This window comes from Cygnus olor, chromosome 4, assembly GCF_009769625.2.
Source record: "Cygnus olor isolate bCygOlo1 chromosome 4, bCygOlo1.pri.v2, whole genome shotgun sequence".
Lineage (NCBI taxonomy): Eukaryota > Metazoa > Chordata > Aves > Anseriformes > Anatidae > Cygnus > Cygnus olor.
Genome location: NC_049172.1, coordinates 74,476,493 through 74,537,440, shown reverse-complemented (window position 1 = coordinate 74,537,440; position 60,948 = coordinate 74,476,493). Strand labels below are relative to the sequence as shown.

The following is a 60,948-nucleotide window of genomic DNA, read 5'->3' as shown; positions in this document are numbered from 1 at the left end:
ATTGCTGAGCCAGACTGTGAGGGAAGCTGGACCAGCATCAGCCTGGCCCCTGACCCTCTCTTTGTTATGCAGGCCATACAATGTTCTCCATGGATTAAACTGGGGGTGAGGAAGGATGCCCACAGCAACATGCCCAGGCTAGCACAGTTGTTCCAAAGGCTCATTCAGTCCTTGTGACCATGGCATGGGTCTTGCTTATCAAGCCCTAGAGAAAATCAACAGAGAAGCACCTAATTTTCCTCCTGGCATCCTAGCAGGGCAGCAGCCTGTCTTGTTAGTCCATTTAGAAAAATGTAAGTGGCATCAGTCAAGAGCATCTTTTTCTGTGGGCTCACAAGAGGACACAGCATCCTCAACATCAATCTGACTCAACCATGCACACACACAAAAAATATGTGGGGAGGCCAGGACAATCTTCTCCTGGAGCTGTGGAGCTGCAGTCAGTGACTGCTCACTTCTCCCCTGCCCAGAGCTGTCCCTGAAGAACAGACAGCCTTGGGCCACATTCAGTCATTTGCACTGTAAAGAAATATTTCTGGGATACTGTAAAATGCTTTCCGAGCTCTGCTTCTCCCCTCATTGCATTTCAATCTCTGTTATATCATGTTTCCCTAGGGTCCTGTGGGCTGGGTGTCTTGCCTTCTTTTCCTGTTGTCCCCTTTGGGCTTTCCAGCTCTGAGATCATGCCATGATCCCCAGCCCCGAGGCACCTCTGCCCGGTATCTAGATGTGCCGTCAGGCTGCATTTTGTGAAATTGATTACCCGGAGTGAGCATAAGAAATGTTATTTCCATTTCACCATGGGTAGTATTTTTGTGATGATGGAATTTTGACTTTAGAAGAAAAATGATATTTTTTTTCCATAGAAATCTTCAACAAATTAAAATTTCAGATTTCATTTAAAAATCCTACTCTGATGGAAATTCTTTCACCGGACCTGCTCCTGACCATAACTCACACAATAACCTTCCCTCCTCGTGCCCTTCTACACTCCCATGGCTCATGGCTGCATCCATATCCCTCCTGCAGCAGGTTGTATCTGGGAGAAGACACAGCTGGTGCAACCCTGTCACCCCTGTGTGGCATGAGGCAGAGAATATCATTTTCTGATTTTTTTTTTTGTCATAAATTCTTGCACATGGGAATAATTCTTGTGTAATTAAAAAAAAATCCTTTGAGAAAAACACAAGGGCTGATAATATGCAGGTTTTGCTTCCTCCCTCCCCCCTTCATCCCCTACAATCTCTGTTCAAAAAATCAGACACAGTTCATGGGAATGTTTTAGACGGGTTTGTGCATGTATTTGGTACAAATAAACAAAAATATGTGCATTCTGTTTCATAGAGCTTACATCAATCTGACATTACTTGAATCACAAAACAGAAATACTCCAGCTAATAAATATGTCTGTGAATGAAAAATAAAAATCTATACATAAAAAATTCCAATGTCTGCTAAAGGAAATGTACACTTATATACACACTGTAAACAATAGTAATGCAACCCAACTGCAGTCCAGCTCAGGCGGACGGGGACCTTCTTTCCTCCTCGGATGGGACTCGTGAGAGTCTCCTGGCATTGAAGCTGCTCTTCACCATCCTCAACACTCGGCTCGTCAAAGCAGCAAGGTCTGGTGATATGATAGGGACACAAAGCCGGCATGATGAGGTGAGAGCTGCTGAGTAACCAAGGGACAGGGGTTTTGGGAATTGGCCTGCTTGGTGAATTTGGAGAAATGGGGCCGTACCCTCCGTGGGTCACACACATAGCTGTCCAGAAAAGTCTACGAGGTCAGACCGAATTTGCTTCCTGAAGGTCTGAGCCTATTTTTCCAAAGTCGGGAGAGCTCAGAAATTATGGGATTCAAAGGGAAAAGCACAAGCTTAGATACTCAGGGTGTATTTCGTACAACACTGTCCTCCCCCTGTCAGCAAAGGCAGCCCCAATTCCCCTAAATGAAGCTCTGCATGTACAGATTCCAGTCCTGGCATGGACTCTTCAGATGCAAGGTGCTAAATGAAAGAAGGGCCCTGGCTTAGGTGAGAAGTAGGTACATAATATGCATGTGTGTGCTTAAACAGACTTTATCCTCATTTTCTCTCCTGTAGGTCTGTAAAGGATTGGGGTGGAGAGGCAGAAAAACCCCGAACTAGTCTTTCTTTCCCTTCTTCATGATTTCAAGGGACTGGAGGATATTTCAAAATTGGAAAAAAGAAAGAAGGAAATTTAAAAGACCAGGGAGAAGTGTAAGAGGTAATTTCAACTCATTCTTGGGAATGAGCAGCTTGCCAGCAATTGTTAAATTGAGCTGCCCTCTCCCCAGTGCCCAGTGCAGTGCAGCCTGTATGTCTTGTTGGGGTTAACCGCTAGGAGGAAAATATTTGGACAAAATCTGCAGGTCTTTGTGCATCCAGTTCAGAGTCCATTGCACTTAGTAAAAGGCAGGAGGGTGTTATGGGTGCTGAGATAGGGCCCACTCTGAATGTCTCAGCATGAAAGAAAGTAAAAAAGAAAATAAGTATACATTTTCCTCGTTTTTGATTCCCTTTAAAACTAATGACCAGCAGAAAGAAAGTCATGTTCTCCTTGCTGTGCCTAGGACCCTTCCATCTCCTTTGATAGCCACCCTTAAGAGGATTAGCTGGATGTGCAGTAGGCACATTCATGAATATGCCTAATGGGTTTGGGGGACAGTGCTGGTGTGGACGAGTTTCCATCCAGGACGTACTCAGCATCGTGTCTCCACCCTTGGGCTTCATGTTCCTATTCTTTATTTACCCTCAGACCCAGACCTCACCTCCAACACCTGTGCATCTTGTGCCTCTGCCTGTGTCTAAATCTAATGAAAATTCTTTGTGGAAACTCTGGGGCTCATTGTCTGTCATTGATAGCAACTGTGCCCCAAACACAAGCCCAAGCAGTGTTTGGGTGACCTGTTTTCTGAGCTGCAAAGCACAGGGGCTGTGAGCCTGGCTGGGGTGGGCTGTGCGGTCACAGCTCCAGCCTCCCTGCAGACCTGAGAGGAGGACACAATACTTTTTTGAGGAGACCTCACACTCGGGGACTGTGAGCAGGGAAAACAAACAAACAAACTTTATCAACACTGCTTTTGGCCACGCTAACCAAGACTAATTGCTGCTAGCCAACAAATGTGATTTGATGTGTCAGGAATGGGGGAAGCCACTTGGGAAAAGAGTTCTGAGTCTAGAATCACAGAATCCTTTAGGCTGGGGAAGAGCTTCAAGACCCTCCAGACCAACCATCATCCTGACCTACTGAGTCCCATCACTAAACCAGGTCCCTGAGTGCCACATCCACACGTCTCTTGAATGCCTCCAGGGATGGGGACCCCACCACTTCTTTGAGCAGCCCGTTCCAGTGCTTGATCACCCTCACCATGAAGAAATTCCCCTTGATATCCAACCTAAACCTCCCCTGGTTCAATCTGAGACCGTTTCCTTGTGCCCTGGTTTGGCCCTGACTGGGGAGAAGATGGATCCACTAGAGGGAGCTCCCACTGCACTTCAGCTCCGTTTAAGCTGTGGCTCTGTGAGTAATGGGAACAGGCCCAGCCTCACCCACCCCACCTTCCTCAGCCACAGCTAGGAATGCATCTTTATTCCATGTTGTTTGAGAGAAACAGCAAGTGGGGATAAGAAGGGGAGAGAAAAAGACCGGGGATGGCCAACATCAAAAGGAGTTGCTGTGTCTCCACGTCACGGAGGGATGCAGGCCAGAACAAGATGGGTTGCAAATTTCTCACTGGAAAGTGAAATGAGAAACGTCGCAGGTTGGAGTTAGAGAAGAGAGTCCTGCACACCCGTTGGCATCAGTGTATATGTCTGGACTGCTCTTCTGGCCTAAAACCAGGCTGCGTAGAAGTGGCAAAGCTGTGGGCACTGCAAACAGAATGGCTGAGAGCTGGGATCCCCCAGCTCTGCTCGGGAATACCACAGTCTGCTCACCCTTGAAAGCAAAGGCTTGGGCTACAGGTTCTGTCCAGCCCTGTAGCCCTACAAGCCCCCAGCCCACTGTCTAAATGGTCAGCTGCCAGCTACTGCTCACAACATCCGTTTGGGATGCTGCCTCTGGATGGAAATGTTATCATGTGTGCTAAGGCAGAGTTGGCACCTGTTGGGGTTCAATCCTTCCAGTAGCTTTTGTGGTGGTGTTTTTAAGGCAAAGGAGATGTCCTGGTTTCCCTTAACTGCACAGCTTCTTCCAAAGTCAAAGAGAACCATCCCATGGGAGGAAACAGCTCTTTTCCTAAGGCCATATCCACCCCACACCTTCCCCTCTTGCCACAGCTCGTTAAAATGGGATGTGCCATCGGCTCGTATTTGAGGAACCCATAACCCCATAGAAGGGCTGACCTCCCCATGGGGAAAGCTTGTACAACCTTTGGGCAACTGCATTTTATACCTGATTGCTGCTTCCAGTCTGCCTGACAGACCCACAGGTGGTATCCCTTCACGTTTCTGCTAGATACCGCTAAAGAAACCATTGAGAGCTGTCCTGGTGCCTTCAGATATCTGTCTCTCTCAGCCCACAGCAGTCTGTTAAGTCATAGGTTTGATAGTCAATGGTTTCCGTAAAGTCATGAGGGATCCCAATAGAGACAGACTCCACCTCTGTTTTGTAGGAGGCTGTCACCCCCCCTTTGCTGGAGCCGCCCCGGATTTTGTTAGAAAGGCTGTTCATCTTTTCCTTCAGCTGGGTGGACGCTGGCTTCTGGAAAGGAGTGAGCATTTTCCAGCCCTTGAAGCTGAGCGTTCGCCTTTTACCGGCCCTCTCCTGCAAGGAGGAGTTAAATAGGAATGAGCTGTGCAGGGTGCTGATCCTGGGCCTCAGGTCCGTCTCGGAGCCTTGCACGGAGCTGTTCATGGAGGCCCCTCGCCAGTGGTGGTCATAGACACGCCAGATGGGACGTCTTCGCCGGTGGCATTGGCACTTGAGCAGCCTGATGAAGGCTCGCTTGAACTCCTTGCTGGAGCAGGGGTAGATGATGGGGTTCACGCAGCTGTTGAAGTATCCCAGCCAGAAGATGACCTTGAAGACCATTTCCGAGGGCTTCAGAGATGGGAAGAAAGAACCTTGGAAGAGATTGAAAGAAATAAGGTTAGAAGGGGGAGGACATGGTAGTACAGGGTAGCAAGGGTGGTGGAGAGCCCTGTCTGGAAGGCAGGCCTTGCAGAGGAGGCTGAAAGCATGATTTTATTAGGTCCTTGGCTTGCAATGCCATTGCGACCAGAGTGAAGATCTGGGCACTGCAGGACCGGAGGACATGGAGCAAAAAGATGGATAACACCATGCTCTTGGCAGGAGCATCCTAACCCCCCACTGCAAAAGGGCTCACAGCAACAGACCCAGCATGGTTGTGAGCCATCAGGTCAAGCCCATAGAGCTTGGAGACAGGCTGTTAATTACGTTATGGAAGTAAACTATGTTATGAATGTTAATTATGTTAATTCCTGCTACTTGGAAAAGCTCTTTTGCCCACCCAAACCCCGATTTATACTTCTGTGCTGGAGTTTCCCGCTGGCTCTTGATGTAAAAGATGGGGAGGTTTTTTTTTGCAGCCAGAAGATGTCAGTGTTGCTCTCACATGGCCCCATCACTTAGCATTCCTTACTCAGATCTGAAATAACTTTCTGACTCAGCCTTAATTTCTCTTAATTTTAGCTCTGGATGACAAATCATGCCACCACGTGACTGAGCGTTAATTTGTATTTTAGTAAATAACATTAGCGCTGGATATCATTATTATTTTCCCCATGCTCAAAAGCCTGGTGTCAAAACAGCAAAACAGGTGCCAGGAGCCAGAAATTCAGGACCAAAGCTCTGAACTTCCACAGACTGCACTAAAGCTTCCCAGTGTTTTTTTTTTTTTTTTTTTTTTTTCTTTTTTCTTCCTTATTTATTTATTTATTTATTTGGAGAAAACCCATCATCCAGGAAACCCAAAGCTCTGATTTCAGCAAAGCTTTCCTACACCCATTCCTAATCAGCCCAGAGTCTGCAGCCAGAGTCAGTGTGTCAGGTGCGTGGGCTACCCCATCGCAGACAGATCTCAGCATTTTCTGATGCTTAGGGAGGGAAAACACATATGCAGACGTGTGGCCTAAATATCTGCCGAAGGCCAACTCAAGTCAAAGGGCTGGAACACATGCTGGTGTCAATATGTGCTGCAGGAGGCACTGAATAAGGACAGCCAGCAGGGCTGATGTCTCTGCATGGAAAAGACCCGGGGCCAGCACGGAGATGGATGGCGTTTGCAGAGTAATGAGCAGCCCCTGGTGTTGGAGCCCACAATTTTGAACAGAGAAGTAGTGCTGGGGATGTAGTGCCCCTCCTGTGGTTGTGTTTGCTTAAAGGGATTTATTCCTTCTGGGACAGGGCTGAGATTTATAGGTTGGTGCTAGGCTGCTTGAATCATCATGTTGAATTCCAACCACAGCAGAAACGCCACCCCGAGTGTTTGGTTCGCCAGGAGCTAAAGACCCCAGGGGTGCTGGGGGAAATCTCCATTTCCTTAATGTCTCCTGTTCTCCACCCAGCCAAAGTTTTGAGACTTCTCCTTTCCTTGTGCAGCCCACAGCCCACCTCCAGGACACCCCCACACCATCCTGATACAATGTGGACCAGCGGTGGGTTCCTAGGACCAGCGGTGGGTTTCTAAGACCAGCATCAATTCCTCTTCTCAGTCTCAGGTCTCAGCAATAACAGCTGTGTGTGTTTTCCTGCCTGGGCTGGTCCATGCTCCATCTTAGTGGAAACCAGCCTCCGAGGCCATGTGCTACCTGCAAGGGGCTCCCTGGCTCTCAGCTCTGCAGGGAGACCTTGTGGTGTCCTCAGTGTGAGCATCTGGGGCCAAGACAGGTGAAGGAGCCCATCAAGCATGTAATCCTACTCATACCTTTATCAGTGGAGAGGTTCTGTGCCTCAGTTTACCCACTGCAGAATGGGGTTTATTACCGTCATCTCTTCTATGGTGTTGTTGTGGACCCTATTTGCAGTGCTCTTCGTTCCTAGAGGAGCTGTGGCTTTATGTAGCATTTATTTTAACTTGAGAGAGAGGAAAAGAAAAAGCTATGGTAACAAAGCAAATAAAAGAAGAAACTCTTTAGAAATGAAGCTAGTGATTACTGCTTGAGCCAGGCTACTTAAGAGATTGGTGCTTGCTTAAACAGCCTGTTGGCTGTTAAAATAATAATTTACATCTAGTGTTTAGTGCTTCATTGCACAATGCAGTTTCCGTACAACATTCTTTGTTTTAGCATCCAGATAAAAAAGACAAACTGGGAAAAAGCACAGCCATGACTTCCTTGAATTTCAGCTTTGGCTACTTTTCACCCTCTAGAACCTCGTGTGCATCTGAAGACAAGGGGCTCATTACCATCCTCATTACCATGCAAATAAGCGTGCCCCTTGGAAGAGACGTGTACGGAGTGCATCCATAGCTTCCTCATTCAATCACACTGGGATGAAAAAAGTGGGCAGGGAGTTCCCAGAATAGGTCACTGGCTGGTGACTTTGTACATGCTGGAACATCCAACTGTCTTGGTAGGCAATGGGAAGCAGATCTTAAGGGAGAGTTTGGGGGTCTTATTTAGGGAATGAATAACATATGAAAGGAATTAGCCCTTGCTTTCATACGCACAAGTACACAATGACATTTTGATAGAGGGTTTGTGAACTGGGCTATGTAGTGGTGATTCTAAGGAGCATGGATGATGTTGGGATGCCTGGAAGAAAGCACAGAGTACTGGGCACCTGAAGAGCTCAGGAAACAGATACTTCCAAGGTTCAGAAATAGAAAATGGGAATAAAACTTCAGATATAGAAATGGGGAGTGATACATCAGCACTTTAGCCTGATCAGTCAGTGTACGAGCACATTTTGATGATCCAGCCCGAAAAATATCAAAGACAGAACAGGGCATTATCAAAAGCAGAACACGAAGCCCAAATGTCGTAGGACCTGTGCCATAGTACAGTTTTTGAAATCCCAGTTGTATCTTGGTGTAGGATGCTCCCAGGAAGAGCCTCATCTTTCATATTTGCCACTGCCTGGTCAAGAGAGGCTCTGGACATCCTGCTGAGAACTTTTCTTTCTCCTAATACGTATGTTTTTTATAACAATACTGCTGGGGGTTTGAAAGTTCTTTTTGAGTTTTAGTCCATAGGGTATTTTATAAAAGGTCATTTCAAATCTTGCTGAGCCTTTGTACGCATGTTGGAGATCTGAACAAGGACTGCAGGCCCTGCTGTAGCTCTTGGTAATTATCTTCAGGAGGATTAAGAAATTAAGGAAGCTGCAGGTGAATTTTCAGGGGAAAGCTTGTCCCTACCATGCAAAGTGACCAGAGTCACCGTCTAAATGTGATCGGAAGATCAAATTTCACTTTTTTTTTTTTTTTTTGGTGGTGCAAAATTTGAACCAATAAGGTATGTGCTCTGAAGGCAAAAAATCAATTTATTTGGTTTTCTTACACTGTATGTGTGCCTGTATTCTGTGTATATGCCTACACGTTTTTTTCCTGTCACCCTGCTCATATCTGAGAAAAATCCCATCCAAATACAAACCTCTGAACCTAGGGGCTGAAGTCCCCAAAGCTGTAACACCCTGACTAGTGGGTACATGCTAGAGGGTACTCCCCTCCATGCACCTAAACACATAGCCTTTTTTTTTTTTTTTGATTGTTTAAGCTAGCACAATCTCGTGATCTTTCCCTGTATGCACTTCTCCACCCTGCCCTCTCCATGACTCAGTCCAAGGTGATATCACTGGATTGTTTAGAGAGTTGCTGGTCCCAGTGTTCAGCACACAAAAAATAAAGCAAAACAAGAAAAAAAGACAAATGCACAAGTGAAAATGGATCCAGTCCAATCTAAATTCTGGCCCTGGCTCCCAGTATGCAGCCAGAATCTGTGAGCAGGCTTGCTTTCTGCCGCAGTTGGCAGGAGCATCTTTGTTTTAAAAGGTCCCTGCTTTTACACCATGTCCCGAATAGTCCAGGGCACAAAACTGTCGCAGACGTGAGAGCAGGTGGGTGAGACAAAGAGCCAAAGACATGCCCCAGTGCTCTGCCATCATGAATGGAAATTCAAGGACCAGCAGGAACACTCAGACTGAGAAAGGGCCTTGCTGTTTCTTGGTGTGAACTTTGTATGAGGAATGGCTCTGTATACAAATAGCTTATGGAGAGTTAGACCTTGCGTGTGTTAATAGAGAACTATTATTCACTACCTTTTCCAGTACGAGGGGTACCAACGAGGATGGAGGCTAGTGGGCAGTAGGCTGAAAATGAAGATAAGGGGGTGGTTCATCTCACAACATGTTCCTGCAGCAGGAGGCTGTGGATGCTAAAAGCATTCAAAAAACGATTGGACAAACTCATGGTAAAGAAAAAAAAAATCTACCAAGGTGCAAACCCAACTATTCATGAGTTAGGAAGTTCCAGAAATTCTTACATAGCATTAGGCCTGTGGGACAGCTGAACTTCTCCTGAATGTGGCCTCAAAGTTCAGGAAAGAACTGAAACTCCCTCAGGATGTGTCAGAGCAGCAAGGCAAGAGAATTGCAGCTGGTATAGAAAAAATAAAGGGTGGAAGGTAGTGTAGTTGCTGAAGCTCCTGGCCACAGAAACTGTCATAGCCTCTTGCTTATTTCCTTTCTGTCTCTCACAAAGTATATTAATTAAATTTCATCCAAAGCAACCATGAGCTGCCACTTTCCAACCATTACCCAGCTTGCACCCCACCTCGCCATCTCCTTGTTGGACCTCCATGAAGGATGCTATTTCTGACGTGGCTGCCAAGTGATGGGAGAAAGGGCTGGATATCAGCAAGGATTTCTGCCTACGTGTGGGACTGGGAGTCTCAATTTCTGGCCAGTTTTTCATGACCTTCTCCTCCATCCACATCTGACAACTTCCTTTGGGCATCCGTGGGCAAGTCAGGGTCTCTAGAGGGTTAACGCCTCCCTGCAGCTAGCTGGTGGCATATCTTGGAGTGATGGGGGAGTTCACTGCCCTCCTAGGATGGATCCAAGAGCTGCTTGGCGTTGGGAGGAGGACAGTGTGTTCGCAGTGACTCCGGCATTTTCCCTGGAGGACGATGGCGTTGGGATATCGGGTGGAATTCCTCAGGCCTGCGAGCCTTCCAGCTGTGGCCCGACCCTATAAACAAGCTGCAGATAAGCCCCAGCTTCTGTCACGCCAACGAAAACCCTCCCAAGCTGCTTGTGTGCATCTCTGCATGTAGGCATGCCTGCTCATTCGAACTTCTGCACCCTGACCCTTCTGGGAAGAAAAGCACGGAGAAGCTACCCCTTCCCTGCCCACTGCTGCATTGCTTTGTCCCATGATGATGGTTGGCTTCTCCTGGAGAGCACCAGCAATGCTATAGCCCATGGTAGGGTGTACCAGGGTAAATGTGCTGGGGCCCAGGAAAGCATGGCATTAAGGCTGAGGGCAGCTGCAAAGTTGCAAAGGCAGAAGATGCCAGCTTTGTGCGGGCTGAGGGCTCTGGAAAACATTGATATTTTCAATAGCATCTCAAATTTGAGGACTGAGTGCAGTTCGCCCGTCAGCAAGAGAATCATAATGTGGCAGAGCCCTGTTCTGATATTTACTGGGCTAATTCACTAGTCCCCGAACATGCCCCCTAACCTCTTGGCAGTACAATCCCGGTGACGTCTCCATAGCTTTCCTCTAAATTACACCACATTGGTAGCAACTTGACTGAAATGTGCTTCATTCCCCTCAGAGTCTGCACTGGGGCTTTTCTCAAAACAGTGCTGTGAATCTGGACCGCTAAGGGCCATCACCACCATGAGGAAGTTTCCAAGGCATCAAATTGCCTGAAAATTGATTCATCTGACTAAGTTTAGTTATCTAAGCAGATAGTTTAGTTATCTAAGCAGGTCCCCGGTCTCTTCTTCTACTCAGCGGCTTAGTCAGTACTGCCAATGGAAAGGATGAAGCAATCCGTCTCATCCTGAAGTGTAAACCCCTACTGGCCAGGTGAATCACACTCAGTCTCTGCTGTCTGGACCCAGACATTTGGTTCTTGGGAAGACACCATGTTATGGGCATACAATATTACTGTGGATGAATTTCACCCTTAATGCCATTGGAATCTGGTGGCCTCCTCTTGTTTTAGGAGGAGTCTTGAAATCTTTTCATGCATTCCCTCCTGTGCAGGATAGGGACTGCTTCATCAGTGAACCTCCCATGGTGGTGAAGGGTGGCACAGAGAGTCACGCAGGCACATTGACTCTGCTACCTCACAGAAACCTAACAAGGGTTTTCAACTCTTAGATTGTGCAAAGTGCTAATTTGCTTAGCATGCTCCAGCGAGATCTGCCTGGACAAACTGTGTCCAGGGAACAGTTCACTCCAGGCACTGCTCTCAAAAGGCCACCAGGACTTGACTATATATTCCCTGAACATTGCCCCAGCAGGTTCTGCACCCTTAATTACATTCGTATGCCTTCGTGCCACATCACAGGGCATACAATGTAAAGCATCTCTTTAAGACTAAAGATCCAATCTGGTGAGCTGCCACACAACACCTCCTGCTCTGCCAGAGACTCAAAACTCCTGCAAGAGAGTAATTATTTTGTAGGACCACCGGGGCATTGCACGGGGCCAAGAAAGGCTTTGTGCCAGGGACTGTAAAGTACACAGTCTGCTCTAGTCTACGCTACAGCCCATGCTCTGGGGGACCGTCGTCTGGGATTTGTAAACTTTTTTTAGCAGTGTGTCTGACTCCTGGTAGTTAGCTTTGTTCCTGAGAAAATTGTAGTGATTTGCTGGGAACCATTGGGCAAACACCATGCACAAAGCTTTGTTACCCTGAACTGAATATACCGCTTTCCATCTTTTATTAGGGGTCTATAAAGAAGAATGTCTTGCTCATAATAATGAAAGAATAATTAATTTACTATTAGGGACTGTAGTCTGCCACTGAACAGTAGTTGACATACAGAGCCCTGGGTCTGTAGAAGACCCAAGAATGGATTCCCATGATTTCCAAATCTGTAGCCCTGTGGCATGATCATAAAGCCATCATTTTAAACCATATCTGTTAGAAGGATGGGGACTGAGAGTTTTTCCCTGCTTCCTGATATTCAGGATGAGCTCTGTGGACCTGAATCAGGCAGGGCCAGGCAGAGCAAAGGGAGAGACACTTTGAAATAAGAACTGGCCTTGAATACTGCAAACCAAGCTCACTTCTCCATATAACAAAGCTTTTGAAATTGTTAAGGTGATGATTTTGGAAGGGAATGAAGAGCAGGACTGAATACCTGCCTTACACATTGATGGAGGCAAAGTTGGCCTGTTAGCTCTCCCATGCCTGCAGTGAAGCTTTAAGACTGCTGCTGACCATTAAGCCCGGGCCACCTGATAAACCTGTCGTCACAAGGGCTTTGCTCACAATATGGTGGAAAATATGGACAATTCAGTGTCTAAAATGTGTCAAAAATTCACTGTCAAGATGGACGGCTTGGCCCGTTTGCTGAGAAGGAGAGAGACTGGGCAGCAGGATCAGGGCCACAGATAATGCTCAACTCAACAGAATCAGTAGTAGGATGGGCTTTAAAAATGAGTCACAAGAATAATAAGACAAAGTTGTAGTTTTTTTTTTGTCTGGCACCTTGTACAGACTCCCTTAAGGTAGTATTTTTGCAGTATGTTTTACGCCTGGGAAAAATAGATGTATATCCAACTGCCTATTCCTTAACAATTCGCAGATAATAGCCTGGCTCCAACCCCAAAGGGGACTTTAAAACAAACCTTAAAATCATGAGACTCAGCAAAAGGACATAAATAAAATTAGGAAAATAATAATAAAAAAAAAACCAACAAACCCACGTCTGGAAGACTGGCCAATTTGGCAAATCCAAAGGGAGATATCAGGAAGGTTCTTATTTGCCTGATACAAATGAGGAAAAATAGCAGCAATAGGTCTCCTGAGAGAAGGAAAAAGTCAGGGTAACCAAGCTGCATGTCAAGAGCTCTTGCCTTTCTGTCTGAGCAGGAAGATGATTGGAATTTGCTTGCTGATGTTACAGTGAGCACAACAGAGACCGCAGTGAGATTCTTGCCCGCATGGCTAAAGAGAGGAAACAAGCCTGGAGTGGACTCTGAAAAGAAAATTTCCATCTGGCTCGGGGTCTGAATGAACAGAACAGCCACTCGATGTTGCTAGGTTCCCTCCGGGGCAAGTCAAAAATTGGCATGTCATTCAGCGAGGAGCGTTTCCGCGGCTCCTTTGTGCGAAGGACGGGTGTCCCCAGCACGAGGGTCTTGCTGTGGGAGTCCTGTGTGGGCTCACCAGTGACACAAACATGATGCTGGTCCATCAGATGTCTCAGGCGTGGATAACGTTGTCCTTAACTGCTGGCTGACATAAAACTCCCTTTTGGTTGGCCATAACTCTTAGGAGCATGGGGCTAATGGCCCACCAGCTGTGTCCGTAGCTTGCTGATGCTTGCGTTGTTCTCCCACAGATGTGACTTGTTAAACATCGGAGCTCAGAGACATTTTAGGCATTCTGGTGTATCTTTCTTGGCCTACTGCTAGTTGCTACCAATAGCTCCATGCTTTGTAGCCTCATGGCAGCTGGTTTAGGAACACAGGAGGTCATCACAACTACAACCAAACATCCTCCCCCCTTCCCCTCTCTGCTGTTCCTCACCCCGTGGCACAAAATTTGGTTTGAATGCCCCTTTTTCAAGCAGCACAAGTAGGAGCAACCCATCCACACAGAACATCACTGTCATCAGCACCTGCTGAGGGTTTCTGTTCCCTCCCAATGGACCACAGTCAAACAGAAATGTACAGGAATGTAAATTCTCACATGGGATTTATGAGAAGTGGAGGCAAAGTTCAACATGGGGTTCTTTAGGAATATAGACTTCATATTCTTATCTGTCCAACCCCCCTGCGAAAGGAGGTTGTGTGGGTTTTGGGGGAATTTCTGCTTCTTTGGGGTCCTGACCGGCTTCCATCAGTAATCCAATGAATCTGGTTTTTAGTCTTTGCTGGAAGAGGTTCCCAATAGACCTCACACTAGTGTGACATCTAATCAATGTTAGGAAATATTGCATGACTTTTTCAACTAAAACAATGTACCCTTCGTGCACTATTTTGAAGAAATCAACAAGAACTTTATGGTCATCAGCGCTGTAATTTAGAGAGATGAAAGCATAGTGTAGAGAGAGCAGAGAATTTAGTTGAATACATATGGAACCAAGAAAGGTCCCCCATAATCAAGGAAGAGAGACAGCAAAAAGGATTCGGGAGGGATCTGTTGAAGATTCACAACAAGAAAGAACTTGAGAAAACCTGAGGTATTATGATGACAAACTTCCCAGCAAGGTGGGTAAGTTAGTAGAGTCGCTGCTATGATTTATCCCTCTGATAAATTGTTTGACACATATATTTCATGGAATGTCATTAAAGCTCTTTTGCAAGAAGATTGAAGAAAAGTTTCTTCAGCCCTTGCCACAAAGACCTCTGTGTTTTGGTATCTATAAATACTGAATGAACATAGCACAGGACTTTAGAGCAGTTGTTCTCCAGCTTTTCGGAATCAAAGACTGTTAATCCTCATCAGTTTTTGCAGACTGCGTGGCTCCCTTATAATCTGTTTTCCATGATCCATTTACGAAGCCTTCATGAACCATCAAGGTCTGGAGGCCACAATTTGGGAACCATTGTTCTAGACCACTCATTCTTGCATTTGTTGGCAAGTGCAATGGCACTTTGTGCTGAGCACTGCAGCTGGCTTCCTCTGTGCAACTCCTTTCAATAGCCCTAAGCACCTTCAGAAACTTTCCTCTGCAAATAACTGCTGACCCTCTGTGGCTACCATGAAAAGCCTGGCTTCAACCCATCTCCAAGATGAAATGTCCCTTTTCTATCATGGTGTCACCTCCACTATTGTAAGAAATATTGAGAACGTGTATTATTTTTTTTCCAGACTAAATGACAAGCTTGGGAAATCCTGGAGAAAAGGAATGGAGAGGAATGATTCCCAAGCAAGTCATCCGAGTCTTGGAAAAACCACTGTGTGTGCTGGGTCGGTCCCAAGACTACTCTTTGTTTTTCCAACTCAGAAGTTCTTTTCTCTGCACTTCGTTTTCTAAGAATGTGAACTCACCCGCCCCGTCCTGTTTACAAGCTCGTAAATATGTAGATCAGATTTGGCTGTGGGGTAGGCTTTGGAAGGGCTGAATCCTGCTGGGAACACATGGCATTTTGTATACACTGAGGCCAGATTTGAACCGCACAAAGGAAAAAGGCAATTTTTCACTGGGCCCAACCCCACACAGGAAAAATTCTCCCCCAGAGCAAAATTCACGAGCCCTGATTTTAACTTACATTGTGGAACAAGAAGATCTCACCTTGGGTGGGCGAACATCGCCCAGCCACAAATAGAGACGGGACTATTGACCTAAAAGGTGGAAACCTGTTCTCAGCTGATTGCTGGCAAAGCTCATGGAGAACTCGCTGGTGGCGGGATGCCAGCGCTCAGCAAACACGCTATCGGAGGAGGTGTGGGAGCTTCCTCAGTGCCTTTCCACCGTGCCAGTCCCAAAGACATTGTGTTTATATCAGAATCTAGCAGACAGCACGTCACCGGCCATGGAGCCTGGCACCGCACCACTCGCAGCCCGTGCCCCATCCTGGGGCTGTGAAGGATGCTGAGCAGCATCCTTGGGAGAGCTGCGCGCTGTTACGCCATGGAGGAAAGGGTGGGGAAGAAAGGCTGGGGGAGGTTGGTATTTTCAGCCTTCGTCAAAAATCCGGACTGGCTGTGTAGGCTCGGGAGTGGTTATTCATGACCAGCCAGGCAATTGCGTGTTTCTTGTCAAGCCTGGTGCGGAAAATCCTCCGACACAAGCCCTGTTTCCGCACCAAGCTGCAAGGCACAGCCCTTCTGGGGTTGGCTTGCATGGCAAAATCTGCAGTTTCTCATCGCTTGCTTTTCTGACAAGAAGCAAAACTTTTAAAAAAAGTTTGTGTTTCCTTCTCCCCAGCCTGAAGTTATTCAGATGAGACAGCAGAGAGCTGCTTTATATCTCCCCCAACCCTAAAGCTGCCTTTCAGCTGATACCAAGCTCTAAAAACATTACACTCCCTAAAGAGGCTTTTTTTTTTTTTTCACCCCCCAGAAAACAATGGGTCACTGTAACAGGGCTCCAAAAATACAAGTGGAATGCCGAGATAACAACATCCTCATCGCTCCCAACAGTTTCTGAAGCCCTTAAATCGAAGGGATAAGATATCAGGCTTAGTGCTGCATCAGTCGCTGGCAAAGGACACCCCTCCTGATCCTTCAGCTCGGTCCTTGCCCCTATCTCCGTGGTGCGGCTCATGTCAGCTGTCTGATGTGAGAAGCTGTGCATCCCTTATCTGTTTGTGCAGCAGCTGTACACTTAAACTGTATCTCTGGGTAAAGTGAGCAGGGACAGGGTAAGGGATCAGGTTGTGACTGAGGGGCACCCTGGCTGCTAGCAGGGACCCCGGCAAGATTTTGGGCGAAAATCTCTGGCCAAGATTTTTGGTGGGCATCAGAGCCAAGGGATGTATGTGCATCCATATCTCTGTTTGGGAGGGTTTGGAAGTGGCAATGCCAAGAATATGGCTAATGAATTTACCCCTGATCCCTTTTGATAGCATTGACGTGACCATGGGACATCACTTTGTGCTTTGTGGGAAAACCAGTCCCCAGAGGGGTATTCGCTACCCAGTGCTGAGTGGGGCATTCCTGCACACCTGCGACACACACAAGCTTTGTAGGATGCCAGGACTCGTGATCCAGCAATACGTGGATGGGAGTGACTGTGGGCCACACCGCATCACGGGAGGGGAGAACTGGCCGTGCCCAGACCAGAGCAGTCTCCAGGAGAGTTGGTGGCATGGGATAACCATGCACAATGGTGTCACAACGTGTCAGTGGGAAGAGGTGACAAGCCCAGAAAACCCAAGCCATCTTTTTTTTTTTTTTTTCTTATCTGAGACATCCACCTGGATGTCATGGCTGAATAGAAAGTAAAACGACACAAGATGCAAAGAACTGGCTAGCTGGTTGTCCTAGCATCAGAGATGAACCCGGGACAAACAACGGAGATGCTGGGAAGAAAAGTGGCAGCAGCCCCACCACCATCATGGTGGCTTTGTTCAAACTTTACAGCCACCTGGAGTCTTATGGAGAAATCTGGGGAGAGAGAATGCAAGAACCTTGCTGCATTGCCTGGTTTAAATGCCTGCACAGGGCAACGGGATCTCTGCTGAGAAGAGATGAGTGTCTCAGAAAGCCTCATTACGGTGATGAAGCTCGTTCTCCACTGACATGCTTCCTGCTCCATCTCTGCCCTATCGCTACTTCTTTTTTAATCTCTGATTCTGAAGGGAAAGGATGGAAATTTGCATTCAATCTTCATGGCAATTTGCGTACATCCGCTGAGATATCTTCCTGCCTCTCTCTCGTCTTTTCACTGGGTAAACAAGCCTTTTTGTCTCCTCTGCTCTTCACTCACCACTCAGAAGTAATAGCTGTGGGATCTGGGGTGCGCTCCCTGCCTTGATGTGTCCTTGACTCTTAATTGTCTCTTGGATATGCTAATTTTTCACATTCACTTCTTGTTCCAGGCAAATGACCCTAAAAGGACTTTCCACCCCTTCTTAGGAATGTGCTGCTCTTGTGGACAACCCCTATCAAGACTTGTGTCCTCCCAGTTGATTGTTACCTCCTCTTCTTCCACCATCACAAACTTATTTTTCATTTGCCACCTCTGTCTGAGGAGATTTTGATGGTTCCACGAGTCAGGGGAATAAAAAAACACGCCATATATACCTTGCTTTGCTTGTGCACTTCCAGTAGCAGTGCTGTCTAAAGGCAGGGAACCTGCAGATCCAGTGGGGAGCTCCCCGTGGGACCCCAAGTCTCTTGGGCTGTGAAAAGAGGTCACCTGTGTGTCTTGTGCAATGAATCTGCCCCTGGTTAGAGACTCTACATTTGTTCTGAGACAGGACACGGCTTCCCTACAGTGCAGACCTGCTCTTTTCCTGCATCAAATATGTTAAATTGCCTGAATATAAGCAGAAACACAACAACACTGCCCCAGCTCCTCAAGCCCTTAGGACATAAGCTCTCAGGGCATAAGCCCTCAAGCCCTCTGCTCATCAGGCCCTGAGCAGAGGCATAGACAGAAGCTTTCTGTAGCTCCAGATTCTTACTCTGTCCTTACAAACTGCCTCCAGATATTCAAAACACTGAAAAGAGCAATTTCTTTGGCGGCTGAAACCATCTGTCTCAGACAACACCAGTGACTTCAAGACTATCAACTTGCTTGTACCCAGAGACAAATAGCTTGTAATAGTGGGTGAAGCTAAGCCATCTGATGGTCCTAACATAAGTGTTATGGCACAGATTTTAAGAATATTTGCACATTGAACTCTCATTAACCTCACAGGCATTCAGCATGAAAATTGCTTCTGAACAGGAGGATTTTTTTCCTCCTAGTATCAATCCCGGTGTTATGTACATTAGTAATATTGTCAGTTCTGGATGAGTGTGTGTGTGTCCCCTTCCCAAATAGCAGCACATGAGAATATTTTGGTGAAATGGTTCTTCAGAGAAATACATTTCTTTCCAGTAATGGTTGATGACTTGATATTTCAGCTGCCTCCCTCACAGAAAGGCTGTCAAGGCTGCTGGCAAAAAGACGTGTGATCCACCTAGGAGCAGTGATTCATAAAGTGTTGGTAATAATAATGAAAGCTCAGATAATAAACAAGCCAAGAAAAGGAACAGATGAACTGGACCAAGGAAGAGTGAAAAATGGAGGTAGCTCTTGTGGAAAACCATGTCCCAAGTTGTTGCCCACAACACAGAAGAGAAGCCAAGGAGATGAAAAATGTTCCAAGGAGCTCTACGAGATGATGTGAAGGTCTGGAAAACTTGACATAGAGCATGAGGTTAAAACAGATTGATCTATTGGCATTATCCAAGAGAAACTGAAGCAACTTGCTCATGCATTGTGGTGACATACTGGGGAAGCCTTTTCTGATAGCAAAAGACTCTTTAATGCAGTCAAAAATGGTAGAAAAAACTTAATGGCTTGAAGTTATGGCTAGATAAATTTACACTGGAAAGAAAGCAGTCATTTTTAATAGCAAGGATATAAAGCTACTGGCAAAAACATGACTAGAGACGTGGATTCTCCATTATTTGCAGTCCTGAGTTAATGCTGAATGTCTTTCTAAGAAAAAAAAAAAGCTGCTTTTGAGTAATGGGCTGAGTTGAAGAAATTATTGAACAAGGCACTTTGGGTTGCAGTCATCAGTAAATCACAGCAGCTAGTCAGAGCTTTCCAGCTTTGCAAACTGTGACCACAATCAGCAAACTCCATTCCAAAATGAGGTGGGACCTGAATATAGAAGAGGTGTAAAAATTGCCATGCCACAGAGAGTCTCCAGGTATAAGAAGTGCAAGAACTGTTTGAGAAACAGTTGATCTGCTCCAGATACTGTTTTAATTGGAAATAGTGTTGGACTTTATTCCCCACTGCAAGATTCTTCCCCGGGTTTGACACACATATGCTGTGATGTCTGCATTTCCATGCATTTGCTCTAAATTAGAGGGGCTGACAATGAGTCAAGCATCTGTGTCAGGAGGTTTAATTGCATATAATGAAGGTTTTGCTTCTTGGGGATCATGTCAACGTTAAATTAATTACAGAGAGCTGCAATATTGATGTTTGAAACCAGTTAGACTCCCTGCACTCTCACATCCAGAGGTAATATCCTTTGGTATGCTGGCAGTTGCCCGCACCAAACAAAGCTGGGAAGAACCAAGCACCACAGAGCACTCTGTGGGTCCTTCCTCTCAAAGCAAGCTGCTGCCACTTGCTGGCAATGTCTGTGTGGCCCTTTGGATGCCATGAGCAGAGAACAGAACCAGTTTTGAACAGTCGTTCAGGTCCCAGCAGCATTAAAGCCGCATTTCTTGTGCTGCTGAAGAAATCATTGCATGACCTGCTAATACTGCTGTGCAGCTCTGGGGACGTGACACAGCTAGTGGGAGCAGCATGGGGTGTCCTTGTGATTTGCTGTTTGGTGCCTGACCTCATGCTCTGCTTTGGGGGCCCACCTGGGGCAGGTTCCTAAGACCCCCAAGAGGAGATGAAGGAGCAGATGTATTGATGTAACACTCAATAAAGAGTTTATCTAATAATGTCCCTTTCTCTTCACCTATGAACTCTCTACACTCACTCCAGCAGAAAACCTATAACTCAGATCAAGAGATGAAAAAAAAAATCCTCAAACCACCAGAACAGTATGTTAAATAAATAAATAAATAAATAATGACAATAAAAAAAATCCCTTCCCATACCTAGTGCTTTCTTTGTGGAAACTGTGCTAACACCCCCACCGAAATACCCCCTGTTCCCTGTCGGTGCAAGCTTGATGCTCTCTCCCCTCCTCTCTGTGGTTGCGCCTCACTTTTGCAGGGAGAGGTGCCAAAGGACACACGCTTGTTCCTGGCCATGCCCAAATGAGGGAAATCAACCCCAGGGCAGCCCTGCCTCGTTCAAGCACTTGGCAAACTCCGCAGGTTGCTCAGAGGTGCTGCAGTCCTGCACAGCAGCACCACCAGGGCTTGGGAGGTTTTGTGTCCCAGCAAAAATTGATTGCTCCTTTTCCCACCTTATTTCCTTGGCCTTTTATACCCTGCTCAATGCACGCTGTCTGTGGCCTTTTCCTTTGCCATGCTGCTGCCACCCATAAGGGAGAGGTAAAATCTGCTGAGAGCCTCAGAAATGGAATAAAATTCACTAGAAACCAGCCTAAGACTTCAAGGTAAGCCACAGGGACCAAAGCAAGTGGTGGGACGGCATCACAGCTTCTTTCCTATTTTCCCAGGAATATACTAGCTTCCCTCCAGGAGGCTTTTTCAACCCCATGTAGGCATGTCAGAAATAGGGGAAGATGTCCTCAGGGTGAGAGCATCTGTCCCTTGTGTGCCTGTCCATGTAGATCCATGCAACAGGAGGTGTGCTGTGGATTTTTCTCTTTAGTTGAGTCCTTTGACCCCAGGTGTCAGATGCTTTACAAGTCTTTCTCATAAAAAAGATCTCAAATCCCATGACTGTCACCCATTTCTCAACACTCTAGAAGTCTGACCTGTAGGTCCCTCTGGCACGCAGGACCTCCCTCTCACCACTGTGCCTATTTTTTTGGGAGGAGCAGGCAGTTATGCTGAGGAGCCAGCTGCAGCTCCAAGAGGCTTTGCAGAATTACGCGAGAGCCTGGCTTGGTCTCGCTTCTCTCCTGCCTGCCAAACAATCACTGCTGAGGAGTGCCTTAATAAATATGCTTTACTCCAAGTGTACCTTGGATGCTGAACGATGACACACGGAGTGACCTCCTGGCATTTGTCTCTAGAGGAACGCAGATAAATCCCCTGACCCCAGCTCCGTGCCAATGGCTGCTATCTCCCAATTATGCATCAGGCCATGGAGCATCACACAAATAGCCTGGTCCTTTCAGCATATGCATTTGAATTCTGGAGTATGTGACCCAAGATAGCAGGCAACAGGGCAGTAATTACTGCTTGCAGCCAGATAAATTATTTGACAAGTAAAAAAAAAAAATAAATAGTTTTTCTAAGTGAACCATGCTCTTAAAACCAAATGGTCTCGGTGTGAGTGTGTTGGGAGGGGGATGAAGAAAAAAAGTGTTAGGGCTGCTATGCTTGTATGGGGTTCCCAAAAGGAGGCCTGGTGCTTCAGCCTCAGGTATCTGGAGGTGAAGTCTTCCATAGCACCCCAGAGGGTTTTAGGTACGTCCTTTACACTCGGAGGGCTCAAATCCCTCCAACCTACAAAAGAATATTCCTTGAAAGTAGGGCTTATTTGGTTCCATACACTGCACATAACCATGTGGCTACCCAAGGGCTAACTCCTAAGTTTGAGCCTTTTCCGGTGTATTTTGTTTTTTCAAATATCCTCCAAGTCTGAAAACTCACAATAGCTCAGCTGCACTTGCCCTAGTCTGATAACCTCTTTAGCACCTTCTAAAAACAACTTCGAAGCATTAATACACTACCACTGCTAACACCACCAAGTCCTAGCTTGAGCAGAAAAGACAGAGCTCCCTGGAGTGGAGCCTGGGTTGATCTTGGATCCAGGCAAACCCATTTCAGACCTGCTGGCAGATCTCTGCACAAAGCATGTGGTGATGGGTAGGCAGAGGGTATCCAACTGTACGGGTGCAGGAAAAGATGACGGGACTGGGCTGAGGTGAGTCACAGGAGAAGAGACAACAGCAACAGCAAAGGCAATTAGTCAATCGGATTGCAGAAAGTGAGTTATAGATTTGTGTGCCTCCGTAACTCTGAAGATTGCCTGGAAGAGAAAAGGTCAGATTGCAATCGTTTCAAGTGGTTATGTCCTCAGCTTGTTTCTGGAAAGTGCAGTCCCCAAACCTGTGACGTTACCCCAAATTTCCTCTCTCATGAATTTCTCTCATAGACCCAGCCAGTAGCTCAGAGCCACTACAAGATGTTTCCTTGCAGCCTCACCAGGCAGAGGGAAGGCTGTCCCATTAGGGCACTCAGGGTACGTCCTTCTCCAGCTGATTGCTAACAGGGAACGATGACTGGGTGGACTCCTCCTGCATCCAGCTGAGTTTTATCCCTTTTGTGCCAGCAAAACAAACCTGAAGGAGCCAAAGATCACAATCTGCACCTCTCTTCTCCAGCATATTTTTCACTGGTTTGAAATGTTGCGAACTCACACCATGAGAAAATCACTCAGCCTCAGGGAAGTGGTGCTTATGTGTATGTCGTATGTAGGGGCATCCTAGGGTAAAAGGAACTGGTTACAAAGACTGGGGCAATGGAGCTACTGGGAAAGAGGGGACAAACTTTGCAAAGGTTGAAAATATTAAGTAGGATTTGAATTTAGAACTACTCTATTTCATACTCACTATATAGGCCAGATCCAGTTTCTCTGACCTGAGGTCAAGGGTGGGACTAGATAATCTCTTAAGATCATTTCCAGTCCTGGCCATCTATATTTCTGTGAAGCCAAAATAAATCATGAACCCCAATGATTTTAATGTGAAGAGATGGAATTGTTAATGATCAGTGTTTGCAGAGTATGTCAGTATATACTCAGGGGTAGAAATCCAGATATCTGGTCTGTGGGAAATTTCACTTTGATATTTGCTTTCTTTCCAAAACAGAATGTAATAAAATTTAATGAAAATTTCTGAGGAACTATAAATTAAAAAAAATAAAATAAAATTCCAAGAACCTCCGATGCACACTGTTGTTTAAAAGCGATATATCCCTGGCACCCTGAGAACCTCCCAGCTGAGGCAGAAATGGTGGTTATTCTGTAGAGACAACCATGCCAAGAGCCAGCCACCACTAGGTAGATCTGCACCACTGGGCAGCTTCCCTCTTTTCAAGCCTCCCCAGCCACAGGGCAGAGAAGATATGAAGCCCTTTCCCAGCTACTTTCCCTAGGTTTTCCCTGGTTTGAATAAAACATGAGATCAGGGAGTGGAAATCATGCAAATCTATGGAATTTTTGAATGTGGGAGTGTGGAGTGTCTCAAAGTCTCCAAAACTAACACATTTGCAGCAGGAAGTCTTGAAGCACTAGAAAGCCCTCTCTAGAGCCAGGTCACCCAGGGCTTCCAGGTTCCTTGTGCTGGATCCAGGAGTCTTCCCTGGGTGAGCCCAGAACTGCCAAGGTTTTCAGCCCACTGGTCGCATGGTAAGAAAGCCATGGAAACTTGGCATGACAGGGCTGCCCCGGAGCTGTGAGTAGTGATTGAAGTAGAGGTTGTTAAACCTGGGACATTTCCGCTCTGTTTTCCAACTGGCATTTCCCAATGAAATCCTCCTTCTCTGGCCGGCATCCATATGCGCTACTGGGGAATCTCATGAGTTTGGCATCTGCTTAAACGCTTCTCTTACTTCGGGCCATTGCACCCAGGAGAACGACGTGTGCTTTGCAGGTGTGCAGGAGGCTGAACCCACACCCAAATATTACAACAAGAAGGTCAAAGGAGATTGGTTTGCTTTTACTGCTGGCTCTGGACTGCCTTCTCTCGTGGCTGCCTAAATGGAGGAGGAGGGGAGAGGCTGCACAGATGGATCTTTTCTCCACCTTTATTTTAACCTCTGCCTACTGGTTTTCTTTTCTTGTTTCTAACTCCTCCTTCCTCACTTATGTACCACACCATTTCCCAGCAATTTAATGCAAAAGATGCCAATCAATCACCCGCAGGCAGTAAAACTGCCAATTTTGTACCCGGAATAGCCATTTTCAGGTTTGCAAATGCAAATACATACAGATTTGCACAACATGCTTGTGCTTTGCAGCAGCATGGATGCCATCAGACATTTCGGCCCTGCACCCCTGACTGCTGTAAGAGCCAATACTTCCACCCCCAGCCATGCTGGGTTGGACACAGAATGAAGCCGTTGATTCGGAAGAAGAGAAATGACGCAAGCAATGAGGAATGGAGGTCTCTCACCCTTGATCTCTGATGAGAAAGGAGGGCAGAATGCTTCTGCTGAGGCAATTCTACTTTCTGTTTGAAGAAAGTCCTTCTGGTTGTTGGAGATGAGCAAAAAATGCCTTGACAAATGAACGTTGTCAATCAGATTTTCCCAGGGGATGTCTCCCCACTCGGAATCTCTGTTAAGGTAACTTTTGGTTCCCTCCAAAATTACAACACAGAGATATTCTGCTGAGTTGCAGAACATCCTACAGTGACCCTGGGGAGGGGGCAGGGGTAAGAGCATGGTTGTCCCTCTAAGCCACATTCTTCAGATGACTCCTGGTCACTGGGGTGACATCCTGCCCAGCCCTTGCACTAAGCTATTTAAACAAGAAGGGGAAGGACTTGGGTAACATGAGATATTCCCCTGGGTGCTGGGTGACAAATCAGTCCGGATTCCACTGATGAACTCTGTCTTCAGGGAGGGGGTGGCCATTGGACTGGCTGAGAGATTTCCCCCCCTGAGGAGACCCCAGGGTGAAGGTGGTCTCTGCCCTCCTCGTTTTCTGGGACATCCATGTCATCCATGTCCCTTGGTCATTCCTTTTGACCTCCCTTGGCCTGGTTCCCTCAGAGACTTCCCTGAGGAACAGGGGCCTGGTATCAATTAGCTGTACAAGACAGATGGCTATAATCTCTGCTTTGATGCCTTGGCATGGAGAAATCCCTGGATGCTCACTTTGAGAGTGAGGAAATGGTGCAATCTATGGCCTGGAGCTGCAGACGAAGTCAGGGATCCCAGGGGATCCTGAGAACCTCCAGGACCATGAACCTGCCCTTGTTCCTCGCCTCTCATGGTGTAGGTGTCCCCACTGTGGCTCACGTAAGGAGGTGTGGGGGAAGATGTCAATGCCCAGAGCCCCAGAGAAAGACTTTGAGGTAACAGCAGGAAGAATTGGCTGCAAGGCTGAGCGTGACCCAGTGCCATTGACCAACAACCAGCCATGGTGTAAAGGCATGGTTCAGTGAGGTCAGATGAGTTTAGGAGCTGAAAATCCGCTCCCTCTTTGCATGGGATTTCTTTGGGTGTGCACTCCCAACCCTCCTTGAGTTTTCCTGTCCACAGGAGCATTGGAACAGGGTCATTTCTAAAACACAGAGCACTCTGTAGACAGAATATGAGGTTTGAGCAAATTTCTTGTAGTGTGACACTGGGCATTGTCCCAAGGCATGGAAGGGGACGTGCTCCTTACTGCAGGGCACCTGTGCCCCAAATCATTCCTCCACCAGGGGCTCTAGCTCTTTGTCAGTGGGAAACTTCTGCTTCCTCCCAGCAGCTTGCTTGTGCAATGTGCAAGCCAAGAAGGGCAGACGGACCCCTCCAGCCTGGGTTTTGGGAGAGCTCATGGGTGGCTGCATGGCTGGCTGGGTGACATCCTTTCTGGCTCTCTGCCACTAACAGTCCATGGGGTTCCTTTGAAAGAGGCCGCTTGTTCCCCTTGGAATAAACAGATCAACTAAGTTGTGTTTCAGCCTGGGACTTGTCCTCCAAAGGGAAATCGAAATTTAGGCACAATCAGGAAATGCCATGGTTGTTCACAGCAATACCATACGCCCAATTTGTTCTCCAACCTTAGTCCCTTTGTACACAGAGATTCCCAAGAGCTTTCCAGGCTGTTCCAGGATATCTCTCCTGACACCATGCTCATGCAGCCTGACAGAAAGAAAGACATCTGATAATAGCAGGACAAAAATATATTGGTTGGCCATTTCATTCCCTGAGAAGTGTGCAAATTAGAGGAGACAAATGCAAATTTTCACGTAGGGAAAACTCATTAAAACTTTTGGCCAAAGCAGATGAGAGAGAGAGAGAGTAATCTGAAAAGCAAATGCAAAGCTTCAATCCTGAAACTTTTCTAAACCAAACTTTTCCTTCAGGATCAGGGGATGGGGATGCCAAAGTACTTTGTATTGGAATTTACTTATATTTATTTTTAGGAACCAAATCAAACATAATCAAAACACAAAATGAAATACTGCATTATGGATCAATTTGCAAAACAGAGTTTAATTTTCTTTTGTTGACTTAACGATTCTCTCTCTTCTTTCCCTAGATCCTAGACCTGCCGATGAAAGACCGTTATCAACCCTCAGGATCTCCCTTGGGTGTTTCAACAAACTCATTATCAAACTTTTCACTGAAAACATGCACATTTTTTTTTTCCATGCATAATACTCTTCTATGCACCTGCTGTGAATCATATGTGAAAGTCCTACACCCTAAGGGTGGGCAAGGGTCAACATTTTGCACTGTTAAGGTCCCAAAACCAAGACAATAAATTCTCTGGAGTGAGGAATTATCCTTTCGGTACGTGAGTCCCAGCTCCTACACGCATGCTCAGGGATGTAACCACAGTACAAATAGGCTTTTATTAGTAGGAATAACAAATGAATTGTTCCCAAATGATCACATTCTTGTATTCTCTCTTTTGTTTGTTTGTTTGTTTGTTCTTGGTTTTGCTATTTGTTAATGGCAACAAACAGCTTAGTTTGCTTTTCATTTGTAGGCTTTTCTGCGTGGTTTTGAAGGCATTCCCAAATTTAGTGGAAACATCTGCCTAGTGGGATGCTTTTTGCTCCTTACAAGTGCCTGGGGTGGTAAAGGCACAGCTACTGCTTAGCACTGCTGTCAGCCTTGGTGGTTTCTGCCAGAGTCTGCAGGACCCAAACTCCAGTTTACCTATCCAAATCTGGAAAGGTGTTTCTGCTTTGTGTAGGGAATGAAAGAGAACAAAAGGAGATAAAGATAACCAAGGAGAAGATGAAACCAAGGGAAAACTTGTTAGCAATGAAACTTTTCTAAGTGGCAAGCCCAGCACCAGCAGAGTCGGACAAAAGAGTCGTTAAAAATGGGATGGAGACCAACAGCCACTAAGTGAGGAAACATTCTGGCTGGTGAAGGAAGGAAACGAGCTCTGGGTACAAGGATCAGCACAGGTCCCAGGGAGACATCAGTGGTGACTCCTGCTCACTGAAGAGGACTCTGGAGTGGCAGCTTTGTATCTCCAGTGTCAACTAGATCTGCCTCAACAGCAAGGGGGGTAGAGAGAGCTGACCCCAGAGCAGACACCTACACTCAGTGTCGTGCTCTGCAGGGCCATGAATAATGCTCATACCTTTGCCTGGATGCCTGCCAGACCTCTGAATGGGATTTTTTTTTTTCCATTTTTGTGCCTGAGGGTCTGAGAGATGCTTGTGAAGACAGATGGATCCCAGGACACTTTTTGGACAGCATAGGGATAAGAGCACGGGACAGCATGGCCAAGCATAAACACAGGGCATTACCAGAATGGAGATTCCTAAATTTTTCATCCAAGGGGAGCTTCTAACCCCAAGATCCTTTGCTTCCCGCTGTGAGCAACAGTGTTCCCTTTCTCCTGGGTGCTGGTTGCTGGTGGAGGTATGAAGCACGACCACCTGTATCACAGAGAGTCTGCTTTAATGCTGCCCAGACTAAATCCCAGTGCCAGTTCACCTGGGAACTTTACTGATGGAATATTTGTTGGGAAAAGAGGGGGGAAACCAGGTCCTGACACCATGTGTGGCTGGCCCAGTCCCTCTCTCACTCCAGAAGTGATTTCTCCTGGACCGTCACACTTTTTTCAAATGTGTGCAGTGGAATTTCCTCCTTGGTGATTGCAGTTTGGGACAAAATAAACACTCCTGATCCTCTGCAAGCTGCTGTATTGCTGGAGTGCAGGTCACTCCTGGAGAGGGAGAAGGGTGAGAGGCAGGGATTTGGAAGTGACAAGAAATAAATAGGGGGGAAGAAAAATTGACTTTCCCAGATCATTTTTGACCCAGTCACCATGGTGACCATAAGTGAGTGTTCAAGAGGCAAAATGACTCACATCTGACAGTGGAGCAGCATTTCTTAATCCACATTTCAGCACTGGCTGATGGGACCTTGTGGCTTTGAGGCATGCCTCCTCCAGTGACCTGGGGAACTGTTTCCAGCTCAGCTTGACAGCAGGGTCCTTGATGTAAGGAGAGCCCCTTACACCATGAAATGGCAGTGAACAAGACCAGCTCATGAAATGAACCATCTGGTACAATCCTGAGCACATACTTGGAGGTGGAAGGTGACATCTATTTGTTTAAGCAGTCTTCCTTGGAGATCTCTGTGGCATGACTCAGACAAGTCCAACCCCAATGTTGACTTAACAGTCAGAACATCAAGCACCATAGGTTCATGGTGCAGAGGACATTTTGCATTTTCATTTCAGATATTTCATTTCATAAATTTCAGAAATTTTCATTTTCATTTCAGAATTTTCATTTTCATTTCATTTTTCATTTTTCATTTTTCATTCTTCATTTTTCATTTCAGAGGATGTGGTGCAATGGACATGGTTCATTACAGAGGACAGCCACCCATGGATGGTGGGTAGCTGACTCCTTTTTTTTTTTTTCCAGGTGGGAAGTGTGATCTGCCACTCCTGTTGCTAAAAGTAATTTCAACATTACCACAAAGTACTGTTTGCCCTGACATGTTTGGCTGATGCAGCTTCAAAAGATTGAATCTGAAGCTGATTGTGAGCACAGGGTTGGTCTCCTAAAGCATCAGTGATCTTCTAAATAAGAAGAAATACATCTGGATCAGTGGAAGAACATGGATGATAAAGGCAAAAGGAAGCCCATTAGGAGAGATGAATTTTATCTTGTTCAGTGCAGCAAAGCAGAGGCTATAAGGGAAGAAGACATCTGACCACCTATGTGACAGAAGGGTGAAAATCCAAAGAGAGAATAGAAATGCTTAAGCAAAAAGGTGATGTGGTAAAACAAAAAATGATTACAATGAGGCATGGATATGTTTGTGCTGCAAAAAGTAAATTATCGTATAGATCCAGAATGGCCTCCCCAGAATGGCATAGGTAACCGAGACCAAGGACAGGGACACACATGAAAATCAATAATTGATTTTGAATGGCATTGTGCAGTATAGTGATCTGCAGAAAGAGTCTCTGCTTTCACAGGATGGAAACAGCTGCCTGCAGTACGTACCCATCAGAGCCATAGAAGGGTGCAGACTGGGGGAGAACCAGTGAGCAGAAGAAGATGAAGAGCTATGAAGGGAGGAGGTACCTGAAGGACTGCCTTTGCACTTGAGGGGTTGGTGGGCCTGATCACATTTCTGGCCACATGGCTCTCCAAAGGCTTGTCTGAATTCTGCTGTGAGTCAACTAGTTTTGCGTTGAGTGGTAAATGCCTATTTTTGGAGCAAATGATTTTTTGTTCTGTACATTAGGTTGTTAATTTAATCACCTGTGGTTTCTCTAAGTACACACTGATGGGTGTTCAGCAAGAGTGCAGAGAGTGAAGAAACAGACCTCTTCCAGCTGAACACGTGGAATCAAACCTGACATGCTGATGGTCACATTCAGTGTAAGCACCCTCCAGTGAACCCCCTACCCTAGTTTCCTTTAATTCAGCCTCAGACACTGGGAAAATTCTGTTTTCATTGTAAATGTTTTCCCTTCTCCTGTCCTTGCAGCAGGATAATGAAACCACCCACGTCCCAATTCCCCTGGCCTTTTGGGGGAAGTTCGCAGATCCATCCTGTAGGAGAGCAGTGGCCATGCTGCCCGCTGGGGCTGTCAGGGGACACTAATGAAACCCAGGAGGAGCCTGCACGTTGTGTGTGCTCTTTTGCGTGCTTCAGTTCTCACGTCTCAGCATTAGCAGGTGGGCAATGACTGAAAGCTGTGATGGGACAAGTTCTGTGTGCACCAAAGTATACTACAGCCTTACTATTGCTACATGTCCTAAATGGAGAGAGTAAACCCACCACTGCCAGGTAACCTCACAACCTCTATTTAAGTTGTCCAGCTGCGTCCTACTTGCCCAGATACATGCCCAAGTGTTGGAGCTTACAGGACAAACAGGGACAGGACAGCCCAATAAAGTCACTTAGATATTTTTCTTCTCTATCTCTGCCAGTCAGCAAAGATTAAGCCCTTCTTTCAAAAACTTTTCTATATATTTTCTATTATTCCTGCACTGAAATATCAGGTGTGGTTTTTAATGCATGGCAGCAATGGAAAGGAAGGCAGCCCGACTCCTCATAGGCCACTCTTGGAGGGAAACAGCAGTCCCCCATTCATTTTTAATTTCAAGACACAGCTTCAGAGTTAATCTATGGGAGGGTCCATCTGAGGGGAACGAGCTGACACACCAAGATAGGGTACAACCTGCACTCCAGTTTATGGGAAACAGCAAGAAATATTTGCATAGGCAGGTTACCAGAGGTACTTTCCATGAGGGTTTCTCTTGAATTTCTTGGGAAATGTCCCACAGGCGGTAAAGGGCACTGCGACATCCAGCTCCCTTGCAGGCACCTATCCATAGATAGCTATACAAGAAGGCTTCACCTGTGAGTCTGGCCCTAACCCTAATCTCTTTGGCTATTTGCAAACCAGCAATAATTACGTTCCCTGCTTATCAGAGAGGCATGGATGAGAAGGGAAGCACTGCAAGGAGGCATTCAAGGAAGGGGACTTGGAGGGAGCAGGATGGGCTAGGATGTGGTTGGATGCAATGTCAGAAGACATCTCTCAGCATCTACACAGCTATTTCATACCCTTTTGCCTGGGTGTGGGCAAAACATCAGTGTGCCTGCATATTGATATTGCTGGGTGCTCTCCTGCCTGCACCATCCCTATGAATCCACCACTTTGAGCTCCTCTGGGCTAGAAATAATGTTAGCTTTTATACAGCACCTGACACTGGAAGGGCTGGAGCCTGTGACTACAGTCCCTGTGCACTGCTAAAGAGCTAAGACCAGCCTTCAGAGAGCCCCAAGGTGCTGTAGCCATGTGCAGTCACTGAAAAAGAGGCACAATGTGATTACTCCTAAATAACTCTGCTTTGCCAGTGCAGAAGAGAGCAAAAGGTGCAATATTTGGAAAACTCCCCATGCTATACTCCATCCTCCCATCCCTCTGCATGCCCAGCTTTTAGCAAGGACAACACTGAACGCGAATGCTGTGACGTGCAGTTGTTCTGTTTTCTTTCCCCAAATCCCCAGCCCAAGTGCAATATCGAGGGAGGCAGACAAGCCTGTGGCAGGCTGCCAGATCGCCTTCAAAACACATCCTCGCCGCTTTCCAGATAATTCCTGTGGAAGGCACCCTGAGAACAGAAATAGCCCATGGCTGGAAAACTTTCCTGGTGTCATTTGACAAGTCTCTCCTAGAGAATTAGGCTTTAAAGGCAGAGGTTCAAGAGCTGACACTACCTCTGAATCCAGGCCTTCTGCTGTCTGGGCTCAAACTAGGTCAGCGAGCAGCTGATGGGGTCTCCACTCTTGTGCTGATCATGTCTGTGTACCCTGTGCCTTTCCAATCGCATTTCTGAAATCACATTTGGGATGGATTTGGTTGTCAAGCCCTCCACCTGGGACTCAGGTGAGGCAGTTCTCACCTAGGTCAAGAAATAGCACCATCACCATCTTCACCAGGTAGCCTAGGGGTCTGAAATTTGCTCAGAGTCCTTGGGTTTGGGGCCAGTGTCCTCTGTGATCCCTATTGTTACCCATCGGCGGTTTCTTAGTAATCTGGGAGGCTGATCCTAGGAGATCCAAAGCTGGAAAGCAGCCAGGGAGGAGATGTGTCATCACCCTGTAGTGGTGACCTCCTCACCTCCCAGTGCCCAGCTCCAGACCATCCTCCTGCTGCAGGGAGGGTGCTCATCCCTCATCCCTCATCCCTCATCCCTCATCCCTCATCCCTTTCCTGGCCATGTTGCCCTACATCCCTCTTGGTTCATTGCCATGGGGAAGCACCACCATGCCATGAAGATGTCCCCATTCCTCACTGACTCTATACTGCCAATCATCCTTTTCTGACTTAAGCTGTTATTTTCCCTCTAAAGTTTCTTTCTCTGTTAGCTTTTCCCCATCTAAATTATTTCACAAAAGTTGTAGAGTTTGTCCATGCTGGACCCAACTCCAGTGCACCCCCTCTAGCACAGGTTGGGGCCACCTTCTTTTGTAGAGGGGGCTGCCCACTGCTCAAGCAGTCTTTGCATGATTAATCCTTACAGGGGAGAACTCTTGCGGAGCTTTCTCATGTATTTTTTCCCCATCATAGACATCTACTGGTGGATTTGCTGCATGGCTCTTGTTGGTGCTCTCTCATCACCTGAGACGTTGCGTTGCAAATTTTGCAGGAATATTTGGGCCTCTTTTATCCAGGAGATCAGGCAAGTTAACCCCATTAGCCATGCTAAATATACAAACAAACTGCCGAGCAGATGAGGGGAAGGGCTGATTGCAGGCCCTGAACCCAAAAGGCACCGAGCTGCTCACATCCACATTGCTGAAGGCTGGCTTCTAGGGCAGGTTTGTGCTGGAGAGCCTGGCTGGGGTCAGCTCAGTACTTGCTCTCTGCTCCTGATCCTATTTCATTGAGTGTCATAAATGCACCCGCTATTTAGCAATGGGAAACATGGCTTGGACTTGTCTGGGGCAGAGATTTCTCACTGCAGGAACCCCTCACAAGTTTATTTTTCTTTTTCCAGCTGGGGTAAAAATAAAAGTTGTATTTCAGGGGCCTTAATGACAGAATTGTGAATTGCTTCACATTGGAAACTTCCTGGGAGGAGGAAATGCCCTCTCTTTAGCAAGTTGGCAGTTGGTTTTCTGCCACCAGACCTGGTGGTTCTCTGGCTCGGCTCCAAATGCATTAGCTAAGGAGCCCTCTTAGAGAAAGGCTATTCATTAGGAGCAGCTAAAAAGCCGGATCCTGTTCCAGCCACTCCAGTAAATCCATCCTTGGGCTAATCGTGCCCATAAATTACGGCGCAGGGAGAAGTACAGTCTTCTGTTTTAGCGTGACAATTTTTATGCAGCACTGGAACAGAGAAAGCAGGACAGGCAGAAGTAGCTGCCTGGTGTGTTAGCAATACTGGAGAGCTACCAAATGACTGTAGGTATGTAAGCTGTGCCTCAGTATCCCTAGCCCAAAATGATGATGAACAGTGCTGTCTCCTTCCCTAAGGCCATATGTGCATGTTCCCCTTCTTCCTATTTAGTTCTTTGAACTTTAGAGCTGTCACCACTGGGACAAGTTTGTCCCCAGCATACCTTGTGTGGAAAGATGTGAATTTTACCTCTGCTGCTCAGGCAGGTTTCCTCACCAGCCTGGAGAGCAGATGGTTGATGCAACCAATCAATACCCACTGGAGACATTATTTTTGCATTGTGGTGGCTGCGAGTGGCATTGGAGGAAGCAGGAGGAAGAGGGTATTTGGGGATGTGTGCTCAGCTGCAGGTGGAAAGGGCTCAGAGATCTCTGGATGGAAAGAGCTCGTAAAGATAAAGACCTCAGAAGGAAGAACTCATCACTCAGTGTCCCTAATGGCATTTTAAAGAAAATATTTACAGCACGTAACAGTGGCAATTAACGGCCAAATCAGAAAGCATCTCTCCTGTGAAAGCAGCCAGCTGCTGAACTTTAATACTGAAGCAGTTCCTCGTGAACTATCCTTACTTGCACAGCCCTAAACCAGCTCAGACACAACCAAATTTGGAGCAGGTGGGTGGACAAAAACAAGACCATAAAGGACATTTGGAAGCAGTCACATGGGTTTGAGTATTAGGAGGGAGAGGAGACAGTTCTGTTTGGGGGCTCAGCCAGCCCTCTGGCACGGGGACCCCTCAGGGAACCTCAAAGCCCAGCACATCAAGCCTGCTGGAGACCAGAAGGGCTGCCAGTCCTTTCCAGAACCTCACTACCCTCATGGCTAGGTCCAAAAAGGTAGTTATGTCTTAAAATATTTGGACCTTAAAAACGATCCAAAATAGTAGTTATGTCTTAAAGCGACTGTGAATGGAGCCTGGAGAAGACCTGGTGGCAGTGTGGACATGCAAGTCTCCTCCAGAGAGGACTAGTCCTGAGCCAAGTGGTGTGATTTCCTGCTCTGTTTGGCTGGGGAAAGGACAAGGTTTGCTTCTTGAAACAGATGTATTGATGTAGCGGGCATAGGCATAGTGACAGTGATAACCCCAACATAGCACCTTGATGTGAACAACTGAATACTACATCCTGAACTTTACAGGGTAGGCGAGCCTACCTTTTTACAAAAAAAAAGATGTTTTTTTTCTCATGCAGAGAGCAAATATTTTATCAGTTTGTCACGTTCTTTGCTTTACAATTATGTCCTGTGATAAAAAATTGTCTTAACTTCACTTCTCTAGTGAACACTGGTTTCCTCTGAACACATGAATGAATGGCTTCCAAACACTTTCTAGTGTATCCCAGATAATAAAACTTCATGAATACTACTAAATTTGCAAAGACTCAAAAGATAGACAAAGTCAAAGTGAAAATTACATTTGAAAAGCTTCTTACACTTAAAGAGCTTAATATCAGAATCATGCTCTCTTGTCTCTGCAGTGTCCCTGCCAAGACAAGTGCAAGGAAAAGTGGGTGCTCGTTTGAGTGATAGCTGAACAGAGCTATTCACTGTCTCCTCATGGGTCAGTACGTGGCTCTAGGCTTGGCAAAATCACCCTGCTCAGCCCTGCTCTGAGGACAGAATTGTTTGTTTCCTCATGGATATCTGAAAGTACTTATCTCACTGAGGGGACACATATTTTGCAAACATATATATTTTCCTTAACATAAATATATTTCTTTTCCCAACTCTCTGAGAAGAGAAAGCTGCTTTAGAACCATTTAACCATCCTATCTACAAAGCAGTGCCAAAATAAACCTGTATTTTGGGTGTGGGGTCCCGAGCCCTTGTCGTTACAGGGCCAATCATACCCTTAAAGCATAATACCCGTCAGATTCAAGTCCAGCTGAAAGTGTCAGACTTTGGCAAATCTGGTCCCGTATTTGCCTTCACAGTGAGGTTCATCTCAACTAGTTCAGATGTGTGCACCTCAGAGCTGGTGGTATTTGGTCACCCTGAGGAGACACTGGTGCTTTTGGGGTGTAACTGGATTAGATAGCAGCATTAGGATGAGATGAACTGCATCCTCAAAATCCTTCTTTTTCATTTTTGGTTATGTGGAAAGCCAAAGAGCAGTTAGCTGAGGGCCATGCACTGTTGGCATCCAAAGCCAGGGACTGACCTGACATTGGGAATGGGCAGTGCAGGAGACTGCAGAGGAGCTGAATTCCCCACCAGACCCTTTCGGGTCCTTGCTTTTAAAAACCCTGCAAGTTCCAGTCTTGCCAAAATGCTCTTCCCTGCCAACATCTCAGGAACGTGCTTTCTTCTAGCTGCGTGTAGCTTCATAGAAACTGGATATATCCTAATTCCTGTCCTGTCATGACATTAAGCACCCCCTGACCTCAACAGAGTAAAATATCAACTTTCTGTTGTGACAACTGGTACCGCTAGAGCTTTTTAAACTCCAGGCTGTCCTTGTAACACTTCTTACAGGAGGAACTGAACACTGTGTTTTTCCCTGTCATCTTTCTCAGATATGGTTATCTCATTTTGCATCAGATTTGGCAGAACAAATTCAGCCTGTTACAAAGATATGGAATGAAAATCTTTACCTAATAAATAATATTTGGCACAATAAAGTGGGACTTTATTCCAGAATGGTCCAGTAATCTTAGGAGGTACTATCAGCCCTGCCTAGAATATAGCACAATAACCCTATCAGGTGAAAATCCTGACTGATTGATCAGAAGATAATTTGGGTTGTTTCCCAAGGAAATACTTCAATTTTCTGAAGAGCCTTGAGCAAAAGTGATGTAGATATTCACTAAAGTGAGCACACCTCTAATTAAAGCCTACAGGTAGTACGAAGCTTTTACAGTGCTACTTCCTAACATGACACAGTTGCTAGTACCTAGTTAATGCTGTTTGCTGTGGCAAAACCAATTAAAAACAAGCTGATTGCAGGAGCTTAAGAAACCGCCTTGCATGATCATACCAAAGAGCGTCCCCACCCTTCCATTCAGTCTTCGTTACATCCCACTAACCAGATTATCAGAATTAATGAGTAAATATTTATCCAAATATGAATTAATGCAGACAGATCATGGTAATTAAGAGCTCCTTCCTGTAATATCCCGGACAAAGTTTTTTTTTGTGCGCAAACATAATAAAACCTTCAGATGCAGCTTAATATAGATGTATTTAATATTATATTGCATATTTTTGTATTAGTTCCAAAATTCCTGTTGAGAGATTTTATAACATCTTGCCCATTGAATCACAGTAGTTTTAAATTTTTCAATATCATTTTTTTTTTTTTCCCCTGTTTGTGGTACATCTATTATAGCAACTGCCTCCAGATGCGTCAAGACTCAGCGATATAAAAACAGACGTTTGGCCTTAAATAGTTTTATTTGGTGGAGCAGTGGGTGGAATGGAAGCAGAGTTATCCCATATATAGGTCATGGGAGATCTGGGTCCTGTTCCCAGTCCCTTCACTGAGTCACCACGCTACTTTGGCCAAGCAGAGGAAGAGCATATGTTCAAACTTGGGTGCCCAAATTACAATTTGAGGTCCTTATCACTGCATCTCTTGTAACAAGGGAGACAACAAAAGCTGTATTACAACCCGCCATCTGTCTCTGGCCTTTGACATAGGGTAATGAGTAAGAAGGGAACCATGCACTCAACTGGGCTCCAAATAATCTTTTTTTTTGTCATCTATTTCCAAACACACATAGACTGTTTCCCTGTTGTTCTGCACTAGGGCGCAAGGAGTGAATTAACACCGTCAAACGCTTTGGCTGCCCAGTGTAGCCTCTGATTGTTGTCTGTGTGCCAGCTTGTAATTCCCTCCTAGGCCCTTCTGAAGGATCCCAACATGTTCTCCCTGGAGGGGAACCCAGCTCACAGGCTGCTTTTACATGGTATTATTTTTAGATAGATGCAACCAATGTGGATTACTCATAGCCATGTCCCCTGTGCCTGGGCTATTCCTCCAGTGCTATCCCAGTGCTCTGCACCCACCCTGACTCTCCCACGTGTCCCTGTGCCTTGCCAACACCATGCATCCCAGCTATCATGCCCTACAAGTGACACTCTAGTAGGCTGCAACAAATCCCTAAAGTTATTGCAGGCACTCTGAACTGGGGGAAAAAAAGGCAGAAATCACATTTTCTTACTGATTAAACACCAGTATAATTTTTCAGGGAAAACAATGGTTTTGCCCTCATTACGATGCTTTAGGAGCAGGTCAGGAATGGTTTGGGGCCAAGTGATCTTTCCTGGAGAAAGGGAGATGGGCTGGAAGATCCATCCATCCCCCATGATTTAACTATTCTAATTTGCTATGAACTCATTTGATGGAAACATCCTGTGGTGGAAAGCAGATGAGAAGAATTTTGCCTCTTGGTTCGGTAATGTCCTGTAAATCAAATTGTAGCCTTCCACCAAGGAGTTTTTGAGACTCTGGGTCTGTGTCTTTGCTGGCATTTTTAAGGAATGTATGGTTCCCGTGGATCAGGATCAACAGGGAACACTTGACAGATGGAAGAGTTCATTGCCATTGCTCTGCTTCCAGTTTGAACTCAGGCTTTGATTCCAGTTCAACCCAATATTCAGTCAAAAATCCTTCTCCAGGCCATAGGCAATTATCCTAAAGCAGTTGTACATTGCTTTTTCCATGCCAATTCTGCCACTTTCACCACGACTCAAAAAATTTCAGGAGATACAAGAGACTACCCTGACCAGCAAAGTACTTGAATGGTGTGTCTTTCATCCTCCTCTTAAATCCCACTTTTGATCGGGTCCTCCTCTGCACAACAAAATTAAAGAAGCTTGGTGTTAAGAGGAATTGTGTCTTGTGGTGGGTGTTTAGGGAGTATTTTCTGGGGTCTAACAAAGGGCTGAGCTCACTCTGCAATCTTCCATCAGTGGGGAAGGGTATGTAAGTTCCCACTCATTTGCCTATCTGCCCATTTTTATGAAACTTGTAGGAATTCGATATATTAGAGACCTTTAGTACTTTCTTGAAAGCAGCTGAGATTGATGAAAGAGTTTAACAGATGGTGGGAAAGGGCTTGCATGCACACAGGCAAAGAGCAATGACATAAGCCCTTGTTCCCTTAGGAAAACATGGCAAATGCTCTTCTACCAGAAGAGAATTAGATTCTCCTATCACAACACACTTGGTCTCATCTGAAATGTGCCTCTACCTACACTGCCCTCCCCATCATTCATTTTACAAATGGCAGTTTCCAAAGTCTGAGCAATGCTATGTCTCTGTGAGCCCATCTTCTGCAGAATGTTTTGTGAAAGGACTACTTCTGACCTGTGAGAAATAGTATCTACAAAAATAATTTTGTTTTGGCTTGAAAAAGACCTTTCTTAACCTGGTTTGTTTAGCAGCTGCCTTTCCTTCAGGATGCAGGGAAAAAAAGCCAGGACGCTATTTTTTTAAATCATAACTGGAAATAAGCACCAGCTTCCACTGCAGACACTGGCAAGTCACTGCTCCAAGGCAAACGTAAGAGCAGGGTTTTGCTTGCAGTGAGGGATCTCTCAAGCTCTTCCTTGTCTGGGTAACTGCTGCTAGTTGGGGACAGGTTGGAGGGAGTCTTGGCTTGTGGGCTTCGCCCTTGTGTGGCACCAGCTGTGGGTGCTGCTGTGCCTCTCTCACACCAACCTGGGTTTCTGACCAAATTTGAAGGATAACAAACATTGGAGCCCGCCACCTAGACTGGACTACACCCGTTAACAATCAAGAGCCGTGGAGGGATGTAAATCACCATCCTGGGTACTGGCTGGTACACCCCAAGGGATATATTTTCCTCTTGGGTGCTGCTGGGGTAGTGATGAAGAGGGGCTTTGCCTCCACTCCTCAGGTGGTCCCATCTGGGGCCCCACACCCTCTTTGCATGCTCCCTTGGGAACAGAAAATTGGATGGGGAGCAGGGCTCCATCCCTCCTCCTGGTCTTACCTCCTCTTGCATCAGCTTGGAGAAAGGAGATAACTATTAAGGAGATAACTATATAACTAAGGAGATAATTATTTATGGGTGTTGTAGGGGGGGGTTCTGGTTCCTTGGCCCATTGCATAAATGTCTACTGAAAGGGCAAATTCAGCCCCTAACTTTTAGCAGGGTTTTCCATCAGCAGAATAGCCAGTGAAGCTCCTATGGCTGTGCTTCTTAAAGGAGATGTCATGTGTAGATTCTCCAGTGTCTAATAAAAGATTGACCTGACACAGGGTTGAGCTTCTTCTCACCTGGCAAGCATGCTTCCATTGGACTTAAAAAAATCCAGTATAGGCTACCTCTTACGTCTTTACATATACTTACAGAGTAGATACTGTCAGCCAGTTAGTTGTCCCTTTGAGGGTACTTTTGTACCCTCTTCCTCTCAAGAGGCAAATTAATACTATAATTCATCTTGTCCTGTGGAGGATGTCCAAAATAGTTCGGGGGAGTCACACCTTCAGGCACTTCCCTCAGAAAGATAAAGGGGGCTTTGGATGAATAATCCTGAATGACTTCTTATTGGTGTTAACATTGCTCCAAAAAGGAGCTGGACCTTCAGAGGACCCTTCCAACCAGCATCTCCATGATGCTATGGCTAGCTGAGATGGAGGTGCTTATGCCTAAGACACCCAAAGTGAGATGAATTTTATCATAAAAAATACCCTTAAACACCTGGCCAACATCTCTGAGAAGCCTCGTGATGTTCTCTTGACGGGTCTTTGCTAAGCAAAGAGGAACCCTGGCAAAAAAACACACATCCCCCAAGCAGCACCCCAGATGAAGCAGTTTAGCAGAGCTCTACTGCACACCCTGCAAAAGGCACAGCCCATTAGGGTTGTCCTGTAATTACGATTTCATCTTTTGTTGAACAACCCAGCTGCTTAAAGAGTCTCATTAGCTACACAAACTGTTAATTGTGCTAAAACTCCTGGAGATGGCATCTTATGTTTGGAGACACGTATCCCAAACCCAAAAGCGAGCTGAATTATGCAGCCGATAAACAGCCTGTGGAAATATTTGTTAATCTGCGCTGATTTAAAGAAGCGTGTTTGCAGATTATTCCAGCACAGAGAAAAGACTGACAACATTCAGTGCATCCATAGGTCCTGTGGTCCTGCTATTTAATTTTTTTTAGTTATTTCAGCTTCTCAGTGCAGATGTGGTAAGTATTCTTTTTGTGTAGCTGAAGTGGAAGCTATTCTGCGGAAAGAGGCACAGATGTGTGCAGGCTGATGCCGACACCGGGTGACAGAGCCAGTGCAGACGCTCTGATTGCTAAGTCCACGCTAAGCAGAGCGGGCAGACTTTTTTTTCTTTTCAGTTGACAAATTTGCTTATCCCTAAAAAGCATATTCAGGCAACAGGCAGTCAGCAGGATAAGTCAGTCACTGATAACTTCTTACAAATTCATGACAAATAGAATGAACAAGAAAGTCAAAACATTTCATTTTGATATTTTCAGAATAAAATAGATCACATTCATTTCATTTTAATGTGACAGCTCATTTCGAAATATAGCTGAGTGCTCATTTTTAATAAACACTTATTCACCCTTTTCTTAAATTGAGACAATATGTTTCACTTCAATCGAATTTTTGTTTCCAACCAGTGTTTCATTTCCATTAAAAATATTTGTCAATACTATTTCCAGTAGACCTTAAATACTTTCTTACAAGTTAGTCTAACAAGCAAGTAAAAAGGCAGTTCTACATAACCATTTGCAATCTTCTTTCCAAAGAGAATTGGCCCCAGCATATTTCAGTTTATGGATTTGCAATGAACTTTACTGATTTCACTCAGTTTCAGACCCGTCTTATGAGCTGTAAAATCATAGATTAGACCTTACAGAAGTTTCTGTTCTCTTCCTAGATAGCAATAAATGATTCGCAGGTTTGAATAGGAAATTGCAATTAATAAAAGGGAGGTGAAATCAGAGGCAGCATATTTTTTAGTCATAAAATAAATGAACTTTTGCTGTGTTTATATTATATGTATAATACAGCAGGAAGTAAAGATCAAAGCCATGTTTATAGAGAACTTGGCAAGTTGCACACTTGGAGGAAGCAAATGGGTTCACAGGAGGTACTTAAAGAATGAAGTTTGGATTTTCAGCTGGTGTAAATCATCATTTTCCTTTGACATAAGTGCAACAGTAGTGTTTTACATCAGTGCAGGGGCTAGTTCAATGGCTTCAAGGGGGGACAGATGAGGTAAAAAAAAAAAAGGATTTTTTTCTATGGAAAAGTATTTGCCTGGTGTTTGTTCTCCATTTACAAGTATTAGAAATAATTCAGAGGAATAGGATCCCCCAATTCCCAGCTTCATTAGCTGCAAGGTATAAAGGTGGCAATGAGGTTTGGAGATGGTTCCTGCAAAATTGCTCAGCGAAGGAGGCAAGTGCCTAGGGCTGCCCCGAGAGCTCAGCCTTCAGCCTGGCATCTCCCCAAACCCCACACTTCCAAAGCTCTCTGCAGGCTACAAAAATCTCCCAAGCCACATGAAGTTTGAAAGGGAAACTGAGGCACAGTCTGATGGGATTAGTCACCTTGGGTCTTGTAACGAGAGAAGCTCACCACAGCCCTGCAGCTCCCTGCCTGAGTTAAACCACAGCCTCCTTGCTCACACAGGACAAAAACCCTTAAGAGATCTGAGATAAACTCCCCAGCCACCACGCTCAGCCAGAGAGAGCCCAAAGGAAAGAGATGCAAGAAGGTGCAGCAGCTTGGGGAGACCAGACACCTGACCCACCACCCCAGGGACACCTCAGCATCCAAGGCTGCTCTGGTGCTGGTGAATTATCCCTCCGGAGGGCAGGATGGTGCTGAGCAGGCTCAGTGAGGTGTCTAACAGCCCTGGGCTCCAGTTGCCCCTAGGGACAGAGCTGTGGGGCTGGAGAGAGACCCAAAGCTTGGTGGGTCAAAATAAGTCATTTGGTCCCCATGCTCTGTTGTTATTGACTTGACTCGAGCAAGAGGGTTTGAAATATCTGAGAAAAAGTGCAGAACTAGCTGCAATGCCTCTCTGCTGGCTGGTGTACGTGGACCTAGTAGTATGGCAGGCTGTGGGACGTGCAGGTCCCACCCTGCAGATGGTGTCACAGACCTCCCTGCTTTGCTGAGCTCTGTGCAAAGGCCATCACCTACATTATAAAGTTATTTTCACACTTTTTTCCTTCTCCCCTGGTTTAGCTACATCACTCCAGAGGGTTAATCTGACGACTGTCATTATATGAGGCGGTGATGAAGAGCTCTGTGTTCCCTGCACTTTTTTGGTCCTGAGTAGCTCTGGTGCTGGAGGGGGACATTGCCTTGTGCATCACATCCCCTTCCCTCTGTGCCTGCTCAGCTTTCTCTGCACATTGAGGGCTGCATCCTTCTCACTCGGGCAAACCGGTGTGCTGGGGCAGAGCTTGCTAAAACTTCAGAGCACAACCTGGCAGACAGCCCCAAATGAGCACTCATGGCATGGGCACCTTGGCAGAGTCAGGAGCTGAGGGCACGACTCCCACAGGAGGAGGAACAGCCCTGGGACATCACCAGAACCCTTTTAGGTAAGACCTGGTCCTGCTCCAGGTCCCAACACAACATCAGCATCCTGGAAAGTCAGCGGGACTTATATTTCAGCCTCTGACATAGCTCTTGGAGGAGTTAAACCTCTCTTATCTCCAACATAATTGCAGCAGGGGTGGGAGCCCTGGCACACGGAGGCAGACCCAGGTGCTCTCCCCAAAACTATGAGGATGGGAGGCCAGGGACAGGAACTGCAAGGCTGTTTGGGGACCTCTGTGTTGTAATTACAGCCCATTTGAAACAGAGCTGCTTCCTGCCTTCCCAGCCCGAACTTCATTAATTAAAGTGCTGAATGCAGAATAAATTCATTAAACCATTTTTTTTTGTTGTTGCTATTTTATTCATTGGCTGCTTGCTTTGATTGATTATGTGACTCTGATTAATAAATATTGAACGAGCGTTAATTAATTGAATTCATTCATTGCTGGTTTCTCCACCTATCCATTACCTATCCCTCACCTCCACGTGTGAGTTGTGTCCTGAAAGGTGTCCCAAGGATCAGGTCCCCAGGGCTCTGCCACGGGGCTGGGCTGGGGACAGGATCACTTACCAAAAGGCAGGACGAAGAAGAAGGGGAACCAGCAGAGGATGAAAACGCCCACGACGATGGCGAGAGTCTTGGCCGCCTTTTTTTCACGGGAGAACTTGAGGAGCCGCACGGAGAGGGAACTCCTGAAGTTGTGCCCCTTGCTCCGGGTGCTGGAGAGAGGCTCCTCCAGCACGCTGCGGCAGTGGATGCGCAGCACCACCTCCATGGATTTATTCCTCTCCTTCTTGACCCCTGCCTCCAAGCTCCGGGTTGTCCGCCTGGCCACCACGTAGATCCTGAAGTACATCACCAGGATGACCATGAGGGGCAGGTAGAAGGAGAAAAGGGAGGAGAAGAGGGCATAGCCTGGCTCTTCTGTGATGCTACAGATACTCTCGTCTGGTGGTGGCGGCTCCTTCCAGCCCAGCAGCGGCCCGATGGAGATGACCATGGAGGAGAGCCACACCACCACGAGGATGACCCCCGCCTTCCTCTCCGTCATGATGGTGGGGTACTTGAGCGAGTACTTGACCCCGATGTACCTGTCCACGGAGATGATGCAGAGGCTCATGATGGAGGCGGAGCAGCACAGCACGTCCACCGCTGCCCAGATGTTGCAGAAGATGCGGCCAAACACCCAGAAGCCCAGCACCTCCAGGGTGGCCGAGAAGGGCAGCACGGTGGTGCTGAGCAGCAGGTCGGCGATGGCCAGGTTGACGATGAAGTAGTTGGTGACCGTCTGCAGGTGCCGGTTGCAAGCCACCGAGAGGATGACCAGGATGTTCCCCACGATGGCCGAGAGGATGAAGGCGGCCAGGAAGACCCCGACGCCCACCGCCTGCACGTCCAAGGCGAAAGGCAGCGTGGTGCCGTTGCCCTGGGGGGGGTCCTCGCCTTGCAGCCCCCAGGACCGGTTGGCACCGCTCTGGCTGCCCTGCCCCGTCCTGTTCCCACTCAAGCTGCCATTGCTCAGCTCAGCGAAAGTCATTGTAGAAAAGGTCCTGGCTCCATGGAGGGCGAGGAGAAAGCGATGCCGAGGCGCAGCCCCCCCGGCATGATCCCCAAGGCCCCCTCCAAGACTCGCTCACCCCCCTCCCCAAAAAAAAACAAACAAACAAATTTTGGGGCAAAGCTCAGCCTCCCCCTAGGCGGGATGCCGGAGGGATGGAGGCTCAGCTCCGAGCCCCCAGCCCTCTTCAAGCCGGGTGGCAGCGCTGCCCCCCACCCCGGCAGGGCCCTCCGGGGGGGGCAGCGAGGACGGGCCCCCCCCGCTGCCCTCGCATACTCCGGGGCTGCGCTGGGCGAGCGGGCGGCAGCGCTCGGCGGCTCCGTTCGCCTCCCCGGGAGGGCTCCGGGAGGGGCGAGGGGAGGGATGGAGGGGTAAGGGGTGGGCCGGCCCGGGGGTGTCAGGTGGAGGAGGAGGAGGAGGAGGAGGAGGAAGAGGAGGAGGAGGAGGAAGAGGAGGAGGAGGGGACGGGACGAAGCGAGCCCTGGGGCAGGGCGAAACCGGCTGCAGAGCCGGGAGCTTGCAGAGGACGGAGGAGGGAGGAGAGATGTTTTTTTTTTTTTTTTGGGGGGGGGGCAGGGACCCACTCGGGGGGATCGGGCACCCCCTGGGGGGTGCAGGCAGCACTGGGGGGCAGGCACCCCAGGGAGAGGGGCAGGCACCCGGGAGCCCCCGTCCCGCCGCCCGCCGCCGCCAGGGAGCAGCAGAGCGCAGGGTTTGCCCGGCGGAGCGGTGGGTGCCCCCCCGGGGGTCCTTTTTTTTTGGGGGGGGGGGGGGGGGAGTTTGGGGGGTTGGGGGGAAAGGAGGGTCTGAACCTTCTCGCTGGAGACCCGCAGCCGCAGCCTCCGGCTCCTATGCCCCACCAGGCGGCTGCTCTGCAAGGCTGGAGGGTGTACCCCCCATTGCCCCCCCATCCCCAGCATCCCACCAGGAGGCTGCCCTGCAGGGCTGGTAGGTGTCCCCAAACCCAGCATCCCACCGAGAGGATGTCCTGCAGGGCTGGTAGCCCCCCTCTCAGCTTCAGCATCCCACCAAGAGGCTGCCCGGCAAGGTTGGAGAGTCCCTTTTGTGCCCACCAACCTTGCAGGGCTTCCAGCGAGCATCCTTTCCGTGCCAACCCTGGGCTTCCTGTCCCACATCCCAGCACCCTGCCCGCTTTGTGAGCATGGGGTGCCCCTTGCCAGTCCCTCGGAAAAGCAGAAGGGATGATCAGTGCCTTGTGTTCAGCAACGTGTGATTGGCAGCTCCCTGTCTGCAACTTAACCCTCTTGCAAGACTTTGGAACGGCAGCGTGTGATTAAATCATATAGACACATATTTCTGGGTAATTTAAACCTTTATTTTATTATTATTTTTTTCTTTTTCCCACTGATAAAGACAGATCCTGTTTACACTGATTTCCTCCCAGTGACCCCGCTCTTCTGCCTCCATACGTTGTGATGGGGACTGACCCCAGGGCTGAATAGGGGCTCAGCTGCTTTCTACTGTACACAGGAAATATTTCCTTGGAGTGTGTTTATCCATGATTTTTCAACTTTTCTTTCTTAACAAAAAGGAAAAAAAAAGGAAAAAAAAAGGCTTTAAAGGGCAGTCCAAGTACACACTGAGATGATTTAACTATTGCTCTAACAGAGCAGGCGAGGTATGTTAATTCACTGGATATGAGAGTGAGCAACAAAAATAATACTACATATATTCCCTTATTTTCTTTGACAATCATTGCAGGAAATGACACATTTTTGATCTTCCTCATTTCTTCCATGCACTTTTCTGTCCCTTAAGATTTCACCCTTCTTCATAGAGCTGGGTTTTTGACCCTGCTGGGAACAAGCAAAGTAAAAGAACTAGAAAATACAAGCAATTGGGAACAATTACTGTACAAGAAAAATGTTCAGAAGGATGGTTTTGGTGTTTGCTTTAAAAAAAAATAAATTAAAAAAAGAATAGCTCAAACACCCAGCACTCGAGGTCAAATTACTCATTTTCCTTATGTTTTGATGAAAACATGTCAACCAGCAAAATGAAGTATTGTTTCTTACTGGGGTGCTAAACTCAGCATGGGATGATCTCAACCCATGGAATTTTGATGCTGTATCTCTGTGGCTACACAGATTGATGTCTAGATAAATATATCTCATCTAATCTCTGTGGCATACAGAGATAAAGAAAATGTGCATTTCTCCGAAGTTAAGACTGGACTTTTCATGTAAAGCAGGACTTAAACCACCTTTTTGGTTGGAAAAGAAAGTTTTTCTCCCAGATGACCAGACAGCAAATGCTGTTAGGGTGAAGATTTTATCTGCCCTGCATCTTGCCCTCCTGGGTGAGCTCTGCTCCTCTCCTGCTCCTGCTGCTCTCGGGCAGCCAAAGACAACTTGCCCATGTTGCTGAGAGCTTGGAGCCGGCCAGGACCACAGGGCTTGAAAGGGATGCAAGGAGGGGAAGGCTGAGCTGAAGCAGTGCTTTTTGGTCAGGATATATGGGGCCACCTCATGTGCTGTTTAGGGCTGAACCCAGCCATGCCTGAAGCCTCTGGGGTTGCTCTGATGCCTTTCGCCTCCCAAGAAGGGAGGGCACGTCGTGCATCATCACCACAGCTCAGCTAACGAGCATCAACTCATTAAGATCCAGTTACCTCATTCCTTTCCATCTGTCTCATTTCAGCCTAAGCTGGGGCTATTAGAGTTAACTTATGCTAATGAGGAACAGGTTTATGCTGACGCACTCGAACCCAAATCAGAGTGTCCGTGTAGGGCTGCACGGAGGAACTGAAGTGCCCAAAGTGAGCAGGCACAGACCTTTGAGACCATCGGGCCAGGATGATCTGCAGGGTTGGAGCTGAAGGAGGTGCAGCTCTTTCCTCCCTCTTTTTTGTCCTCCTGCTGGGGACAAGCTTACCCTAGGACTTAAATTTCAGGCACGTATAGCTCCATGTAGTGCTGTGCACAGGGATTTTTATGTAAAAGACAGACATCCCAACCCAATGTACGTTCATCACTGTACACATTATGCCTGAATCTTGAAAAGGGAAGGTGATTTATCAGTGCTAGAGACCACAGCTTACAGCATTTGGGTCCACATTTGCGTGTAGTCCAGATTTATACAGGCAGAGCTGTGCCCTTGGTGAACCTTTTCTCTGCAAAGGGAGATCAGCTGCCTGCAGCATCTCCTGGGTCCAGAGCTGGGAGAGAGGGATCCTGTTTGCATTGTGCTGAAGTGATGGTATTCAGGTGATTGTGAAGATGAGCTTGCCTTGCTATGGCCGGCAATTCAATGTTCCTCTGGGAAATAGGGTCTGGTCTTCGTTGTGTGTCCCTCTGAGTCTGTGTCCAGCTGGAGGCTGGTTAGCTCTTCTGGCTTCCTCTGTCCATCTGACCCCAGGTCTTCAAATTGAATAAAAAATGGGCTAGAAGTGATTGTGAGCAATGATTCAAACTTGTACTGCTGTCTTGTTAAAAGGAAAAAAAAAATCCTAAAATTCACAGCTTGTCTCTCGTGGCATTGCTGCAATTTTATTTAAGCACGGTAAAAATCAGGCTACACCTTGAATGTTTATGTCTTAATTAATGAAGCGAGGAGGATAAGGAGAGGAAATAGCTTTTATTAGCTGTCTGATAAAGGTAGAGAAAAGAAAATCAGACAACCCTTTGCGACACCTACCTAAAATTGCCCAGACGTGTATCACGCTGTCCCATTCCTCTTGCCTTCCCTGTCCCCTGAACCATCCTGACCACTGTCACATCAACACCATTCCCATATTTACTGCATTTGCTAGTGTTCTTCTGTGTCTGTGTGAATGCCTCTGGTTTGTTGCTGTTGCTTGCTTGCTTTGCGTGTGTGTGTTTGTGGTTTATTTTTACCCTTTTGTTTTTCTTCTGCAGTTCTGGTGGCCATCAGTGGTCCCCAGACCATGGGTGGGAGGGACAATGGCCCCAGCCCCCATACTGCAGATGGATTTCCTTCTCCCAAATCCACCCATCACTGTGGCTTTCTCCTCCTGTGGTGCCCCTTAATGCCTCCCTATCCTCTCCATTAGAGCCTCCCCTGGTTTTCCCTAAACTTTCTTTGCTGCTATTTCGAGTCTTGCTGCCAGCTGACATGGAGAGTGATTTATTATCTTCCTCTTCTGGGTTTTAATTTAACTTTTAGGCAACCGAATAGGAAAAGGTAAAATAAAGGGAAAAAGAGAGAAAAAAAAGAAAAGGAAAGGAAAGGAAAAGGGTAACCAAGCACATTAACTCCTTCTTTCTGGTCACCCACTTGGTGCAATGAGGATGCTTGTACTGAGCCTGGCTGTGGTGGACAGTGAAGATTCTCAGAGGCAGAAACTGCTTTGGGTTCCTGTGTACAAGGGCAATCCTTCACCCAAAATCTCAGACACAGCCTAATACAGTGGACGGAAGCCAAGGGAAGAGGCCAGGCTCTTCAGTTTAAGCAGAAAAGCTTTGAATGCCATGCTAAGGCAGGTAGGATGGGTAGATAGAATAAGCAGATAAGTGTGGTTTAAAAAGCTGGTTGGAAATGTTTGTTATTTCAGTGGAAATGTTGATGGGTTCAAAATGAAGCATTCCTTGGGGATGTTCTCTTTTGTCTTTTGCTCTTTTAAGAGACATACAATAAAACTCTTTAATTCTGAGAAGAACATTTCAGATTTGCATTTCAAAACATTTTTTTTGGGGGGGAGAAATGAGCAAAACGTAAGGCCAGTTACTTCAGAGGTTGCCAACAGAAGTAAAAATTAACAGAACAATTGCTAATGACCAGTTTTAAAAGAACAGTTGCTGATGTATAGGAAAAAAAAAATAATAGCATAAAGATAAATCAAAGAAGAACTAAATATATAAATAAAAATCCTTCAAAAGGTCAAAATTGCAATGAAAGGTTACTCTGTTATGACAGAAAAATATTTTTGTTGGCAGTTTGTTTCTCTTTGAGATATTTCCCTTCCCCCAAATGTTGGCATTTGTTTGTCATTGCTATAGTTTTTTTCCAAGCAGTGAGAATTTCAGACCTTCAGCTGCCTCACATGGCAGGTATGGTAAAAAACCCAAACCCAAGCCCCCCTGATCTGCAGAAGTCTGCCTCCCATGGCTGACCCTTTGCTTATAAATAAAATCCTGGGAAGCAGCTTTACAAAAAAGATGCCAAAATAGGACTTGGCCCACACGTAGAAGTTTTCTTGATGTTATTCCATCCCAGCAACCATTTGATAACTGTAAGACTTGGGAAAGTCCTTGTCCCAACAGCTGCTGTTAAATTAAATGAGGAATACAGGAGATGGATGGAGAAATGGGTCTTTGGGAAACTCTAGGAGGGGAGCAGTGTTAGCAAAGAGGATCCCAGGTGTTGGCTTGAGACTTCCCTGTGGCAATCAGGAGCAGGGGACACTTGTAGTGTGTGGGTCCCTCTGGGCATGGAGAGCACACGGTGTATAACGTGAAGGCACCTCAGAGCCTCGTCCTGCCACAGACCTGTCCATGCGTCCACCTGGGCACAAGGGCACAGAAAGGATGTGGCCAAGGGGACAGCAGGGATGGGGAAGGGGGAAGACGGTGTGAAACAGAGAAGAACCTGGGGCAGAGGGTGGCATGGGATGGTCATGGGGTTGCTCTGTCAGCAGACAACTGAGCTGAGCTGTGTGTGCTAGCCCAGGCCAGGGGCATGCTTTGGAAACAAGATAGTGATCTTGGTTTCATTAAAGCCCCAAACCTCTCAGCAAATAAGTTTGCATGATAAATATAAATAAAAATAATAATAAAAAATATTTTATCTATAAATTCAAGTTACATTGCCATTTTCCCAGTAGCTTGTTTGCTTTCTTAAATGAACACAAAGACCTCTTATGCTTCCACCCTTTAATTTAGCACAAGTAAATACAAACAAATACAAATACATGGCATGAAAATGACTGGCAGAGGCTCAGGCTAAAATTAAACACCACAAACTGGGTTCTGCTCCTCAGCTTTGCCTTCAGGAAAGAATAACCAGAATTGCTTTGGCAGCTACTTTGTGACAAAAAAAAAAAAATCTCTGGGTTCAATATGCATTATTATTTTTTTTTGAATGTCACCTAAAGTATTAGAGAATGAGGAATAAACATTGGGCTCATTTATTTCTGTGGTATTAATCAGGTTCACAGCCTGCTCCTGGAAAATAAGTTCTCTTGCATTAATATCTTCAGTCACCAGCTTTGCTTGTTTCTTGCCATTTAGGTCCAATTTGGTGGGCTGTTTTTTCTTTGGTTTTCTTTATATTTAAATGCCATACCTATGACAGAGGTAAATATTTAAACAGTGGAAGTTGGGCTTGTACTTGCACATGGAAGTCTCGTCTCCATGAAATGATTGCAAAGCAAAGGGGGTGGAGGAAAAGAAAGCAATGCATCATTCCTTTCCCACTTTTTAATACCGAAGCAAGTGGCAATGTCTAATGGAGGCTTGCTCCTGTGGCCTCTCTCAGCACGAGTAAGGGCATTCACCAGCAATCTGGGAACAAATTCTGACATCTTTCCTCCCACCAAAATAAAGGCACCATCCTGTTTTACATCTTCAGAGAAATCTGGCCCAATGTACCAATGTGCTGTCCAGCTGGCTTTCTCCTTCGTCCAGCACAAACAAAATCCCTCATGGCAGAGGTTTTTCTTGCCAGTTCTGGTGACACACAACACCAGCCAGCCCAGGCTCTGTTTGCTCATGGAGTGTCTCTCCTCCTGTTGTGGATGTTTTGGGAACTTTGGTTCTACCTGGGGGAGTGAAAATGTTGGGCTGAGCCTGGCCATGTCTGTGCTTCAAAATCTCAAAGATTTTTTGAGTTTGTAGCATGGGTCCGAGAGACTCCATCTCTCCTCTACGCTTTTATTTTTCCTTCTGTTAAAACGTAACCCATCATAAAGTGGAAGCCTATGGCAGCACTGGCAGCAAGAGGAAGACGCCTTCTTATTATCCCTGTTCCAAGACCCAGTTGATCATCTCAACCTGCCCTGGCCCCACATGAAAGGTAAGAAGTACATTTCTGGGTCTTTTTGCTCAAATACTTCTGTGGCTCATCTTTGCTCATGCCAATCCCCCTGTTAAACCAAAGAAGAGTGTTCCCATGAGTGATGCCAACCCAACAGTTTCCAAACCTGGGATATCATCTTCGATAAAGAGATCACACCTGTACAAACACAGAAAGTTATTAAAAGAAGAGCATAATATCCCTAGCTGCTGGTCCAAATATTACAACTTGATGCAACCTACAGAGTTGAAAGTGGTGATGAATTTCACAACAGGCATAGCAATGGGCATGCAAAAGCATTATTCAGATGTTTGCTTTTCACATGTGTACAACAGGCTTGGTCTTTCCCCACCCCCTGGCTCTAAAGCTACTGCATGACTGCATTCTGATTTAGAGGCCAGAAGGGAACATTGCCTTTATCTTGGCTAGCAGAAGTGAGAAAACACTGCTGATAGCTCTGTCGTCTGGAGGTGAACTAGGTCAGAGTAGCCCCATTAAGAAAGGTTTTGCTAAAGGAATGACCTTACTGACCTGGCTGGGCTATTTGGATGGCAGCATCGGTTTCTTATTAGTTGTTTCCAAGTGGTTCTGTGGTCTTCGTCATTGCAGTCAGGGAACTTGGCTTCCCAGGACAGGGCTTTCTGCTACAAGGCAGAGCTGGGGAGAAGAATAGGTAGTGCTAGATAGAAATATGCCTGATACTCCAAAGCTTGAAATAGTGACTGCTTCAGGAGCCAGTGACCACAAGCAGATGCATTACCAGGTTAATGCCCATCCAAGGTTATAATACATGTGTGTTATAACTTAAATGAGATGCCTTGAATCAGATTTCCCTGTTGTTCACTGTATGGGTGTCTCTTCAGATGGGAAAAGGCATGCAGCTGCAGTTCCCAAACTTCTTCATTCGTGGTTTTGCTACGGCTATGATTCTTATTTCTGCAAGTGAATTTACATCATGTTTTGAAACCACACGGACATGGTACAACTTTACCCATAACTGTGACACCTGGCTGTTCTTAAGAAGGGGACGTAGTTGTCTCCTCTTCCTCTGTGCTGCTACTAGGTGCTGTAGACACACTGTCAGAGGGACTTTTTACCTTGGTATTTCTGATGCTGAAACTTTTCAAGAAACCACTTGGTAATTGTAGCCTATTCTCCATTTTCTGATCTCCCAGGGTGGAGGGTGGGAGATCTGAACCCCAAAGGTGTGATCAAATCTCTTTTCCCACTGCAAAGAACTATCCTATTTCCTGAGCATACCCTTCAAATTATACCTCCCAGTTGCAAGGAAGGGGTTAAAGAGAAATTTCAAAAGCATTTTACATATTATCCCCCCATTAAAGACAAAGTATTAATCAAGATCCTCCTGGGAAAGGAGCCAAATTTTCTGTCTCCGCCGTTAGATTTTCTGGATCACTGCAGCCCCACATGAGCCAGGCTCAGTCACCTGCCCTCATGAGGCTGCAGAGCGCAAAGGCTGGGGGAGATGAATTTCAGTCCGAGGATGTCCTGATAGCATTTAATGTACAAACAGCCACCATTTTACAGGGCCTGATTTTGCTCGTGGCTATCATGTACCTCCTCGCTTTTTCCATTCTGAGCATTATCTTGGAAGTCAGACAGTCTTTGCACATCCTGTGCCAGCAACGTGCCAGGTGTCAACACAAACCTCTCAGGGTACTTGGTAGGGTCGTGCTTTCTTCTGGTGATAATTTCAAGGGGTCTGCATGTGTTACTACCTCTCAGGAGAAATCCAGGTCTGGCATGCTAGTCAGGACAATCTCCCAGAAGATAATATCAGAATCAATCTTTCTGATCTTGGCTGTTAGGAATCCTGAAATCTAATGAGTCAATCAGACTGAAGACATGACTCCCAAAGACTTGTGAAAATTACTGTGGAGAAGACAGTAAATAATCTTCTTGCGTCAGCTAGCTAAAGAGCTAAATCAGGTCAAGGAAGATCAGTCATTATTAAAACCATCATCATTATTTTTAGTAGGGACTAGAATATAAATATACAGAGAGGAAAAGAAGAAAAATACACTTCCAGAAAAGTGTGTATTATAAGCAGCTTGACAGTCAGAGGGAGAAAATGGTACAGATTAGAGGCGGCAATCTGGAAAGTGAGGTAGAGAGAAATTAGTAAGGCCACATTAAAAACTGGTAGGAACTCAAAGCAGAATTTTTCGGCTCTGTTCCAGGAAGGAAATAGGATTTACTGTTTGCTGTGCAGTGTTTGGATAAAGACTTGTCCATAAAATCCAAAAAAGAGGTCCTCGCTGTAAAAAATTATATTGCAACACTGCTAGATGGGGGAAGCCTGGAACAGTTTTAAAGTCTGCAGCTGCTTCCAGCTTCTGGTTTGGAGCAGTGGCTGATTGCATGCCACGATGCAGGAGCAAAAAGGAAAGTGCAGTAATCTAATACAGATGTTTAAGCAGTGAGTGAATCCTTGGTTTTGACAGCAGTTCTCTGGTATTCAGGAAATGACTGTGGTTAGAGATTAGTGCTTTCTACTGCTCCTCTTTCCTTCCAGGATGAAGGAAAATAAAAATGAAAAATGAATGCAAAATTATCGAAAGCTGAGAGGCGGTTTTAGAGTTTGTTTTTTTCCCCCATGTCTAAAACCATATTTGCTGGAGAAAGTGAGAGAAGCAAATGTTTGCCTTAGGTTATATTTGTTTATGCAGAATATAACCACCAATTGCTAGAGACAACAAAGTCCAGACATCAGGTTCTCACCATCCAGGGTGCCTCCTAAATCCAAATAATTCCATGTAATGGGAGCACCTTAGCACAGCAGGGTCAGGAGAAGGGGTGAATGTAAGCAAAATTAGCACAAATGTTTGCTAAATGCTAGGAAAATAATTTGCCTAGGAGAGCTCTTAACATCCACTCCGGTTGATTTCAGACTTTCCTTCAACACAGTGAGTCTGCTGCTGAAAGAGAGATCAAGATAGTCACCGACAAATGAAGGAAAAAAGTCATTACTGAATATCATGTCAGGTTTGATACAGGATTGGGTCTGTGTCCATGCACAGCTGTTTTAAAAGACTTTAGCTACAGAATTTGATGATGGGAAACAGCAAGTGCAACAGGACAAGCAGGGAGAAGTTGGCTGTAATCCCTGCCAGATCCATCCACCATATTGCTACTGGCTCCATTTCAGCAGAGCATGTCTCAAATAGCAGCCATTCCAAGAAGTCTAAGATTTGTCAGGCAACCAAGAAACATGTACAATCAAAAAAAAAAAAAAAAAGAAAAGAAATTTTGATCACAATTAAACATGACTTTCGTAACTGTATTTTCAGAGGAACAATGTAAAAGGCTTTGTGTAATGGTGGCCCACCTCTCATCTCTTCCTGTTTTATGATCCAGCTGGGTACAGTCCTGCGCTAGTGAGAAATTCTGGATTTTCCTGCACAATGGCTACACCTTGATGGTGATGCCTGTGGCACAACTGCCAGATTACAAGAATTGAGGATGGATCTCCTCTTGGCTGCAGATTAGCTGTTAAGGCAAAATTCTGCCCAAGTTGCCAAGAAATGAGCTAGGAGAAGGAAAAAGAGCTGTTAATGGTATCAGACATAGAGATGTCGCCATGCCTCTGATTGCTAGAGGCTAGGAGAGCATATAGGTGCAGTTCTATCTGCTCTGCTCTCAAACTCTTTCCTAGGCAGCTGGCTGCTGTCAGGGCAGGGACTTTAGAACTTTTTCTTGTCCCAGCAAGGCCACTCTTCATATTGGGCCACTGCATGGGAAGGTCTACTAACCTCTTCCCTCAAGGATTTCACATGAAAATAGAACTGAGAAATAATTGAAGAGAAACCAGAGGTGCATCAGCTTGCTGCGGGCCAGGCAGCAGGACACTGGTAACACTTAGATCAGACCTCTGGTCTCCTGAGTTTCCAACAGAATTTGCATAGAAATGACAGACTGAAACTTAAAATATATGAAACTTATAAAGGAATATTTCCTTTTGCATTTTCTAACTATAAAAATAACAAGCTGAATTCAGATTTTAAAAAGTCTCCTTGGCTTCATGGAGGTGAAACTAAATTTTTTTGGTCTTACAGCAAGTTAGAAGAGCTGATGCTGTATGTGGTGAGAACAATGCAATACATTCAGCTGAAGCAATGCTTCAGGTGTCAGCTTCAGGGTCTGCAGGAAATTACCTCTGTTCACACTAGGCACTCAAAAACAGTGAGCTCCTGGGGTTCTGATAGATACTTCCATAAATACCTATCTATGATTGCTATAAATCAGCCCAAAGCTCAATAGAGTGAAAAAAAAAGCATCACAGAAGTTAGCAGTGGAAAAGAAAATGTAGACCATTATGACATAAATCTTTGAATATTTGTATTTTCCCACATCTTGAATACCATGTAGAAGTTTAGGATGCTTATTTCAAAGGAGATATAGGAGAACTGCAGAGCAGAGCAATAAATTCATGCAGCTGTTAGGAACAGTCTCTCCATAAAGTCTGATTGACTAGGTTAGGAGTCCTCAGTCTGGGAAACAGATGTTTAAAGGTGGGGATAAAAAATCTGTTGGAATGGAGGAGGTGAAGAAGGACCAACTAACTGTTCCTTGTCTCTTCCAAACTAAGAACCTGAATGAGACTAATGCATGTCAGATTAAAAAAAAAAAAAAAAAAAAGACAAGGAGGTGGCCATTTATGTAACAGGTTTTCTTGTCAGAGGATGTTGTGGCACAGAAAGCATTTCCAGTGGGAAGTCTGCACAAGTATGTGAAGAAAGATCTATTGGGGCTTACTAAATGAGCAAACTGCATCAGATTCAGTAACTCCTCTGAGCTGAAAGTAACTATAGGCAGTGGGAATGGTCAAGGGAAGTGTTATGTTTTCATGCCATATTCTGTCTCTCCCTAGCTCTGCACAAGTCTGACAGAGAAACGTGCTACTTTGACAATTTTAAAGCCAGATCAGGGATCATCTCCATTAGAGTCCTTCCCAACCAAAAGAACACCTTTGATTCCTCTCTGTGCTGTTGGAGACCAATGTTGTCACCCTCAGCTTTGCCCTGTTAGGGCTGATGTGCCTCATTAACCTGTGCTGCCCTATTCATCCCCTGATCTACCCCAAAGCAAGAGTATTGGGTTCTGTGTCCCAAGGCTGAGGGTGCTAGTACAGGTAAGAAGGGAGCTGGACCTGACATCGTACTGGTGCCACTCATGTCCCCACTACAGATTCAGTAGGTGCTCAGCTCAGCTGTGGGAAGTGAGGAGGATCTGGGACACTCTGCTAGGAAGCTGCCTTCAGGTCCTGGCACAAGACTAAGGCAAAAGGTCTACAGCTTTTGTCTGAAATTTGCCATGATCACCTTCCCTTTTCTGGCTGTAAGTGTTGTATTTTCCCAGAAAGGCTGTTTCAGAATCACCAGATTGGTTAATGAATTGGAACAGTTTCATCAGAGATGAACCCAAGCTGGAATTCAGCCAAGAAACATAAATGGTTCAAGTACCTGATTAGGATATGAGCTTAAGCCAATTTGTAAGCAAAAACAAGGTCTGTGGGATTTAAGTCAATTCTTATTGTGGTCATCATCTCAGGACATAAAATATAAGAGAGATGAATCTCCATGTGGTTGGCAAAGATTAGTAAATGTATTGTTTCCTTCTTATATGATACACTTAATTCCTAAGTATCTGTAGGATGGCTTGAGTGGATTCTTTAGTGCTGGCTGTCCCAAAGCAATGGTACATCCTTCAAAACAATGTACTCAAAGCAACGTGTTCCTATTAAAAAATACACAGCTGAGAAATTTGCTTAATTGGAGCTTCTCTCCAGAAACGAGGTCAGCTCCACAGTAGCAAATCATAAAGCAGGGCATGACAGGCAAGGCCTGAGCAGAGCGTGATGCTTATTCAGGTTTCTGGGACATTTATCCAAATTTTGTTGAACAAGCTGACCAGCCCAATACTTGCTGATCTATTTTGTATATTTGTACTGCATTCTTGCCTCTAACTCTTGACAATCATGACCACAAATCGTAATAAATACCCCACTCAGGTTACATTTTTTAGCCAGTTGCCTTCAAATCAAGAAGAGTTGAGCCATGCTGAAGGCATCACATTGTTCCAGGTGTTGCTCACCTAGCAAATCCATAATGTTGCAAGATTTTGACAAAATGCCAGGCAGCAACACTTTCCCTAACAGAAAGTAAATTGGAAGTTTCAAAATGAGGTTTACATTTAAGGTTGTTGTGGTTTAGCCCGGCTGGCAGTCAAACACCACACAGCCGTTCGCTCACCCTCCCCCCTCCCTCTCCGGGATGGGGGAGAGAAACGGGAAAGTGAAGCCTGTGAGTTGAGATAAAGACAGTTTATTAAGACAGGGAAAAGAATAACAACAATAATAATAATAATAATAGTATTAATAGTAATAATGTGTATGAAATAAGTGATGCACAATGCAATTGCTCACCACCCGTTGACCAATGCCCAGCCTATCCCCGAGCAGCCGGCCACACCTCCACCCCGGCTAGCCACCCCTATATATTGTTCAGCATGACGTCAGATGGTATGGAATACCCCTTTGGCCAGTTTGGGTCAGCTGTCCTGGGTCTGTCCCCTCCCAGCTTCTGCTGCATCCCTAGCCTGCTCGCTAGCAGGACAGAGAGAGGCTGAAAAGTCCTTGGCTTGGTGTAAGCACTGCTCTACAACAATTAAAACATCAGCATGTTATCAGCGCTCTTCTCATTCTAATCCAAAACATAGCACCCTGCCAGCTACTAGGAGGAAAATTCACTCTGTCCTAACTGAAACCAGGACAAAGGTAAATTATGTCATATTAAAGAGTAATTAGTGATTGCATACAGATGAAGAAAAGTTATGGCCAAGATATGTAAAAGGTCAACAACATCCATGAAATGAAAATCCTGGCTAACGCTTTCACTGTTCTGATGCAATGAACTTCCCTTGAACTGGACAAAGTTCATCTTATTCATGGCAAAATGCTGCTGGTGAGGCTGTTGAGCTAAGGATCACCACCTCTTCTTTTCCCTTGATCCTGACATTTTTAAACATAAGTGTATGGTAATATGACTAATACAAACTGTGTACGTAGTAAAAAAGCAACAAAAAATCAGGACAAGACTCCATACACACAGTGGAGGGGCAAAGACGAGAAGAGTACTGATCAGGCAAATAATGCGTGCAAGTCACATAGCTTAGTGCTTTACCAAGAGTGGCTCAGACACGCTGGCTTTGAGCATGATATAGATGAGCATGCAAAACATAAAAAGAAACAGAAGAGATAACCCATGCAATCAGTAATGATCACCTTTTAAACCTATCAAAACAGCCAGATCTAACTAATTTTTCTTTTATTGTTCCTCTGTCAGTTGAACACAGAGCCTTAAATTAAAAGAAGCTAAGTGTGAGAAAGTTTCTAATTGAAGCATTAAAAGAAAATTTATAGAGGATATTAAAATGCCCTAGAATCAGCTGCTAGAGGAAATACAATACAAAGAGCTTCAAGCAGCAATTAAGCAGAAAGATAAACCACAGTCCAGCCAACAAACTGGGGAAAAGCTCTTCCCCATGGAACTTGGCCATGGCCTCTGTAAAAATGTGTATCCCAGGGAGCTGGAACAGTCTTTGGGTTTCCTATAAAGCTGGGATGAGAATCACCCCAACAAACACTCCAGCGACAGCAGAGAATTGTGGAAAACAGCCTTTCCTGCTGTGTGCACCAGTTGGCTTTATTTGATGTTTGATTTGGTTTTAGTGTTTATGAGAGATGCCAGAACTGATATGCTTGTAGAAATGTCTCTTGTGTAGCAACAATTCACTCCTTTGCTAAACAGTGATTATATCTTGGTCATGTGCCACAGCCACCTTCCAGCTCTCAGTGTGAAAGATTCACATTTCATTTCTGAATCCATTTCTGGAAAATTAACAGAATTAGTCACAGTGATACACATCAGTGGCAACTAAGGGATGTGAGTAAGGAATTCCTTGACCCAGATGTTTCTGGAGACAAAAGAGTACAGCAGGGTATGTAAAGCACCTAGAAAGTTCCAGATGTTAATAAGCGTAATAATGTAGTAGGCAATTACACAAAATAACCAAACATAAAAAGAGATGTTATGAGTTTTTAACGTAATAAGTAGGAACTAACTGAGAAGATAGAGACAGAATACAGCTTGGATGAGACTGAAGTATTGTGGAGAGGTCTTAGGAAAAGAAGAAGAAATATAAGAGTCTTCGGGAAAATACTTCTCATCAAATGGAAGTAGATAAGACCCAGGACAGAACTGTTCTGGAGAACTGGCAAAGCCTTAAGAAATTTCTGTTAAAGGACAACATACAGATTATCCCAACATGAATGATGGCCTAAGAAATTTGTAGGAAAGTTGCTTGGCCAAGCAGACCTTTAGGGATCTCAGAAAAGAAAGCATACAGGGTCTGGAAGCTTCATCAAAGCACTAGGGACAACTTTAACAGACAAGCACAAACACATAGGGACAAAAATCAGACAATCAAAGGGTAAAAAAATGCATCAGATAAATATATCAAGAGTGAGATGAGTGTCCATGATATAGTTCCTCATCTCAAGAGGAAGATGGTAGCCATAAAAAATAGAGATATAATGTCTTTAATTTAATGTCTTTTTTTTTTTTTCTTGGATGTTATTAGGGGTTTGGCACAATTAACTTGACTGACACAGCAGTAAGAAGTCAGGCTGTAATGAGAGAAAAAAAAAGGTGTATCATTGATTCAAATGGTCTGGGTTTGATAACATTCACATGTGTGCTTGATGAGATAGCTAAGAAAAACACAGTGATATGGTATTGATCATTGAGAAAACAGGACTGGAGGGATGGGGAAAGGTAAGCACAGTGCCAGCCCTTGGAAAGAGGGATGGGATACTACACTGAGTTAGCATCATCTTGGTTTCCAGAATAATGTTGAAATAAATATTCAGCTTGGAAGTGTCAAGAAGACAACGCGGGGTTAAATAACAGCCAAAACACTCTTTTTAAAAAGAATTATCTGTTTTGATGAATTTATTTATTTATTTATTTTGACAGGCTAATAGGTCTAGAGTATAAGAGAGAAACCATAGACATCAAATATCGTGACATAAGGCCTGAAAATTATTTCACAAGGTAGTCTCCTAAGCAATTTTGGTAAACAAGGATTAGATAATGGTACTATTTATTGTGCTGGCATTTCAGTGGAAAATAGTGAAGCATTAATAACTATTCTCTGAGAAGTACCAGACTGGATGATGTATTAAGAAACAGAAGCAGAAGTCTACTGTAGGACAGGTACCAGTCAACATTTTTTATTTATGACTTCAG

General features: G+C 45.7%; 1 protein-coding gene across 1 annotated transcript; it reads right to left on the bottom strand.

Moving 5' to 3' along the window:
- Nucleotides 1-1,277: 1,277 nt before the first annotated feature.
- On the bottom strand, nucleotides 1,278-44,971 carry ADRA1D (adrenoceptor alpha 1D). The gene is made up of 2 exons (XM_040555878.1): nucleotides 43,639-44,971; nucleotides 1,278-5,093 (listed from the first exon to the last, which is right to left on the bottom strand). Exons 1-2 carry the CDS (start codon nucleotides 44,603-44,605, stop codon nucleotides 4,525-4,527), a joined length of 1,536 nt encoding a protein of 511 aa, XP_040411812.1. The 5' UTR covers nucleotides 44,606-44,971; the 3' UTR covers nucleotides 1,278-4,524.
- Nucleotides 44,972-60,948: the final 15,977 nt, after the last annotated feature.

What these genes read in the sequence shown, in the direction of transcription:
- ADRA1D (XM_040555878.1), bottom strand. Translation starts at nt 44,605, where the DNA reads ATGACTTTCGCTGAGCTGAGCAATGGCAGCTTGAGTGGGAACAGGACG. An exon ending in CTTCTTCGTCCTGCCTTTTG is followed by an intron (nt 5,094 to 43,638) that starts GTAAGTGATCCT and finishes ATCTCTTCCAAG; the next exon opens with GTTCTTTCTTCCCATCTCTG.